General features: G+C 47.8%; 1 protein-coding gene across 1 annotated transcript; it reads left to right on the top strand.

Annotated features, from left to right (window-relative positions):
* Window positions 1-45,710: 45,710 nt before the first annotated feature.
* On the top strand, window positions 45,711-70,897 carry SSUH2 (ssu-2 homolog). The gene is made up of 12 exons (XM_039254948.1): window positions 45,711-45,738; window positions 56,522-56,620; window positions 57,007-57,088; window positions 58,646-58,775; window positions 60,046-60,106; window positions 61,184-61,308; window positions 62,537-62,599; window positions 64,298-64,383; window positions 65,514-65,606; window positions 66,135-66,240; window positions 68,279-68,386; window positions 70,238-70,897. Exons 1-12 carry the CDS (start codon window positions 45,711-45,713, stop codon window positions 70,382-70,384), a joined length of 1,128 nt encoding a protein of 375 aa, XP_039110879.1. The 3' UTR covers window positions 70,385-70,897.
* Window positions 70,898-71,138: the final 241 nt, after the last annotated feature.

The raw sequence follows: 71,138 nt of genomic DNA, 5'->3' as shown, positions 1-71,138 counted from the left end.
AAAATATTTTATCTATGTTTGCTCATCACTATTTTTTAAAATGTCTTCCCTTCCTTGCTGAAACAGATCTCCTAATAATTCTTTCAGTGAAGGTTTGGAAGTGGTAAAGTTTTGGTCTTCACATGCCTCCACATGTATTTCTTTTGCTCTTAAACTTGAATGTGGTTTAGCTGGGTATAAAATTTGAGGTTCATAGTTGCTTGGCCTCAGCATTGGAAGGTATTACTTTTTGATTCTGTTATTGCAAGGGGTGCCTGATGTCTGTCTTTCATTCCTTTGTAAATTATTCTTACTATGATTTCCTCCTTTCTCCTCTTCCAGCTCCTCTTAAGCATCCATTGATACCTCTTAATCCATTCTTTGGTTTCTTTGAACTGCATGTTTTTATTGCTTACGTCTGAGTCTCTGTGTTGTCTTTGGTTCCTTGCCTCCATTTTGTCTTTTAATTCACTATTCCTCTCTGAACAGTGTCCAGTCTAGAATTTATCCCATTTATTGAGAGTTGTCTTTGTTTGATATTTTAATGGCTATGTCTTTTATAGCCCCATCTCTAAACTTTCATTACCAATTATTCTCATTTAATTCATACCTATTTTGTTTCATAGCATGTTGTTTTTTTTTTATAAGTATTAGTCCTTTATTGAGGACCTTTTGATGCCCTAAACTTATTCATTTTAAGTATTTGTCAGGCAGTTTTATACCATTCATTTCATCTGGAGTGAGTTCATATTCCTGATTGAGAAGTGTGTAGACTGTCTTTCTTAGCATGATATTTCTTCACAGGTGGTGGGATTTTATTTCCGATTCAATTTGAGTAAGACATCATTGAGTAAGAAAAACCTTCACTTTCTCTCTTGAATAGGTTCTCCCCACCTAGTGGTTTGGGCTCCTCCACCCCAGCCCCATCTGGGAGCAGGACTTAGAGTAGAGCTGGAAGGCCCTTAACACTGAGAAAAGCTGTCTCATTTCCTAGACTTGAGCCTGTGTCTGTCCTTCCTTCCTAGACCCACGGATTGCTACAAGCACTAGCCCAGCAGTGTGCTGCAGACAACTCCTCCTGCCCAGCTCATGAAAACCAGTGATTAAATTTTAAGGAATTTTGTGAGCTTGTTCTCAAACAACAATGATTAAAAATTAAATTTTATGAACTTGCCAGTGAATAAATTATATTGACAAGCAAAGGTAATAAATACTAAAAACTGACTATTTTCTAATTACCTTGCTACATGTTGCTCTGACGATGCCGCGAGGTCGCTCACTGCTTTTGTATCTGGGTGGTGGAGGCTCCGTAGAATGATGTGCTCCTGCATCTCTTCCCACATCTGGGTCAGTGACATCATGCTGGTGATTTGCAATCAACCACAATGAGAGTGTTCACCACATGGAAGTGAGTAAACATTACAAATCGGCTCTCTTTTAGTTTCTGGAGTACTTGTTAAAGACACCTGCACACTGCTGCCTGGGCCCCAGACAGCAACGGTTTTCTGCAGCCTCCTTCCAGAAACAGAGGCCCTCATGCTACCCCTACTCCAAACAGGGGCCGGGCCTTATTTGCTCGTCTCACAGAACTGCTTCCAGTCTCTCTTCCCATACAGGACCTTCACTCCCGCCAACACTGCAACCCACTCATTCCTCTGCCTTTCTGTCTTGTGTCTCATCTTCCTCAGAGCTCTTCATTTTGATGCTGAGGGGACTTCTGTCCTTTGGTTTTCTTTTTTCTATTTTATCCACCATGACTCTTGAGTGTGGGGCGGAAAAGTTACATTAAATGTTGAGCATGCCATGCCATCTTGATTTGAACTTCAGAAACATTACTCTTTGTAGACATTTAGCTTGCATCCTATGGCTGTTAATACAGGTCTCAGAATATTTCCTTCCGCTTCCTGTATCTCTCTCAAAGTCATTCACTTTATCTTCCTTCTCTCTTCTTGCTCCTTGGCACTCACTCTCTTGCAGCAGTTATGACAAACATGTTAATAGTATGTTATATCGATGAATTATTCCCTGGAAGGATTCTGGATGTCACATATGCTGCATTCTCATTTCTTAGGCACTGACTAATAGTATGCATTTAATTTAATAACACTCTGTGTTGTTCCTAGAAGAAAACAGGGGAACCCCCTGAGTCCCCGATAGAGAAATCCTCGGCCCCCTAATATCTCATTCCCTCCCGTGCAGGTGTCATGGCTGTGTTCTCAGACCACCAGCACCAGAATGTTGGGGGCACCTACCAGAACCTGGACATGGGGGTTTCATCTGCCATCAGATGTCAGCTGGGCCAGGACACCCACAGGCTCCGAGTCATCACAGTCACCACTGGGAAAATCACTCACCGGTACTGCAGCCTGGATGAGCTGAATGAGAAGGGGATGGAAGATGACCTCACAGGCCTGATGAAGGAAAAGTGATGGCCACTGGTGATCTGCTCCTGTTTCACTTCCCCTGGCTTTTTGCTTTGCCAGAAGCTACAGCTGCACCCTGCCCCTTGTTGAAATGTAAAAGTACTCCAGGCCCATCTGTGGATTTATGTCCTTTTGCGTAAATCATAGAACTGGGTCCTCTCCTCCTACCCTAAATTATATTCACAGAAGAGCTGCTCTCCCTTTAAAGAAGGGAGGAGTTGAGAGAGCTTGAAAATAAAAGAATAAATGATACTAGCATCTCTCTGCATGGATGGTTGAGTAAATTCTCCATGTGCTGTGTCCCTCAGCTCTGCTCATGAATTAGTGTCTCTCGGTTGCATATGATAAATCTCTACCTGTCACCCTCCATCCCACCTTGATACCCAAGTGTGGTCTTTGAAAATTCCGTAAACAGACCACACCCGATCATATTAAGTTGTGGTCACGACTCGCAAAGTGCTAGGCAAAACGCAAGTCATCCATCTCCTTTCCTTCCTTACACAGCACGTGACCATATTCCATTAGAGCCACGCAGTCTTGTTTTTACAAGAAGCTGGGTAGACCACATTTGCCACTAAATTTGGACACTTCTGGCATCGTTGACAATGCAGTTAGTCGAAGTTAAAGTTGAACTTGCCTTCTGGGTGATGAGAAAATCCTCCTTGGCACATGAACTGGCCATCTGTAAAAACCTCAGCGTAGAGAATAGAACTGAAGCCCATGCTCTGGGTGCGTTCACAGTGTGGTGGCTCCACGGATTGGCGTCCTCATGGAATGGGAATGGCCCTCCACTTAGGAGACTCTTTGCTGTGTCTACTCGGACAGAACAAGTGGGAATTACTGTAGAGTCCTCCAAGGAAGCAAAGCAGGAACTCTGGTGGGGCAAGATTGGAGCTTTCAACCCTGTCATCTACATCAGCACCGGCTTTGGGGCAATGCACCAGTATCCCTTGATAAAGGAGCACGCATGGCTTGAAATCAGTATCATTTTTATGCAATCTCCTTTGCTGCTGCTTCTCTGCAGCCGCTGACCGTGGCGTGATCTCGTCCGTCACCCTGGTGGATGGGGAGCCTGGGTACTCAGTCCTGCCAGGAAGATTTCACAGCTCGGTGCAATAGCACGCTGGCATACCCAAACAGATAAGCTGCAAAGCCCATTAAGTCACAAGACTTTTGTTACAAAGTTTTAGACAATGTGGCAAAACCATGAGAAATTAAACAGGAAGATAATTGGATATGTAAATTCATCAGGATCAAAAGATGAGAAGTTAATTATACCACAGATCGGCCATGCACCATAGCTCATTGCTATGTGGCCCAAGAAAATTAGAATTTTTCAAAATTAGAGTGCTCTTCTTTTAGCATCTTTCTGCAGTCTTGATTTGTGTTCTGTTTTTCTTTACAACAGGTATGGATTGCAGAGGTCAAGAATAGGAGTTCAGCAAAACGTGTACCTTTTTATTTATTTTATTTGGCGGACGATATGGATTAAGTTAAAAGTAATGGAGATGAACCTTCTACGTTTCCTTCCCCCAAAACCTAATATATAAAAGAATTAGTTCAAAATACAGCAAAGATCTTCTAAGAATAGGGAACCCTATGAAATGCTAACTGTTTTTTAAGTAACCAGCAATATTCCCTAATGGTGGTTTATTCAGAAGAAGTTAGGGAATGATTTTGTAGATGAATGTGCCTCATTCTGATAATAGATAATTACTAATGCATTCACTTATGGATACCTTTTCTTTACAAGAAAAAAACACATTGCAAAATAAGTACCTTATGTGATGGAACACAATAAAATATTCCATGATCATAAGTGCTATGGTTTTGAATGTTTTTTATGTGCTAAGTACATTTTAAGTGCTTTGGCTCAGAGAGGTGGGGCCACTTGGCCATGATCACACAGCTCACCAGTTGAGATGCAAGCAGTCTGACTACCCAGCCTGTGCTCCTTAACACTATCCTCTCTTTCTTAGAAAACAGGTTTTTTTCACGGGTGAGAGGTTTGCAGCAGCTCAGCCTGTGGCAATACAACACTATTCCCCACGTTTGACCACTTTTCCTGGACAACAACCCAGTGTTAGCTGGAAGCCATGGGGCTTGGTCCCAGCTTTGCAGAGCTCTTCTCTTGACTGCTACCAGGGTAGCAAAGCCTGTCCAGATTGTTCCAGGCAGAGAATTTTCCCCGGAGGAGACTGGAAAACTGAAGTGAACCACGATGGGCCGCCGGACACAGCTCTGCCCACAACAGTAAGTGCTCTGCGGGATGACGTTCATTGCTCGCCCCTCGTTCCCACCCCCAGGAGGAGGAAACCTGGGGCTCTCTCAAGGCCTGCAGTGCCACCCAACACTCCCCTTCCAGTTCGTCGTTTTCATTGGGGGTGCAAATATGGGGCTGCTAAAAGGAGAAGGTTATTTAAGGAGACTAAAATGGGGTTCTCAAGTCTCTGTTGGGCTTGTGGACGGGTTGGGGAGATACCTAACTGCATTCACCTTTTATAATAAATAAGTGTATCTCTAGAACTCAGTCCTGTTCCCCCTGAGGTTAGAGAACAGCGGGGAAAGGTCTATAGTACACTTTATGGAACTGAGCAAACAAAACGTTTCATGCTGTCTTTGATTTTCAGCATCACATGGTTATCAGGCCCTGATAGAGTTACAAGGCAAACCCTAGTTTTAAGCCTGAATAATAACACTAGGACCATTTCCCTTACAGACTACAAAAGATACCAAGTTACATATAACTGTGGAAACTATATACACATGATACAGTTTAATATTGGAGTCTATATTCTCATCTAAACCTGTTGAGACAATGTAGCAAAAACATCATTTGCATTTACTTGAACTGTTAATCCTTATCCCCCAAGTAATGTCTAAAGCAGTTTCGTGCAGTCATGAAATTAAGTAGCGATATTGTACTGAGCTGGCAGGGGGGCGGGGGAAGATTTAGGAATAAATTGTCAAGGCAAGTTCTATTAAAGCTTTCACATAACTTTAGTAGTTTGGGTTCCACATGCAAGAGGTAGTACTTGACAGGTAATATTGATTTTTTTTTTCTAACTTCATGAAACACCTCCTTGAACCCTCACCTTCCTTTCCATCAGGGAATGAGAGTGAGCAAATGAACCCAAGTCACCATCTTCCCTGCCAGAGTCATTGCCAAAACAGGGGAGACTGGCCCCTGCCCTTGCTTAGGTGGAGTCCACTTTGCCCCCCAGGTGAGAGAAAAGGGGTGGGATGTTTGTCAGCCTCAAGGACCAACAGCAATGACACGGGAGCAGGTCCCGGGGAGGGGCTGTGTGTGCCTATGGAGGAGAATGATGTTTACTGTTTTCTTTCAGTCCCAGAGCAGCTCTTGATCTCTGAGAACAGTGGGAGCTTCTGTGTTCAGCATGGCTTCATTAATGCACAGAGACCCAATGTCTGGAAGGTTCTGGTTCTGCAGGCTGGCGTCTCCACATCTCTTTGAGCTGACCCAGAAGCCCATTGATGTTCTAGAGACTGGCTGCCCTAAAGGTGCTATGTCTGTCTGAAACACCGTGCTGAGCTCTGCGGGGCTGGGATGAGAGGGAGAAGTCTGTTGCTCCCTGTCTCTTTAGTCTCCCGTAGGATCTCAGTCTCTGCTTCAAAAAGGATTGGCTCCAATTTAATTCCACCTGAGCCGCAGATGTGAGCTGCCTGCAGAGTCTCAGTGCTTCAGAGAATGTCACCACTTCATACACGATGTCTTCTTTGAAAACAGGTTGAGTTCAGCTCATCTGTGTCCACGGAAAGTTTCCTGGAGTCATTTTTTAATTCAAGACACATGGACTCAGTGCTGATGTTTTTGCTGGGTTCAGCGGATGGGAAACAAAGATGAAGGGTGTGTTCTTGCGACAAACACTGCGAGTGTGGCGTGTAGCAGGTGCTGAGGCTGGGAGGGAAACATTGCAAGAGCTGGGGAGGATTTCACCGCAGCACCCACAGGTCAGCAGAGTGGGATGAATTATAGAGTAGGTGGTGGGCGCTGTCCCTGGGTGCCAGGCAGCACTTCTCAGGCCAATGGCAGTGACCTAGGGGAGAACAGCAGGGGTTGCTTCCTTTTGCAGGGAAAGAATTATTACCCTCTTGCATGGGCTTTATAAAGGAGGGCAACTTTTAGGGACAAACTTTGTGTACAAGTCGAACTGTGTTCCCTTAAAAGATGTTGCAGTACTGACCCCCAGCACCCGTGAATGTGGCCCGTATTTAGAAATACAACCTTTGTGGGGTGCCTGGGTGGCTCTGTTGGTTATGCTTCCGACTCTTGGTTTTGGCTCTCAGGTCGTGATCCTGTGGCTTTGTGGGTTCGAGTCCTGCATAGGGCTGTGCGGATAGCGTAGAGCCTGCTTGAGATCCTCTCTCTCTGCCCCTCCCCTGGTCGAATGCTCTCTCTTTCTCTCTCTCTCTCTCAAAATAAACATTAAGAAAAAAGAAATACAGTCTTTGTGGGGTGATCTAGTTCAGTGAGTTCATTAGGGTAGGTAGGTGCTCATCCTGTGTCTTTATGAAAAGGGGCAATTTGGCCCCAGAGACAGACACACACGCAGGGGGAACACGACGTGAAGGTTGCAGGCAGATTGCCACAAGCCAAGGAGCTACCAGCCACTAGGGAGGAGCCTGGAATCCATCCTTTCCTACAGCCTTCAGAGGGAGTGTGGCTCTGCGAGCCACTCGAGCGGGGACTTGTAGCCTCCAGGACTGGGAGGCAACAGATGTGTCTTGTTTCAGCCACTCCCTTCGTGGTATTTGTTACAGAGGCCTAGGAAACCAACACATGGTAGAAGGGCACCAACTTCTAACTGAATTTGTTTCCTTTTGCCTCTGCAACAAATGACCACCACCTATGGTAAAATAAGGCAGAAATTTCCCTCTGAGGATTCTGAGGGTCAGGAATCCTAAAATCAGGTGTCAGCAGGCCAGGTTTGTTTTTGTTTGTTTGTTTGTTTTTGAAGTGCTAGGGGAAAGTTTATTTTCTTCCCTTTCCTAGCTCCTAGAGGCCACATATATTCTTTGGTTCATGGTCCCACCTCTGTCTTCAAAGTGCATCCCTTCAATCTCTGCTCTAAACCAGGGGCCGTGTTCCAGCCTTGGCTCCCCTCTGCCCTCCCAGGCCCTCCCAGGGCCCCTGCTTCTGAGCTCCAGGGATCTTTTGCTTCTCACCCGTCAGCATTTGAACACTTAGACTCCTTTTGAGCCTGCGGCATCCAGCTCTGTGGGAATTCGGGGGCCCCACGAGCCCAGGCAGTTTTTCCAGACAGCAACCAAGCCACATCTAGCCCTCAGACTCTCCTTCCCTCCCCCACCTCTTTTTTAAAAATATTTTTTTAATGTTTATTATTTATTTTTGAGACAGAGACAGAGCAGGGGAAGGGCAGAGAGAGAGGGAGACACAGAATCCGAAGCAGGCTCCAGGCTCTGACCTGTCAGCACAGAGCCCCACATGGGGCTCAAACTCACAAACTGTGAGATCATGGCCTGAGCTGAAGTCATATGCTTAGCCGATTGAAACACCCAGGCGCCCTTCCTCCTGTAAGATTCTTACACTGAGCAGGAGTAGGGGCTCTAGTGGTTGCCTTTATCTGCTGGGCCAAGTGGCTGCCAGGTGATTAAAAGCCATTCTTATTGAAATATTGTGGTTTGTTGTGGTTTGCGATTGGTCTTTATTTTGTTAGATATACGAGGTCTTTGTTTGGCTCAGTTGTGTGAGGATATCACTGTCCTATGTCACATTAATATGCTGTGGTGGTAGCGCTGAGTTGGAAAGAGAAGCTTCCATTTTGGCTGACATGCATAGTTACGTCCACTGTTTCTTTGCATGCCCTCAAGTAAGGTGGAATTCATCTCATCAGGGGAAACGAGGTGAGCTTCTGACGGACCTTAATTTTATCCCCATTTAGTAAAGCAGGCAAAGAGTGGTCTAGTTGGTTGGCTTGCCGGAGCCAAGGATGTTGGGGAAGAAGGAAGTGGCCCGAATGTGGGAAGGGGGCAGTGTGGCGTCATTTATAATAATGAATATATATTTGGTCTTTTGTCTTGTTCCTGGTACAGAACTCCTAAAATCACTGGCATTTGCTAAGTGATAAAGGTCTTGTGTTAATGAAGTGACTTTTGGAAAGCCCTTAGGTAACCTAATGATGGGGCTGCTTGCAGGGGACCCAACTGTGTCATTAGAAGGTTGGAATTTTCAGTGCCCTATCCCCATGCTAAATTCAGTCACCAGCAGCCAATGACTCAATCAATTGTGCCTTTGTAAGGAGGCCTCCACAAAACCCCCGAAGGCTGGGATTTGGAGAGCCTCTGGGCTGATGAGCTCACGGAGGCGCTGGGAGGGTGCCCAGAAGCTCCACGCCCTTGCCCCACACCCACGCACCACGCCTCTCTTCCATCTGGCTGCTCCTGAATGGTATCCTTTTATAATATTTTCTTTTTAATTTTAATGTTTATTTTTGAAAGACAGAGAGTGAGTGGAGGAGACAGAGAGAGAGAGAGAGAGAGGGAGACACAGAATCCGAAGCAGGCTCCAGGCTCGGAGCTGTCAGCGCAGAGCCGCAGGCGAGGCTCGAACTCACCAACTGTGAGATCAGGACCTGAGTTGAAGTTGGAAGCTCAACTGACTGAGACACTCAGGTGCCCCAATATCCTTTTATAATAAACTGGTCATCTAATCATGTTTCTCCGAGTTCTGTGACCTGTTCTAGCAAATTAATCCAACCCAAGAAGATGGTCTTGGGAAACTCTCATCCCAGGGTGGTCAGAAGCACAGGTGAAAACCTGGACTTGAGACTGGCATCTGCAGTGTGTGTGGGTGCTCCCAGAGTCTGCATTTCAGCAAGATCCCTGGTTGATGTGTGTCCACAGAAGTTTAAGAATAACATACATCTGCGTGAGAAGTGTTTATACATAGACATGCCCAAGGAAGCACCACCCATGTATGTATCATCCCTCCAGCACCCCAGAGGGCTAAATCTCCCAAAGAGAACTGAAGGCTGGAGGCTCTGCCCAGGATGTCAACAAGAGAGGACAGGTGCCCAGCAGAGCCTTCTGAAGGGAGTGGTGGGAGGGAAGACAAAGCAACTCTAAAATGCACCTTGCTCATCCAGCTCTTGCAGAAACTGGCCCCCATCAGGTGGTCTCCCACCCCCTCTAGCTCTGCCTAGTCCCTGCACCCCTGGCCCAGTGTCCAGGTTTACAGTCAGGGCCACCTGGACTCCAGATTCATAGAAATGCAAATGATAGACTCCTGGGATGCGAGAGACTGGGCTGGTGGGGGCCCTATGGCATGGCTGCTCCAAATGCCAAAGCTTCTTTTACCATTCTCTCTCTGGAGGATGCTTTGTAGGGACCTCTGCCTCGGCCTCCCCAGCTCTACTCCTGCCTGACTCGGGGTCCTGTCCCTGGGGCACACCTCCTGGCTCCTGGCAGGCAGCCCTCCAGAGTCTCCTCGGTGCCTGGGGATGTGCGGTCATCCTGGCCTGCCACCTGTCCACTCAGAAGGGACAGCTGTACATAGCACCCACTTTGTAAAAAGTGCATCTTCACCCCCAGGGTGTCAGTGATGAGGTGAAAGGGGAGCAGGGCACTGAAAAGACAGACCGCATCCCCTTCTCCATTCTGGTTCCCAGCCAGGGTCAGCCTCAAGTGGGTAGAGGAGAGAAGCATCATGTTAGAAATAAAATTGAAATTTCATTTACACTGGGCTTTCTTTGTTTTTTGTTTGTTTGTTTGTTTAAATGGAGGTATGACACTTTGCTACCCACAGGGTGGTCCCCAGATGGCGCATGAGCATCACCTGGAAGCCTGTCAGAAATATAGTCTCAGCTCCCACCCTAGACCTGCTGGGTCACAGTGTGCATTTATTTGAATGGGGAGATGGGCACACGGAGAGAGGGAGAGAGAGAGAACTCCAAGTAGGGATTGGGAGCTGTCAGCACAGGGCCCAACTCAGGGCTCGATGTTACAAACCGTGCCTTCCTCTCATCTGCTCCTTCCTTTGCTCATTTCGTTTCCCTATTGGAAGCAAAAGGTCACCTTTCCCCCCTTGGTTTTCATGCAGACTCTCTCCCTTTCTGGCCCACATACATCTCTGAGGTCAAGCCCTTATTGAGACTTCCAGACTAGTGGTTTTCCAAGTGTGTTCCACAGACCAGCATCATCGGCACGTTGTTGGGCCCCACCCAGGCCTACTAACTTGGAAACTCTGGGGTGGGGTCCAGCAATCTATATTTTAATGCTCCCCCATCCCAGGGACTCTTTTTTTTTTAAGTTGATTTATTTATTTTGAGAAAGAAGGTATGAGCAGGAGAGGGGCAGAGAGAGAGGGAGACCGAGAATCCAAAGCAGGCTTCGCACAGTGTGGAGCCTGAAACGGGGCTCCAGTTGGAAAACTGCAAGATCGTGACCTAAGCTGAAACCAAGAGTAGGATGCTTAACTGACTGAGTCGCCCCGGCGTGCCACCCCCTCCCCACAACCCCCCCCCCCTCAGGTGATCCTGACACATGCTCAAGTTTGGGAACTTCCAGACAAGATAACTAGTGTTCTTTCCCTTGGAAGGGAATTCCGCCTCCTTGTTATAAAGGTTTCAATGTCCTTTGGAGAAGGCAGCTTGGCTTCTGCTGGTAACCTCCCAATTTGCCAACAGAATGTGGGTCTTAGAGTCATCAGGCCTGGGTTCTGCCACTTAAAGGCTGTGCAGCCCTGGGGAGTATGGTTCACCTCTCTGAGTCTCAGTTACTTCCTTAGATGACAGTCCCCATTCTACATCCTCCTAGGATTCTTGTGAGTCTCAGAGGAGTCTGAGATGCAGAGGCCCTTTATCTACTGTAAATGTTGGGGAAGCATGGGGTTACCTCCTGACTGAGGCTTCCCGCTTGGTGGGGGTTTCAGTGGCCTTTCTTCTTCCCTGGCCACCAAATCTCTGAGTGCTAGAAGCCTGGCTCTCCTATTGACCAGAACAGTATGGGGAGAGGTGTGCAGGAGACACAAGTAGGAGAGGTATGTTGGAGACAGAAGCACGTGGTGGGTAAGAAGAGCCGGCCAGACGTCACCCTCTGTATTTGTCTTCAGATAAGGCATTTTCTGCTCTCACCTCTGGCTCCTTAGGCAGCTCCCCACCCCTGCCCATCACACCGTTCTAGATCCCCGAGCTGCAGGGAGAAGAGAAGAGCCTGCCCCAAGCACAAATCTTTCCATGTATGATCTGATTCATACCCCTCAGTTTTGTAGGGAGGGATGGGGAGAGAGAGAAAGAGGGAGAGAGAGAAAGAGAGTTAACACTGCCCCAAGTTTTCAGTGAGGAAGTTGAGGCTGAATACCGTCCATTCTCTACTCCCTTACCTTTTTCATTAATCTGAACTTTTTTAGTCTAATACCCCTGAAAATATAAATTTTCTCCAATTATAAGCCTATACATTTTTTTTGTGGGACTAGGCCTATTGAAAACATTTTCTAAGTTATTAGTCCTCACCATTGTTACCTTGAGTGACTCCAAAATATCCCATTATGTGGACATATTATAATTCGCTGAACTAATTTCATACTGTGGACATTTGGATTGTTTTTAAGCTCTCTTTGGTGGTGGGCCATTAAGTTACATGGCAGTTCCAGCATCTGTGGACACTGAGTTTTGGATTCTTTTAGAAAATTTTCTGTTTGAGTGTCATCATTGGGTCACAGGGCATCAGTAATTTTGTGGCTCAAGAAACTTTCCCAAATCACTTTCCAAAATACTCTTCCAGAAGCAACATTTGAACTTACCACTTTTCTGCAAATTTGCCTTCATTGTACATTATTTTTATTTATTATTTTTGCTACTGAGAGAGATATGTGGCTCATCATGGTTTCTACTGACATTTCTTTGGTAATTGGTGATGCCAAACTTTTTTTTTTCCTGCAATAAAATGAACTGGCTTGAGGACCACCTGGGTGGTTCAGTAGATTAAGCATCTGACTTCGCTCAGGTTATGATCTCCTTCCTGGTTTGTGAGTTTGAGCCCCATATCAGGCTCTGTGCTGACAGCTCAGAGCTGCAGCCTGCTTCAGATTCTGTGTCTCCCTCTCTTTCTGCCCCTCCCCACACTCTGTCTCTTTCTTTCTCCCAAAAAATAAACAAAGATTAAAAAAAATGAACTGGCTTAAGATTCCATCTGCAGTCTAGGCAGGAATGGGTTTCTGAGAGCCTGACGTCTCAAGTCCAGTGCCAACTTGCAGTGTGGCATTCTCCCTGTCTTCCCCTGTTTTCCCCCTTTCCTGTCCATTTTTCTAACCCTTCAGCTGAAGAGGAACCCAAATAAGCATCCCTCAAGTAGAAGGCGCACTTCGTTGCCACCATCAGTCATTGCAGAAAGAAATGACCTTCGGATCTGATTCCCTTCACGACCTACTGCAACATTCTCACCACTCGCCTGGGTATCCCTCGGGGCTCCCTGGGCTCCAGGTAAGGCTGCCTCTGACAACGCGGTTGCCAGTTTGGCCTAGGAAGCTGATGAGTCTGGCAACCATCCCATAGTGAGTGGCTCTCAAAATAATCAGTCCTTGATTTGTGCCTCTTGTCCGTTTGTCAATTTCCTCTTCCACCAGTGTCTGTCACCTGGGCACCACCTTCCTTCTTTGAAGGTCTGCTAGAATAGAGGGAGCACTGGACTTGGGGTCTGGCTGTGAGACCTACCTGTCCTTATTAGCTGTGTACACTGAAAGGGTCACTGATGACTTCTGGAAACCTTAGCAATTTATCTCAAGAGATTGAGTTATGACCCAAAGTCATCAAGTGTTCATTCAGCCTGAAGGATTTTCTGTGCATTATTTCATTGAAGTCACACAACAACCCGATGAAGCCGGTTTTATTTATTTTCCCCATTTTTCAGTGGAGGTGACTTAGTTTAAGGGAGTTTAAGAAAAGCAATGGGGGGGCACCTGTGGCTCATTAAGCTAGGCGTCTGACTCTTGATTTCAGCTCAGGTCATGATCTCACAGTCTGTGGGAACAAGCCCTGCACTGGGCTCTGTGCTGATGGCATGGAGCCTGCTTGGGATTCTTTCTTTCCCTCTCTCTGCCTTCCTCTCTCTCTCTCTCTCTCTCTCTCTCTCAAAATAAATTAAAAAAAATAAAGGCAATCTGGCAGTGCGTGCGTGGCTCAGTTGGTTAAATGTACAACTCCTGACTTCGGCTCAGGTCATGATCTTACAGTTTGTGAGATCGAGCCCTGTGTTGGGCTCTGTGCTGACAGTGCAGAGCCTGCTTGGGATTCTCTCTTCCTCCCTCCCTCTCTGCCTCTCCCTTGATCTCTCTCTTAAAAATAAAAAAAAATTAATAAACTTAAAAAAAATGCAATGTGAACAGTGGCATTAGTACAAATGGGCTGAACATCTGCTCCACCTTACATTTCACATGACTGCTTTTACACCAGTATTCCCACAGCATGACCATTCTTTTTGTTTGTTTATTTCTTTTGGAGAGACAGAGACAGATTATGAGCAGGGAAGGGGCAGAGAGAGGGAGACATAGAATCCACAGTAGGCTCCAGGCTCTGAGCTGTCAGCACAGAGCCCAACTCGGGGCTTGAACCCATGAACCATGAGATCATGACCTGAGCCAAAGTACGTCACTTAACTGACTGAGCCACCCAGGCGCCTGTGTACAACCATTCTGATCATTGATTATGGGCAACTTGATAACTCCCACAGCTTTAGTTTGCATGTTAATCAAGGACTTTATGAGAAGCAAGGGGACTTTGTGGACACACACTGTGAAAGGATACAGGGTAGCCTGTAGGAACCAGGTCCTCAGGGACCAGAGCAAGGTTTTGATACCACAGGGGCATTTTCTCTGTCTCACTCCCCATCTCTCTCGGGTCTCTGCCAATCTCCAAAGGACTCCATATTTTCCCGCAGAACAGGGAAGATGGCTGCTGGGTCTTATTTTCAGGTTCTCCTGGCACCAATGACCCAGAGGCAGGGCTCTCTGTGTCCCAGCTCCAAATTGGGAAACCCCAGCCGAGGGACTGATTGGCTTGTGTCACAGTGGCTGGGTGTGGGCACTGGCATTCTGTGGCTGGCCTGATTGGTGCTTATTCCTGACTGGGGGTGGGGGTGGGGGTCAGGCATGGGGTGGGACTCCATTACTCCCTCAGGAGGGGAAGAGGATCAGGAACACTGGCTAGGGAGACCAGCAGTCAATACATCCACAATCCAGTCCCTTGTGCCCGTGCCTCATCCTCTTGAAGTGGAACCTGGATTCTAGGAAGACTTGCAGAATGAGGCTTACTTTTGGGAAGTGATTTTTATCCTGAATCTCAATTAGCTGCTAACCCATTGGAATGAAAAATAGTGTTGGGTTGTGGGTTCTTATTAAATTCATTTTGGTTCCCCCCCTAACAGTGGTGGAGCTCATGTGAAATACTTTGAGCACTTGCAAAAACTGATAAGTGGAAGGAAAGGCTTCCAGCAGTACAGGACCTGGAGCTCCAGAATTCTGGAACTCTGTAGCTGAGAGAAAGCACAAGAGTTCACCCAGCCTAGTTCCCTGCCTTCAGACAGACCTGTTTTCTTCCTGAAGTCCATCAGGAATGGAATCTTTCTGGCCTTTCTTGGAAAATGTACTCTGGAGCATCATGTGCTCCCTACCTCATGGGCCAGAGTTGACCATCTGCCTGAGAGGGGAGTAATGTCCTGGTTTCCCTGGAATTAAGGGAGTCTCAGAACAGGAGACTTCTAGATTATTTATTTATTCTTAAAAATTTTTTAATGTTTTATTTATTTTTGAGACAGAGAGAGACAGAGGATCAGAGGGGGAGGGGCAGAGAGACAGGGAGGTACGGAATCTGAAGCAGGCTCCAGGCTCTGAGTGGTCAGCACAGAGCCTGACATGGGGCTCGAACCCACGAACGTGAGATCATGACCTGAGCTGAAGTTGGAGGCTTAACCAACTGAGCCACCTAGGCACCCTGAGACTTGCAGTTTAAAAACTGGACTGTCCCAGGCATATCTGAAGGAGTTGGTCACCACACGCTAAAAATGTCTGCCACTCACTTCCCTGCTAAAGGGGGGACACTTGACCTGGAATCATCCAGTCAGATGCAGCCATATCTTTGCTATGGAGGCTGCAATTGAAGTTTACAATGAAATGTTACAGAACAGTGATAATATGTAAAGAACTTCTAATAATGTGGGAAACTGCTAATGATACAAAGCCAACTGAAAAATACAAGTGAAGAAATTGTTAATGTAAGATGATCTTGAACATCATTAAGAAAAAATTATTGCACAAAGGACATGAAAGATAAACTGAGTGATTAGAAGTTTGCAGGAACCCATGCTTGGTAGAAACTGGTGGCTCCGAGCAGCTATAAAACAGTAGGGGGTGGTGAAGACTGAGGCAAGTTGGATTAAAAAGGGGGCTTTGGGCCAACTGTTGCCATGTATTGCTAGCTCTTTACATTTTTAAAGGAAAGCTGGAAATCATGGCATTTATGTGACACCTAATAAATAGCCATAATCTTATCTATAACTATGATATTCTGCACAATTGCTCTGTGCTAATGGTCTGTTAAGTGCTTTGTATACATTATACCTTTCTGAATCTAATTCCTCAATTAAAAAAGGGAGAATTATATTCCTGTTCTCAAAATGTCCTTGTGAGGATTTCAGATAATCTAAGGAGTGTGCAGAACAGAACCCAATAAACAGCAGTGCCCTTTTTAGTTCTGGGCCGGGTTTCAGCATTGGCAGAAGCTGTTTAATTTCACCTGTTCCCACTAAGTCAAGGAGACTGAATGGATGGTGAGAATGAATAGAATAGATTTCCTATTCAAAAGATCTCATTTCCCCCTTCCTAATACTTACTCAAAATACATACTTTTTTCCTTTCTTGGTGTATTACAGAGAGGAAGCTCATTCTCTTCCCTGACATGGTTTACTAATGGGAAGTAAACTGCAGCCTGTAGTCCAGCTTTGTTTCAGGTGTCCTCCCCCCAAACAATCGAGCCCCACCCACCGCTTTCTGTAGTTGCTGTGTGGCCCCTAAGACTTTTTTATGCATATGACTTCTTGTTTTTCTAGCAAAATTGTGTGGGACCTTGTCTGCTAACCAAATAGATCTATGTTTATGTCCACAACTCTTTATTTCAAGAAATGGTGTGTGTAATTTATTTCTTTAAGCTGGAGGATTTTTAAATGCCAAGTTCTAGTGTAGGTACTTTACACACATTAGCTCTGTAACTCTCACAGCAACCATCTAAGATTTATACTATTAGTACCTTTTACCTATGAAGAAAACAGGCTCAGAGAGGAGAACTAATTTTCCCCACATCAACAGTGACCAAGTGGGAAGACTGAGATCCAGTGCCAGGACTGAGAACAAATAAATGTACATTTTCTGTGGTTGCCACAATAAAGTATCAAAAATAATTATTTTGGTAACATCGTCCTCTAAGTTAGAATATGCTCTACCTTTGCCCAAAAGAAATCAGCATAAAAGCACACAAATATGCCTCCCCCCCCCAATTTTCATTTAAATTCTATTTATTTAACATATAGTGTAATGTTGGTTTCAGGAGTAGAATTTAGTGATTCATCACTTACATATAATGCCCACTGCTCATCATAACAAGTGCCCTCCTTAATGGCCATCACCCCTGCACATCTCCCTTCATCAGCCCTCAGTTTGTTCTCTATGTTAAGAGTCTCTTCTGATTTGCTTCTCTTTTTCTCTCTTTTTTTCATTCCCACATGTTCCTCTGTTTTGTTTCCTAAATTCCACATATGAGTAAAATCACATGGTGTTTGTCTTTCTCTGACTTATTTCACTTAACATAATACACTCTAGCTCCATCTACATCATTGCAAATGGCAAGATTTCATTATTTTTGATGGCTGAGTAATATTTCACTATATATATATATACATATACATACATATATATATACACATACATACATACATATATATATACATACATATATATACATACATACATATATATATATATACATACATATATATATATATATATATACATACATACATACACCACATCTTCTTTATCCACTCATCAGTTGATAGACACTTGGGCTCTTTCCATTGTTTGGCTATTGTTGATACTGCTGCTGTGAAAACTGAGACACACTTAACTCTTTGATTCTGTATTTTTGTATCCTTTGAGTAAATACCTAGTAGTGCAATTGCTAGTTCTATTTTTGACTTTTTAAGGACCCCCCATACTGTCTTCCCTAGTGGCTACACCAGTTTGCATTCCCACCAACAGTTCAAGGACGCTCCCTTTTCTCCACATCTTCATCAACATGTGTTGTTTCCTGAGTTGTTAATTTTTGCCACTCTGACAGTTGTGAGGTGGTACCTCATTGTGGTTTTGTTTGGTATTTCCCTGATGATGAGTGATGTTGAGCATCTTTTCATGTGTCTGTTAGCCATCTGGTTGTCTTTGGGAAAATGTCTATTCATGTGTTCTGCCCACTACTTCACTGGGTTATTTGTTTCTTGGGTGTTGAATTTAATAAGTTCTTTACATAAATCTGCCTTTATGCTCCAGTAAGCGGTGAGCTGGAATCGCAGGCTGCCACTGTCTGTGTAGAGGAAGATAAACAAGAATGGGTCCCAAGGATATAGCTGGATTCCTGGGACTGCTCTGCCCCCCACAGGTCACTCTGAAAGTGTAACCAGTCCCTGTCCTCATTGTTGTGTCCGTCCTCTCTTTTCTTGGGGTGCTGCTTGCTGACTATGGCAGCAAACATCCCTTTCCTCTAAATTCATATGGCGTGTATCAAGTATGGATGCATGTTTATTGCAAAGAATGGGATATAATTTCTTTCAGATGGGTTATGTGTAAAAATACTGAACAATGCCACCACGGAGCCCTCTTGAATTGACCTTTGACTCAAATATAGTGTGTCAGGAACATTTCCAGCTTCCCTGCCAGCTTGAAGTGTCCCTTGTTACCTGCTTTGGACTCTGGTGATGGAGCTCTTGCTACTAAGTGGGTAGGGACATTTGTAGGAGCCAGCAAGACTGAATTGGTTTCCTCTGGAAAGGAAAGGAAGTAGCCACATGAAATGGAATAAACAGTAGATTAAGAGGGCTGGAACACAGTGGAGACACAGAGGAAAGGTTTTTGACCAGAGAGAGCCCCAGAAATAAATCAGGGTCCATATGTTTTGATGGACATCCTAAAACAGAATGTCTCTTTAGAGCCTCTTAAAGAGATTTCTGTAAAGGTTAAATCTGTAAATATTTACCTTCATCCTCACAACAATCCATTTTTAAAAACAGTCAAATCAAAACCAAAGGGAAAACCTTACTAAATGTACATATGTATATACACATATACATATATATACATACATACACATATATATATATATATATATATATATATATATATGAGCGAAAAGAACCATAAAGTTAACACTGAACTGGTCAGTTCAAGGAGTGGGATGTCTGGGGAGGGGAGGGTAATTTTTTTCTTTATATCTCCTATTCTGTTTGACTTGTTACAATAAGCACATACTACTTAAAAACTTTTTTTTTTTTCCTGAAAATTTGTAGACTTGTAGACTTACGGGAGAGTTGCAAAGAGAATTTTGAGATACTCTTCTTTCAGCTTCCTGTAATGGTGCCATGATACAGTTGTCCAACACTAAGAATTAATACTGGCACAAGACGATGAAGTATATTACAGACTCGAACTTTATTCAGATTCCCCCACAATGTCCTTATTCTGTTCCAGGATCCCATCCAGGGTCCTGCATTATGTTGAACCATCTTGTCTCCTTGGTCTTGTCCAATGTGGAACAGTTTCTCAGTCTTGTCATTTATGACCTTGACAGTTTTGAAGAGTACTGGTCAGGTATTTTGTATTTTGTAGAATGCCCCTCAATTTGAGCCATAGGATATTTTCTCATGATTAGATAGACTGAGGTTGTGGATTTGGGGGAAGAATGCTGGAGAGGTGAGGTGCCCATCCCAGTGTGTACCGTTAGGTACATGACATGGGTATGTCTGTAACTGCTCATGTGAACCTTCATCATGTGGTGTCTGACAGATTTTGCATCAAGTTGCCATTTCCCCTTTCAAAATCAAGAACTACTTGGAAGGAGGATTCTTTGAGGGTATCAAATATCTTGTTTCTCTTTGAACAATCACCCACGAAGGTTAGTATTCACTTGTGGATCTGACAGCAGTTATCACTATACTGCCCTGATGGTGGTTTCTGTTTTCCCTCCTTTTTATATTTGTTAGGAATCCTCCCATCAGGAAGAGTTATCACTTCTCCCTTGTTTGTTTGCAGGTGTTTTTATTAAAGCACGAGGAGGAGACAGGCAGGAAGAGCTGCCCTCCCCTAGTTATTTATTTAATCGTTTAAAAATATCAGTATGGGCTCATGGATATTTCTTTAACTAATTTTAATTTATTTGGGGGTTATAATAAAGTATCATAGCTACTCATTTTATTGCCCAGACTGTTCCAGCTTTAGCTAGTGGGAGCTCTTTCATTTCAAAAGGCTCTTATGTCCTTTTGACATGATGTAAGGCTTTTATCATTTAAACAGTTCAAGTAAGTATAAATAATTAAAATTGCCATTCATTGCTTTTTATTATCTTCCGCTGTTATTTATTTGAATGGGAGAGGATGCTGGGATAACCGTAAGGCAGCTTGCCTTCACTTGAGTTACACAGACAAACCTTTAACAGATGGTGGGGTTTTTTTTTCTTTCTTTTGTATCACAAGGTACAGTTCTCTTTGGCATATGAGGCTGGATTACACTAGAATAGAAAATCGGGAATCTCTCTAGGTTATGAACTTCCGAATTTGTTGTTGTTGTTGTTTTTAATCACAAAGAATGAAAGCACTTCATATTGAAGGGATGCATGAAAACCATGGACTCTGAGTGTTGCCAAAACTTCACTTGGAGAGAAAATTACAAATCAATGTCCAGAGTATTGATTTTACAGTCAAAGGTAGAGAAGGTGATTGAGCTGAGAAAATCAAATTTCAAGGTTAATTCATTACTGGTAAAGGAAAGCTCTCCTCACTGCCTGTTTATGCATGCTGCATTGAAGAGCCCAGGCGATGACTCTTGAGCTTAAATAGAGAAAAAAGAATAGTGGGTGTCCAATGATGCTATTTCAGCAATGCCTGGTTCAAGATCAGCATTTGGGACAAAACTCCAAGAGAAGATTAACATTTTGAGGATGTCTTATCACTGCCACACATTGGATTGAACAATTCTGTGAGGGCAGCTCCATCTAGCCATCAAGATAGCCAGTGTGTGGAAAATAGCGTGCTAAAAATCAGGGCATTTCTCTTTCTCATATGAAGATTTGCGAGCTGATCCCAGAACCCTGAGGTTTGTATGGAAATTAACCTGGCCGGGATCTGTCACTCTATTTGGGGATACCTGGAGAAAGACTTTTTCAAACTTTCAAACATGGTACTCTCCACATACCTTGGTACAGCAGACGCTCTTAGTGCTTCACTTAGAGCCCTTGGGTCTCTTTTCCGGGCTTCAGCACTCATGTCACAGTTTCTTTGTGCTTTGCTCCCATCACTTGCACCTGTTATTTTCTTCCAGGCCCATCTTTGGGCAGGTGCAGGGAGCCTAAGTGCCTCTGGGAGATTGTAGCCCCTGGGAGTTTGTAGACAGTGACTGTTGGGCTGGGTATGAAAGTGTTTCTCTGTTGTGTTGGGGTGGGAGGCAAATTCTGGGGTGTAACTCATCCTCCAGAGTTTCCCAAGGGACCAGACCATGGTTGGGACCTTGAAAGGTCCCTTGTCTGTCCTGCTTCCCTTACTCCATTACAGGTTTCTCCTTAATAAATCCCTTCAACTTACATCCTCACCTAGGTTGCTTCTTGGGAGCCTGGCTTAAGATAGTTGGCATACTTGACAGATACATTTGAAGCTCTGAATACAGTAATCATGCACTTTAAGAGATAAGCACCTACCTCACTTGTCATTATTTTATATGTCAAGAAGTTATAGTCACAGTTTATCTATAGATACATTATATTGGTGTTAAATTTTCTTATGAGCATTTGGATTGGGTGATATGCTTGTCTTCAAGGAAAAAAAAATCATCTAATGTGTCTGGGTGAATTCAGGATATACACCCCCCCCCAATATTGTGGCTGGAAAGAACATTTAAAACTTTGCAAGGAATCCCTTCCTCAGGAGTGCTCAGTGTTTGCCAGATCTCTTACAGGTGTTATTGGAAGTCAAACTTGATTTAGTGGCCAAGACACCTTACATCAAATTGATTTTAAACATTTGCAGGAGTAAACTCTCTCTCTCATTTCCTAAAACAAAAACACAAAAGTAAGCATTGGTTGTAAATTATTTTCCATTTTTTATACTATATTTCTTGTTTAAAAATTTTTTAATGTTTTTATTTATTTTTGAGTGACAGAGAGAGAGTCAGAGCATGAGTGGGGGAGGAGTAGAGAAAGAGGGAGATACAGAGTCTGAAGCAGGTTCCAGGTGCCAAGCTGTCAGCACAGAGCCCTATGCAGGGCTCCAACTCACAAACTGTGACATCATGACCTGAACCGAAGTTGGACGCCCAACTGACTGAGCCACCCAGGCGCCCCTATTTTCCATTTTTATCAAGTATGTAAAAAAAAAAAAAAAGAAAAAGTTATGGAACAGATTTGATTGATGTTGAAAATGATGTTGGGTTTATTTTAGCTGCCACTTTTGACTAAAGAGAGAAAAGTTGGGGTAGGCAAGTAGATTGATACCATGTGAATAAAATATTTAGTTTTTCTTGCAGGGAAAACCAAATTATTTTCATCTACAATTGCCACAGCCTTGCTTTGTTTTTAGTGATGATATTTGATGTTATACATTCCAGGTGATATTAAAGGAAGTTGGTGTTTTTTGTTTGTTTTTTGGCTTAGTGGCACCGCGAGGAGCATTGAAGGTTGTAAGGGCTCCTGTGGGGATCTTTGTTGTCCCGCCCTGCTCTGACATCCTTTGATAATAAGATTCTCTTTTTTATTAGCTAAGATTGGCCTGAGAGTCAGAATGCCCTTTCCCCTTCTTAGAGGATGCTGTGGAAGTTCCTTCCATTAAACTTTGGTTTCAAGCCCAAGGGCTGAGCAGAAGAGATTGCGCAGTGAAAGTCCTCCTGTTTCAACAGATGTTACCAATAAACATGGTCATCTTTGGCCTTGGCAGATCCCTCCAGTGGGAAACCTGGGGAACCGAGTAGATGAGCATGGTCCTAATTAGCAGCCCATTCTCCCTGCCTCCTTCCTCCCTTCTTGCCACCCTGCCCCTCTTCACTACCTTTTTCCATCACCCCCTTTTCCTCTCTTCATCTTCCCTCCCTTACAATGGCTTTCCCTCCTTGATTTACTTTTATTTCTTCCTCTTCCCCACCCTTCTGTTGTGGCAATTGAAATGCACCCAACTGAAGTGACTGCAGTCAGGTTCTTACCCTTTTGACAAGAAACGTTCTAGAGAATTGACACAAAAGACCCCCTACAGCTGGACGTTGAAGCAGACTATCGTCAGAAGAGTGGTGAACAGCACGGTGCGGTGCGTGTAGATGACAGGGACCCTGTGTGAGGGCTGTTCTTAAAGAAGGGCTTGTAAAGGTGGGGCGTAGGGTCTAGATGCTAGAGAGAGTACAGACTCAGTGTTTGTGTGACCCTCATCCAGAGAAGACTTGCAGGAATCTGGAAATGTCTTTCTTGAGGAATGTTCAAGAGTCAAAGGGATGTTGATCTGATAACCAGTCCAGGCCGTCTTCTGGATGCCTTAATTTGCTGCTCTGTGAAATGGGAACAGTGGTCTTGGGTCCTTTCCATATATTAGAAATATTATGAGGGTTAATGGCATGGGAGGTCTAGGAGGGCAGCATAGTGAGGAGGCCAGAGCACTGGGCTGAGGAGCCAGGACACTTGGGTTTTAGTCCCAACTCTGCTCTTTCTTGGTTTGTCATCATCAGTGTGTAAATAGCTTCTGAAGATCTCAGTTTCCTCATCTGTGAAATGGGAAAGCTGAGTTTCTCCAAATGGGATGCATTTCCTCAATTGAAAGTTATCTTGACACCCGCCCCCCCACCCCCCGAGCACTCTTGGCTATGTGTTTTTCAAAAGCAGGGCCTACCATAGAACCTGAAGCAAGAAGCAGTTGCTTGGAAATGATGCTGAATGAATGAACGCTCACAGTTGGGGACCCTGAGTATAGTTGTACACAGCTCCAAGGGAAGGGGGACACCATTCATGAAGACCATGCTGGGAATCATGTCCCTGTAGTTCTGCAACATGGTGGCCTGCTTCCGGCACAAGCATTCAGTGACTGGAAGGTGCCAAGAAAAGTGTAAGGCTCTTCAAAGATTTAACATCTCTTACGCCTCTCTGCCTAGTTTCATTTCCTAGGACCTGCAGAAACACCCATGTGGACTGTACATCTCTCTCACCGTATAGAAACCCAGGCCCGTGAATGCAGTCTTGGATAGCAGCAGTCACGGGGCTCTGTGACCTGCAAAGGGCCTGTGGCAGGAAAGCCAGACGAGCAGACACCTTGCACTGATAAAGGCCAGAAGAGCTTATGAAATAACCTGACTCTTCAGTTCCTTCTATTAGAAGCTATATTTTGGAAGCTATAGGGTCAAAGAATCCTTCACTTTCTAACCAAGGAAAAAAGTAATACCCTCGTCAGAAAGCAAATTCCTTTTTTTGCCAAGTGCATTTAGAAGAACACTAAATTTTCTTAGAAGACACATAATAATTAATTTTTAATTTTAAACGTTTATTTTAAAAGTTTATTATTTATTTTTGAGAGCAAGAGAGATACACTGTGACTGGGGGAGGGGCAGAGAGAGAGGGAGACACAGAATCTGAAGCAGGCTCCAGGCTCTGAGTTGTCAGCATGGAGCCGGACATGGGGTGTGGCTTGAACTGTAGAACCCGGAGATCAAGACCCGAGCCAAATCCGGATGCTTAACGGACTGAGTCACCCAGGCGCCCCAAGAATTAATTTTTATATAAGTTAATCTGTGTGTCTTTTCCATAAGTTCATCTGTGTCCATCTGTGTGGTACCCGTGGGAGCCTCTCTCTGAGAAACCCTCTTAAAGCAATGCCAGCCTGCAGAATTTTGTATCGAGGCTTTGTTGATCAGTTAACAAATTCGTAGCGCCCCCTGGTGGAAGTCGCTGCTGTAACTGACCATGGAATTCTTGGATTTGACTGAATTAAACTATCGCACTCCCAGCCACACTGCTGTGGTTCCTGCTCCACCCCCACCTTGTTAATTTTCTCTGCATTTTTATGTCCTTTTTGTGTTTGTTTATCATTGTCACGGTGACACTACTAGAGAACAAAGGTTGGAGTAGACAGGTCTGGACCCGGAATTAGCATTCATTGACGGTACTTCTGCTGACCTAGCGTGTGCCATTGCTACTCTGAGGGCCTCCATTGCTCTGTCTGTCAAACACGAGGGAGAAGGTGATTTTCAAGGCTCTGTGAAGCAGTATAATGCAATGTGTTAAAGCTTGGGTTTCGGGGTCAGGCTGGTCTGGGTTTTCAGCAGAGCTTGAAACTTGAGGCAAATTATTTCATCTCCATGATCTTTAGCTTCTGATCTGTAAAGTGGGACTGATGATAATGGCAGTCCTGGGGTTATGTTGATTGTCAAATAGGAGCATCTTTGCAGAGGCCTGGCTCAGGGCCTGGGATGTTCATGAGCACACTCAGTAGCTGTCTTCATTAATGCCATTGTGATCTCCCGAAGGTTTGGTCCGTGGGATGGCTGCTGAAGGGAGCAGATCAGTTTCTAAGTGACAGCTGACACAGTGGCATGGATGTTGTCTCAGTACTTATTTTGCATTTGGAAAGATTCCAAAATGATCTGTTTGTATCTGCTTTTCAGTGGGTAGTAATTGGTCCCAAGCCAGCACCCCCGGAGCCTGGGGCCATCCTCAGCCACGTGGATATCATCAAGTCCTGTCTGTGAATGAAGAGGCGGGATGGAAACCAGAGTCAATGGTGTAGGAAATTACATCGACCTGAGTGCACAGTCAGAGCCTGGGGGAAGGAGGGCGGGTGGATAATGATGTTCTCTCCTTTCACGGCCATGACTCTGCTCCCTAGGCAGGAGCTGGGCCAGGCAATTCTGGTCCATGCACTCAGCCTTCTCCTCCTGCACATCTGTCCTTTTTCCTTCTTTCTTTTTTGCGAACACACAGAGCACTTACTATGTGTCATCCTGAGTACCTCACAGCAATGTATTCATTTCATCCTCCCAACCACCCTGTGAGCTGCTTACTGTTACTATGCCCCTTTGACAGATGGGGAAAGTGAGGCTCAGAAGTGAATTCCATGACTTGCCATGGGTACCCAGCTGGTAAGAGGCAAGATTGGACCAGAACAGACTTCCCTGGGTCCTCCACACTCTACTGCCTCTCCTTGATCCTATCTCTACCTCCTGTGGCTGAGGGCCCAAACAGTCAGGTTCTTTAATACTTATAAACTCTCCCCCAGTATCTATTGTAATCTCACTGTGAATTCTGGCATCCATTGGAAGGGAACCCCCAAGATGGACCAGGTCAGAGCTCTGACTGGATACTCAGTCCTGATGTTTGTTATTAGGAGGGCAGAATGAGACCACAGATGTGTGTGTCACTTTCTTTGGGGACCTGCCAGATTCTATTGTGGGCCAGTTCTCCATGGGCTTCTGGTGTTTCTACATGGTTTGCCAGCAGAGGCCCTGTCTATGCTTTATTCTGGAGTATCCTTTCCGGGATGTTGGTACAGTAGACACCCTTGGGAGACAGAGCTAGTGCCTTCCTCTGGAACAAATTACTTACTGGCCACTGTAAAATATTTGGGTTTCTTAAGCATGGTGGTGCTCTCCTGTAATGCAACCCATGGTATGAATGGGGGTTACCTGGCCTTCTTTATGTGGTCCTGTGGGAATTGGGGCTCGGGGAACTGGGGCAAAAATGCAACTCTCTGGCTACCACTATTTCTGAAAGTAATAAAGTCCTTTGTCTCTGATCCAGGAATCTTGTATCTTCTGCCAGCAGCCATGAAACTAGCATGCTAATTGGGGCCCCTTAGTGGCTCAGTCAGTTATACATCCATTTTTGGCTCAGGTCATGCTCTCGTGGTTTGTGGGTTCAGCCCCAAATTGGGCTCTGTGCTGACAGCTCAGAGCCTGGAGCCTGCTTTGGATTCTGTGTCTCCCTCTCTTTCTTTTCCTCCCCTGTTTGCACTGTCTCTCTGTCTCTCTCTCTCAAAAATAAAGATAAGAAAGAAGGAAAGAAAGAAAGAAGGAAGAAAAGAAAGAAAGAAAGGAAAGAAAGAAAGAAAGAAAGAAAGAAAGAAAGAAAGAAAGAAAGAAAGAAAGGAGGAAAGAAAGGAACTGGTGTGCTAACCTGTGAGCTTGCAGGTAGGGTATGGTTCACAGTTCTTGAGAGATTCTAGGTTCACGACTTGGAGGAGGCAAAGACTTAGGGTTTCAAAAATGAGTCAGCCACAGCCCCTGTCCTTCAAGAAGTGGAGGGTAAAAGACAAATGAGAGAAAGATACAGGTGCTAGAAGATGAATACTTTCTGAGTAGATAAGTATTGGGGACACAGCCTGTGAGGGTGGGCTAAAGGAGGCATAGGATTTTGATGGGTTCAGAAGCTAGGCTATGGAGTTCCAGGCAGAGGGAACAGAATGAGCCAAGGTACAGAGTGTGAAGGCCAAGGGTGGGTTCAGGGGATAGCAGTCCTTCCAAGTGTGCTGGAGGCAGAGACACATGGCTGGCTGGGCTGGATGCTTTGTCTGCCTCATCTGCTCTGGCTGGGTTGGCTGCTGGGAGGCGGCAGCAGGGGATCAGCAGATGGACAGAACATGAGGTCAGGGTGTGTCTTCTCTTGACTGCAAGGTTACCTTGGGCTGCTCGCGCCCACTGACAAGGTCACTGTTCCTCGTTGGGGCCTTTACCCAAGTCTCTGCTTCTAGATTTTTACAGGCTTTCCCTGTCCTCACCCTTTCAGGCCTAGGGGGTAGTGACAGCTCCGTTAACACTACCATACTGAACCTACCTGCTTCTCTCTGTGTACTTGTCCCTACTAAACTAAATACTTCTTGCATGGTCCTGACTCGAGTGAGCCAGGCTGCCCTGTTGGGACCTGACAAGTGCAGTGGCTGAGCGGGGCAGAGATGCGGGGTGCCGAAAGCCTGTAGGACTGATCTAGAGTCACCTAATGAACTGCCTCCATTCGTGTGAGGTGTGAGGCCCAACTCTGTGCCCCTTCCCTGGCCAGACTCCCAGGATCCCCATGCTTCCCGTTCCATGGCACTGACTCACTGACTCTGTTTCACTTGCCCATCTCTGTCCCCTAGGACTGTGGGTATCTAACTGACTTCGGTGTCATTCATTCAGTGAAGGAATAAATGTACGAGTGGATGGTGCCTGGAGAGAGGGATGATACGATCCTATGCCATTGAAGGTTTGGGGACCGGGGAGTGATGTGAGCAGGCAGGAGCACAGACGTAGCCCCTGTCCTCTGACAGCTTCTACACAGCATGGACATGTGAAGTCTCTAATCCTAAAAGAACACATCTGCAGAGGTACTCCAGGCACTCAGACAATGGGATGGATAGGAGGTCAGACAGGAGGGAGCCCACTCTGTTCTGGGCAGGGGGATCAGGGAAGGCTGCCTGGAGGAGGTGAGGTAGAGCTGGGCACTGAATAAATGGTGTTTCAATCTGCTCAGGCTGCTATATCAAAAACATAGACTGGGTGGCTCATGATATTTCTCACAGTTCTAGATGGTGGGAAGTCCAAGATCAAGGCACTTGCAGAGAGCAGAGAGAGGAACTTCTGTTGTCTCTTAGAAGGGCACTAATACCATGGCTGAATCACTTTCCAAAGGCCCCACCTCCTAACACCATCTTGTTGGGGGTTAGGAATTCAACAAGTGGATTTTGGGGGGGATACAAACAAGGTAGGAGGGGCCAGACTTCAAGTGGCCTTGTAGGCCACACTGAGGAGTTTGGAATTGATCTTGAAGGTACGAGAAAGCCATTGAAAATGCTCCAGTGGGGCTTCTTACTTGAAAACCAATGAAAAGAGCCATGCTTTCTTTTAGTAAGGCATCAGGAGAAGTGTCTGGAGGAAAGAACATGGATTTCAGAGTCAAGTAGACCTGGGCTTGAATCCTGGCCTCCCTGATTTCTGTGTGACCTTGGACAAGTTACTTCACCTCTCTGAGCCTCAGTTTCCTTTTCTAGAGAATGAGGCTTGTAATAGGTGCCTCCTAGGGCTGCTGTGAATGATCAAGTGAAGGCAGCATGCCTATGTGTTCTATTATTATTGTTATTATTAATTAGTATTCGTACTGCAGCCTTTGGGTTCTTTGTTTGAGAGAACTTGGCCTTGAGAGTCATGTGCATTGCCTGTGGCGGTGTTGGCAGCTGTGTTTACGGGAGGAGGAATCATGCAGCCACAGAGATTCCCCCCCCCCCCTTTATTTTTTTGGCCTGAGAGAATGAGATAGTGGAATATTAATACCGCTATCTGGGGGCTTGACACTGGGGCCCGGCGGGGGCTTGTTTTTACAGCCTGAAATAGTCTGGCATTTGCCTTTCCAGCCGGCAGGCTGCCAGGCCAAGAAGTGTGAAACCACCCAGCCTAACAAAGCAAAACTATTTTTACCTTGGGGGGCCCGAGAATGCAGCCCCACCCTGCCGTCCGGTGACTGAGTCAGTCGCCAGCAAAGGCTGGTCTCCTGTAGGCAGCAAAGGGAAGCAAACAGCTGGGTCCCTGGGGGACCAGTGTCCCGGGCAGGCAGGCCAGGTGTCCCAGAAAGTCCTGGAAGGCCCCGCTCCCACCTTCTTCTCTCAGCTGGGAACTAGGAGAAACTCAGAGAGTTTCTCAAGTCATCTGACAAGAAGCAATAGGGTTTAGTTTAATCCTCTAATACAATCTGCATAAAAGCAGTACTACTGCTAATAGTGATGATTTCCACTTTCTGAGATCCTACTGGATATCGGGCGCTGTGCCGCCTGCTTTACATGCACCATCTCTTATCCTGTCATAGCTTTGTGAGGGATGGCCCCATTTTTCAGACATGGAAACTGAGGCTCAGGAAGGTTAAGTGACTTGCTCAGGGTTAACCAGCTGGGAAGTGGTTTGGCCTCAGGCTTATTGGCTGCACAGTGGATGCCCCTGTCACTGAGCTCCTTGCCTATCTAGGCAGGGGAACAAGAATAGGGAGGAGTCAGGGGGTCTGCCTTAGTCCTGGTCTTACCCTTGACCTGGACGGTGAATCTGTGGCTCCTTCATGCTTTGGCGTTCTTATGGGGTCATCATGCCTGTGCTCCTGGCCATGCAGGGGTATGGAAGCAAGGAGGATGGAAAGAGATTTGGAGACCCGCAACAGCGTGTTAATGGCAGCCCATAATGCCCACACACTCAAGGTCAAGTGTGTTACCACACCAATTCTCCCCTGAGCAAGGGAGAGGCTAGGGGTCGGAATCCTGCAAGAGCTGAATCCTCCATAGATTACCGTAGAGGAAGCTTATGTTCCCTGCTTCTCTTCCCCTCAACCCCGCCCCCTGTCTCTGCCTCTATCTAATTCTCCTCTCTCTCTCCCTTCTTTCCTTCTGTACTCACCTCTTAGCAGGATGTAGCAGAAAGAGCCTGGGCTTTGGAGTCCACTTTTGTTCCTTCCTCTTCTCCATCCACCCAACTTTCCCCATCCTTCAGTGTCCAGCTCCAGCACCACCTCCTCCAGGAAGCCTTTCCTAATTTCCTTTGCTGCCCAGAGGAGCGTGGGATGCCTCTCATCTGACCTCCTGTCTCACCCTCTATCTGTAAATACGGGCTCTCTCAGCTGGTGTGTCTTGTCAGAGACATTTCAAGGGTCCAAGCCAAGTCTTCCAACTGGATTGAAAGCTGCTTGTGGGTGGGGGCTGAATCTTGTGCTTTTCTCCATCATTTTGTATCACTCCCCTGCCCTCAAATCTTCAGTGACGACCTCCTGCACACAGGATCCAGTATCCATCCACCTACCCACTCAGTAAATACTCATCAAGTGCACTGTTAGGGATGTGGAGCCACAGTGGCCAGTACCCAGGAGTCTGGCTAAGAAGGGAAGCAGTCACAGCTACCACAGGCTGGTAAATCCTAGGAAAGAGGAGGCAGAAAGTTTTGTGCATAAGAGAAACCCATATTCAGGTCATGGCTCTGCCACTTCCTAGATGTGGGAGCTTTGGTCAAGTCACTCACCTCCCTGTGCCTCAGCTTCCCCATCTACAAGGTGGAGACAGTCATAATTCCCCCACAAGATTGTAGTGAGGACTAGAAGAGACGGTGTGTGTCAGAACCTTTCCCCTTTTTATCACACTTCACTCAGGCAGGGACACGGTGGGCGGGGGTGGGGGGCAGGGCGGCTTTGTGCAACAGTTGTTTCTGCATCTCTGGGTGCCTATTATTGGTTGTGGGGAGCCCGGGGCCTGGGAGTTGAAATGATCAGGTTGTGTGCCAGTCTGGTCCTAAGTATGCTCTGAAGCACACTTACAGTCAATTGACCCTTTTCATTGCTCTCCTGCCTCTCGTCTGTAGTATACATTCTGGTGAGGGGGCAGTTTCTAGCGGTCTCCTTTCCCTGGGCCAGCCTCCAGCCTCACCCCGCCAGCAGACAAACCGCAGCCCAGAGAAAGGGCACGGGGCCAGCCAGGTCACGTTCAACGTTTGGATCCAAACTCCGGTTCAACTGATTGCTTTTGTTCTTCTGATGAAAATCGATGGCAAGATTGCGTGGGGCCTGGCTGCTTGCATCCCTTGACCACCCCCCACCCTGGCCCCCTGATTTCCAAAGGACCCCCACCCCTCCCCTGGCCTGCACACACTATTCCAAGAGCTCTCATTTCCCACGTGTTGTTGGAATACAAATACTACAATTTGTCCTGGGCCAGACCTTTTGTTCCCTTTCCTGCAGACTTGTTGATGGGAAAATTAGCTGTTTAGTAGGAGACAAAAAAAGAGGGAGGGTGTGTTGCCAGATTTGGGGTTTCTCAATTCTGAGCCTAAATACGAAGCCTTTTGAGTTGTGTGTTCTGCTTGCACTCTTTCTCTCTCTGAAAATCTTATTTCCTTGGCCATCGTTGAAGTGGGACACACATTCTTATTAAAAACAAAAACAAAACCTTGTTTTCATAGCAGCAAAGGCTTATATTTAGTTAGGAAAATATTCTTTTGAAATTCAATTTTCCCTGCTCCCCAGTGGTGCAAGGGGAAGGAAAAAAGTGGGGAAATCTGAAACGTTTCCCCGATGTCCTGAACTTGAAAAAGAGTAGAGTGGGCTTTCCAAATCGAGGCCTGTGTCCATTTCCCTCCCCCGGCCCCGCCACACACCGGTGATCCCAGTCTTCAGCTTCAGAAGCCATCAAGTGTTACCTGGGAAGAGCACTTTATGATTCTGAAGCTGTATTAGTAGCCTGCCTGATTTGCTTTGAACAAAGGAATGGGCAGAGTTTTCTCTCCATAAAGTCAGCTTGAAACGTCAGAAAACCGGCCTGAGGCATGTTTGGGATTCTAAGGAGTTTGTGTGTATAACTAATTCCAAGTGAAAGTCTTCAATGTAGAGAGACGTAGTATGGACTGATGGGGCAGGTGGGGCAGGGCAGGGGAGTGTGTCCCTGGCACTGCCTCTACTACCCACTCACTGTGACCTTGAGGTGGACACTCAGTGTGACCTTGTGGAGAGCATTCACTTAGTGTGACCTTGGGAAGCCCATTCACTGTGACCTTCAGAGACTGTCCACTGTGACTTTGGGGAGACTCATGTCACCCTCTGTGAACGTGGGGAAGTCATGCACTGAAACACTGAGGTGTTCACACTTTCCCCTGCCTCCGGCATCTGTCTGTAAAATAAGGCAGTTACAGAACTTCTGTTTCTCCTAATGTACCCTGTGGAAACATGCACACGTGTGCAGGTGTATGCCAAGGACTTTTTTTTTTTTAACCACAATGCTTTTTGTAATTCTTTTTTTTTTTTTAATGTTTTTATTTATTTCTAGGAGAGAGAGAGAGAGAGAGACAGCATGAGCAGGGGAGGGTCAGAGAGAGAGGGAGTCACAGACTGAAACAGGCTCCAGGCTCTGAGCTGGCAGTCAGCACAGAGCCCGACGCGGGGCCCGAACCCACGAACCGCGAGATCATGACCTAAGCGAAAGTCGGACGCTTAACCGACTAAGCCACCCAGGCGCCCCATGCTTTTTGTAATTCTAAAAAATAGGAAACAATTTGGGAATCCATCAAGAGAAGTGTGGTTGAATACATTACGGCACATTCCTACCACGGAATGTTATGACATATTGGAAAAGGATGGGATTTCCATCCTTGTGGGATGCCGTGGGCAATTCCTACAAATGTAACATTGTATGAAAGAAGCCAGACACAAAAAAGGCCCATTGTGCACTATGCTGTATTCCCCCCAAATCCAGTCACTGAAGCCCTAACCAAGGCTTGGTATAATGTGATGGTATTTGGCGCTGGTGCCTTCAGGAGGTGATTAGCGTTAGATGAGATCAGGAGGGTGGGCCCCCCATCATGGGATTAGTGCCCTTATAAGACCAGAGAGCACCTTCGAGCTTGCTCTCCCCCCACCCCTCACCATGTGAAGACACAATGAGTGGCTGGCTATCTGCAAGCCAAGGAGAGCATTCTCCCCAGAGCCCACCCTGCTGGTGCCCTGATCTCGAACTTCAGCCTCCAGAAGGGTGAGCAAATAAATTTCTCTTGTATAAGCCACCCCGTCTATTGTCATGGGAGCCCCAGCTGACTAATGTAAGTACCTAGTATAAGAAGTTCAATGACTTCCAAGTATTTCAAGTTTAACAACAAACAAAACCAAGCTCTGGCCAAGTTAGGGGAGTGATTACCCTTGGGGTGGGTGGGGGATCGGGGGTGGGTGGGAGGTGGGTACTGGACAGAGGCCCATGGGGGCTTCGGGATCTGGTCATGTTCTGTCCTTGATCTTACTGTTGATCACATGAGTGCCTTTACTTTGTGAAAATTTATCATTCATGCCTGAGATATTTACACTTTTATGATGTGTGTTACATTTCAACAAAATTTACAAGAGAAAAGAACCCATCCAAACAAACAAAAGAAAAAGAATGATTATCAGTAAAGAGAAAGGCTCATGACTCCTGTTTCAGTCATGTCTCTGTGATTGGCATCCACCCCAGTGCCTGGATGCATAAGTGTCTCATAAGTGCACACTGAAAGAAAAATTTGCTATAAAATTTACAAAAATGAACAGAGTAAAACTATATGTGCTGACACAGAAAGCTATCTGTGATATGTTTTGTGCTGAGTAATATTTATAGTATAATCTTTTTATGATTTAAAAAGTTCTAAGTGTATGTACACACATGTGCAGATCTAGACATAAATTTATATATGGACATTTTAGGTAGGGAGTCATTAATTTTTAACTTTTAATCTTTTGTGGGTTTGATTTTTCACAGCATTGAGGTACTTCTTTTATAAGTATAAAAAATAATAGTGAAGGGAAATAAAAGGGGAAAGGAGATGGAGGGTTTGGAGCAGATGGTGTCTAAGGTCCCCTCTTCCTGCTTCGGGGTCTGTGATTAACGTTGAGCACCTATGCGTCCAGCAATATTGATGGCTTCAGTTGTATAGCACAGAGTCTCCATTTGTGTGTGTGTGTGTGTGTGTGTGTGTGTGTATCTAGATCCAAGGCATTCAGCCTTGTCCTTTCCTATAGCTGTTGTTTTGGGTTTTTGCTGTACATTCTTTCTCCACATCAAGTTTGACATCTGGAAGCAAGGTGTAACGGATGTGCCTTAGGATGGTCATTCAAGGAGCGATTCCCAGCTTGCGCCCCTCCAGCCTCAGCCAGTCACGTGCTCATATCCATAAATCCACACTGTAGGTGTGGAGATGAGGGGGAGATGACAATTAGTTCTGCCCAGGGAAATCAGAGAGGGCTTCTCATAGGAGAGGGCGTCTTGGAAGTGGTCCTTGGAGAACGAGTAGGAGTTTGACAGCGGAGAATTGAGGAGGAGAATGTTCCAGATGGAGGGAACTGCACACACAAAGGCTTGGAGTCATGAGGGTTTGGATGTTGGAGTCATGTAAGAGGGTAGTGTGACCAAGAACTCACGACATGGGTGGGTCAGTAGAAAGTGTGAGGGTTAAGGCTGCAAAAGCTGTTTGGAGCCACACTGAAGGTTTGGACTTCACAGTGATGATAATAGGGAGCCATAGATGATCTGAAGCAGGAGATTTATGCACATTGAAATGAGGCAGGGGGGAGCTTTTGCTCCTTCTGTTCTTTTCTCTCTCTCTCACCCTCCCTTCTAGAGAGGGAGACAGTCTCGGTAGACATTATAAGTTGGCAGGATTATGTTGTGAGAGGCAGCGGACACCAAGGTTTGCTGCCTTGGGGATGTTTTATGAGGAGGAACGGAGGGCCGGTGAAGCCACGCACGCTCTGGGTCCGGAAGTTACCCGTGTGACTCAGGGAGACCCTGAGAGCCTGGGGTGAGTGTGAACAGGTGAAGCAGAGGCAGGAGAGCAGAGAGAAGTCCACGTGGGCTCCGTGTGGTGAAGACTCACGTGGAGAAAAGAGTGTCCGCTTGTAGCATCCTGCGGACCCTGACTGTGCTCACGCTTGGCTGGTGATTGATTCCGCCCCCCGCCGCCTAGCCGTGGCTCGTCCCCAGAGCGCATGCGCCTGGGTTAGAGCCCCTCCCCCTGGGCCCTGGCGCTGAGCTGGGGTGAGAGGAGGCGGGGCACAGCGTGGAGGTGGGTGGGGCGTGTGGGGGAGATTCAGAACCAGGCAGTCCCTACAAAGACGGGGAGGAATGATTGGCAGGTGGCGTCCATGGTGAGCAGAGGCTAGAGATGAGGATAACTAGGGGGTTCCAGTTTGTGGCTGCAGGCATTTGTGCAGTGGGGCCAAGCAGAGGCCAAGGAAGGGAGGGGCTGGCCATGCAGGAAGATAATTAATCCGAGTCATGGCAGCGCATCTATCCTAGCTTAGGGCTGTGTCTCCAGCTGGCAAAAGACGGGAGGCCCAACATCAGGGCAGAGAGGAGAAATCGCTTCTGCCATTTTTGCCTTCATTGGGAGGCCCCTTAGTGGGGCTGTGTCTGATATCACTTGTGGCTCCAATACCCATCAGGGTCTCTGCGGGGAGTCGAAGCTTATTGGTGATGAGTGAAAAAATGCCCAGTTCCTAGTCCCAGCTAGCTCCTAGCTCCCCGTGTGGCCTTCAGAAGTCACTTCACATCTGGGGACCTCAGTGCGAAGCATGAAGCACATCTGTCCCAGACAAAATCCTAGACTGTGGCTTGCCACTCGCTGCCATGTGACCGTGGGGAAATCCCTTAGTCTGCCTCACTTTCCTCGTGTGTACCGTGCGGAGGTAGGACAAGGGATTTCTGAGATGTCAGCACGTGTTCATGACCCACATGCTGACCCTCTTCTGGCTGCTTCCCTTCCTTGCCGGGTGGTGGGGGGAGGCACGGGCTGGACCCTGAAACACTGATGCCCGAAGCATCCCTCTGTGTCCCAGGACTAGGGGTTAGTGCTGTCCCGAGGCCTGGGGAGGCTGGCGGTGCCTCGCAAAGCAAATTGAATTTGTGGTTGAAAATTTAAGTGACCAAATGGACTGGCTTTTTCAAATTCCAAATTGGATTTGGAGACGAATGGATTGGATTAGGAGGAAGGGAGGGAGAAATGGAGGGATAGCTCCACGTGCGTGGACTTGCTGGTGGGCAGCCTTGCTCAGTATGAGATCAGCATCTCTGACTTTTGCTGGAAACAAACCACTCTGTCCTCCTTGCCTGCCAGGAACCAGGAATGAAAACCTCCCCAAGTTTTTAGCCCAGAGAGGACATCAGCCAGGCCATAGAAACTGGCCCTCGTTGGCTGTGTCTGAAGCAGCCTGGCTGGTCATCACCTTGGAGCTGCTCAAGAGCCCTGTGAGTTGCACCTTCCAGAGTTGTGCCACGGGCTGGATCTCCAGCTGTCACCAGCCAGTTTCCCTACCCCACGGGGACAGAGCCTTTCTTATCTCCAGCTTCTGAGGAGCCTTAGTTTAGCATTTGAGCCTCAGGGCCAAGTGAATTCTTTTCTGCTGTCCCTGTAGTGAGGCACGTAGAGACTGAATTCTTCTGTTGTTGAAAAATGTGAAGGTCTAAAAACAGAAACAAACTTATATTAAAAAAAATTTTTTTTGGTTTAGTTTTGAGAGAAAGAGAGAGAGCAGAGAAGGGCAGAGAGAGGGAGAATCTCAAGCAGGCTCTGCACTGTCAGCGCAGAGCCCAACACGGGGCTTGAGCTCATGATCTGTGAGATCATGACCTGAGCAAAATCAAGAGTCAGATGCTCAACTGACTGAGCCACCAATGTGCCTCTAATATTTAAAAATTATTCATTCTCTCTCTCATTCTCTCTCTCTCTCTCCCCCCACCCTGCCCCCGATGACAGAACAAATTCATCTTTGGAGAAACCTGCTGAGAAGTCCAGAAGTAAGGTGATAAAGTTTTTCCATGCTAATGTGGACTGTGAATTATTATCATCATATATGTTTATGGAGCACCTGTTTTTCTCCAGGCCCCTTTCAGAGTCCTACACATGTAGCAGTGAACAAAACAGACAACAGTCTGTCCTCATGGAGCCTACAGTCTGCTTTTAGGGTAATTCAATAGATCTTAAACAAAGTAAATAGGAAAGTAAGATGATTGATGTGTTGGGTAGTAGTAAGTGCTATGAAGAAAAGCAAAAGCAGGAACCAGAATAGGGCACTGGAGATTTGCTGGTGGTGATAGTGTGTGTGTGTGTGCGTGTGTGTGTGTGGTGTTCAATTTTGAAGAGAAGACCAGGGATGACCTCATTGGGAAGGTGACATTTGAGAAAGGCATGAAGAGAAAAGGCATGAAGAGAAAAGGGAGTGAATTGTGTGGAGGTCTGGAAGGGAATTCCAGGCAGAGGAAACAGTCAGTGCAAAGGCCCTGAGGTGGGAGTGTGCTTGGTGTGGTCTGGGAACAGGAGGCTGGTGAGGCTGGAGTGGGGATAGTGGGGGAACATGGCAGTGACGATGGTAGTGGAGGGAGGTGCATGTTGTCCCTCACAGGCCGCAGCAAGGGCTTGGCTTTCGGTACCAGCGAGATGGCAGCCAGGAGGGTGTTGAAAGAGGAGAGCTATTGTGTGACCGTTGGCTGTTATAAAAGCATCAGTCTGAGGGACCTGTTGACACAGGCTCTGGGGGTGGAGGGGACGAGGGGAGCAGCAGGAAGACCAGGGAGGAAGCCCCTGCAGTGACCCAGGAGACAGGGGAGGGGCCTCAGACATGCGTGGGAGCAAGTGGTCAGAATGTGATGTGGCCTAGACACAGTGTGACTTGCTGACACTGGAGAGTTGTTTGGGGGGTGGTGGGTGAGGGAAGAGAGGAGTCAGGGGTGGACATCAGGAGTTCGGGGGGTGGGTGAGGGAAGAGGGCAGTCAGCGGTGGATGTCAGGAGTTGGGGTTGGCCAGGTGGGCTTGGAGATGTTTGTTACACATCCGAGCAGGTCCATGTAGACGCCCTCACGGGGCAGAGCATCTACAGTTCATGGTGCTGCCTGAGGTCACTACCCCAGCAGCTGCTGTGATGTGAAGGGATATGACAATCCCCCTGTCTTCGTGAACCGCGACGCAGGGAGAGATCCTATCTAGGCCACTGTCCGGGGAAGATGTGCAGGTAGGAAGTCAGCTGGGGTGCTCTTGGGATCAGCTGTGTGAAGAAAAGTGGAGGCAGCCCAGGCCTCAGCCACCTGACTCTCAAGCCAGAGTGGCTTGGGAAACAGGCTCCCCTTCCAGGGTGGCCCAGGTGAGGCCTTGGCTCTGGGCTTTGATCAATCACTGCTACCTGAGCTGGGGTGTGTGTGCCTGGTGCCTGCCCCCCCCTTAAAGCACCCCACTGCAGGGAAGGAACCAGACCCTTATAAGATGGTAGCAGACCAGAGTCTATTCAGAAAGTTGGTGCATTTGGGGTTCCCTGAAGAGTCAAGACTGGTGGAATCGAGGAGCTGCAATGTGTCCATGGTCTAGGTTACGTTTCTTTTGTGCTTCATGATTTCCCCAGCTGAGTTTTGTGAAGTGAGTCTGCCTTGTTCTAGAGACTTACAGACAGGGCCTAGTTCATGTCCATGAGGGGAGGGGGAAGGAACAGAGGTCTGGAGGAGGTGAAAGAAGGGGAGAGCCTCAGACCAGGGTGCACAAGTGTGAACCCAGTGCATATTAGTGCAATGGTGAGCATTCCTCAGGAACTTCCAGAAAGACCTGGGCGGGATGCTTGTTGAAGTATGGCTTTCCTGTTGTCAGAGTAACAGAGGTTCAGACTGTTGTCACTCAGCCAGAAAAGGGGAGGGTGGAAGGGTGACCTTCTAGAAGGCCAAGGAATTGCAGGAATAACTCCTCCATTGTTTTCCTGGTCAGCCAGGAAGAACACTGGGTAGCCAGACTTACAGGGACCAGGCTGTTTTCTCATGTGAAGACCACGTCACTGTGGTCACTTCCCCCTCCTCCCCCCACTCCCCAGCTTCTTACAATGACACACCACAATGCACACAAGTGTTCGGGTAGTTTCTACTTTAGGGCCTTAGTGCCAACAGATCTTGCTCGAATCCTGGCTTTGCCGCACATTAGCTGTGTGACCTTAGTTAAGTCACTCACCTTCTCTGAGTCTCTGTTTTTTTATCTATAGAGAAAAATATCTACCTTATGGGTTGTGTGAGGGTTTATGCAGGAAAGCACCCATGAAAGCATCTCCATTCATCGCTGGCAATTCATGGGAGGCATCAGAAGAACTCAGTGTTGCTTTCTGTCTCTGTTGTCAGAAGCGCGTGACTTGAACCCAAAGGGATGTGTCAGCCTCGCTGGCTGTCAGGGAGAGGGGGTGCTTGGGTGCAGTGTTCCAGGAATCTGCCGCTTGGGCAAACTTCTTATTTGTGTCAAGACCATTCTCTTCCACTCTATCCTTGATTCCTGCCATGAGTACCACTGGTCTCCAGCCACCAGCCTGCAGATAAGCCAGTAACAATGTTATCGCAGCTGCCAGGCCCTTTGGGGCATAATTTCTTTGTTGGGCAGTCTTGGCTCCTGCGGGGGGTTCTGGGTGGATCCAGGTTTAGACAAAGTGCTGAGAGGGTCTGGGGCAGGGCCTGGCTCCTAGTAGGTGCTCAGTGAGAGTTCTCTGGGTGAATGAGTGATGGAACGCTCTATTAGATGGTGGGCAAGACCTTTATCTGGAAAGGACAAGACTGGATTTGGAACCAGAGCTCACATCTCGCTGTGTGACAGAGGGACAAGGCCGGACTGTGAGTCAGGAGGCCTCAGGCTGCCTCCTGACTGTGTGATCCTGGGCAGCTCACTTCATCTTTTTGAGCTTTTGAGAAACATCTGTCACTCACGCACACATAAAAATAAGAACATCTGTCACGTGGAGCATAACAGTTTGTAAACTGTGAGGTGCAGTATAAATAGAAAACAGCAAGTGTTGATGAGGAGTAACTGGGGTCCTGGGGCCCTGTGGGTGGGAATGTAAAATGGTGCAGCTGCTGTGGAAAATAGTACAGCGGTTGCTCAAAAAACTAAAAATAGAGCTACCATGTGGTCCAGCAATTCTGCTTCTGGGAATATACCCAAAAGATCCATTTGAAGACAGGGTCTTGAAGAGATATTTGCACTCCCATGTCCATAGCAGCATGATTCACAGTAGCCAAGAGGTAGAAGCAGCTCCGATGTCTATCAGTGGATGAAAGGATAAAGAAAATGTGTTCTATACATAGAAAGGAACATTATTCAGCCTTAAAAAGGCAGAACTCTAATATGTGCTACCATGTAGATGAGCCTTGGTGAAATAAGCCAGGCACAAAGGGACGAATACTGTATGATTCCACTTATCTGAGGTACCAGGGTCTTCATTCCTAGAGACAGAAAGTAGAACGGTGGTTGGCAGGGGCTGGCGGAGAGGGAATGAGGAGTTCAAAGCGGACAGAATTTCAGTGGAGCATGAAGGGAAAGTTCTCCAGAGGGATGGTGGTGATGGATGTAGCCTGTGAATACAGTTAATGATGCTGAACCGTTCACTTAAAAATAGTAAAGGTGGTAGATTTCATGTTACGAGACATTTTCCACGATAACATTTTTAAAGTACTTTACAGCCATCACCACCATTGTGACAACACCTTGCCTTGACTGGAATTGAGCCTTTCACTTGCCTACATGTAAAAATGGCCAAATCCTGAATAATTTAAAATTCTGGGTGAGTTCTTGGTGCCGTCAGCTTGTCAGCAGATGGTTACGCGTCTGTATTTGAGGGTCCTAGGGTTGGTTACTCAGCGTGGGGCTGCCACCCACTGAGGCAACAGCTGTGATTCTAAAATGCCTCCCCAATTCTCATTGTGCTTATTACTGTCACCCCCATAAGGCTGGTGGCCTTCAAGGAAGAAAATGAAAACCCATGAGTTGATGAGAGACTGACCCCACTCCAGTACCTACCTTGCTAGCATGTCTTCATCTGGAGTCCAAGGAAGTACCCCATTCCTCCATGAGAAGTAAAACCTAAGACAGATGGTGAGGTAACCACATTAAACATCTAATGGTTGCATCTTAAAATGACTCTTGTATGAAAGAAGTTGGAATGCTCAATTACCCTGAGTGGTTTCCTTATGTTGGTATTTTTAAAAGTGTAGACAACCTGAGTTGGACTTGCTTGGAGCTCTTGTAAAAAGAGATACAACCCAGGATTCTACCTCAAACATACTTAATCAGGATTTCTGGGGGTGCAGCCTGGGAATCTGTATTATTTACAGACTGCTTCCTACCAACTGGACTGAGAAACTAGAGCCCAGGGCCAGCCCAGGTGAATTAATTAGGAAGCCTAGGAGACACAGTGGCCATGTTGGGTAGCCACCATTTTGGTGGGAGAAAAAATAGTGGTGGTCACCAAGGGGACGAGCTATAGTGGGAGGGAATTGGAAAGCAGGGCACTTGGCTAACTGATAATTTCTGATCATGTCTTTAGTCCCAGAAGATACAACTGCTGCTCCCTTTTTGCTAGAGTCTAGAGATTGAAGTTACTTTTCTCTTTTTAAAAAAATGTTTTAATGTTTACTTCTGAGAGATAGAGAGTATGAGCAGAGGAGGGGCAGAGAGAGAGAGGGAGACAGAGAATCTGAAGCGGGCCCCAGGCTCCGAGCTGCGAGCAGAGCAGAGCCCGACACAGGGCTTGATCCCATGAACCATGAGATCACGACCTGAGCTGAAGTCAGATTCTTAACTGACTGAGCCACCTAGGCACCCCCAGAGATGGTAGTTTTGATAGATGTATTGTGTGCAAGGAAGGCAAATCTATATTCAGAGTATCTGTTTCAGAAGAACAATGCGCTACCCTTTCCATGATAGAAGTGGTTAAATGTAATCAACCTGCCACCTGCTAGCTGGCTAATCACCTCAGAGAATAGCTCCATATTGGGGCTCAGTGTTGGTCTTTGCTGCTGGCAGCCTGGGCATTTAGCTGCAGCCAGGCCAGCACTGCTGAGCAGAAACCCATGCACAACTTCCTTCCCTGTCCCTTTGACCATCCTGGCAATGGCAGCAGTGGCTGAGGAAAGACCTGACTGGTGTGCCCACAATTGGGTCATGTCATCAACCCTTGATTCCTGAAATCCCCCTCTGCTGAAGTTGGTGAGCAGCAACATGGGATATATTCCTTATCCATTCAGAGAAATCTCTCAGTATACCTCTTCCTCAAACCTCCTGTCACCAGTTTTCCAGTGATGTTCCTCCCAAAGTTCCTGACCATCCCGTTAAGCCATTTTCCATAGCCCATGAACTGGTGTAGACCAGTTCCCTTCCCTTGTGGCCATTTCTTCTTGCAGGCAAAATGCACAGCCAGGTGCATTGTTCACAGTTCTTCCCCCCCGGGGGCATTTCCCCTCACCTGCCCTCCAGGGATGCCCAAAAAGGAACCCTTGGGCTTTGAACACAGGTTATACCTCTGAAGCCATGAACTGTTATGTTGTATTACTGCCCACTTTGTGTAATTGTCATGCTTCTGCTTTAATCTTCAGATAGGCCCAATCAAACGGAAAGAAGCTTTACACTTTACTCACTAGACAGACCCTCCCTTCGGTAAATTGCAAATGGTCCCCCATTTGCTCTCAGCTCTCAGCACACCTGCTCATTAGTGAGTGTCCGGAGAGTACATTCTGCCACCTCTTCCCCCAGGACAGTCATTTAAATACTCCAAGGTAGGGGTGCCTGGGTAGCTCAGTTGGTTAAGTGTCCAACTTCGGCTCAGGTCATGATCTCGCAGGTTGTGGGTTCGAGCCCCACGTTGGGTTCTGTGCAGGCAGCTCAGAGCCTGGAACCTGTTTCAGATTCTGTGTCTCCCTCTCTCTCTGCCCTTCCCCTGCTCATGCTCTGTCTCTCTCTGTTTCAAAAATAAACAAAAACTATAAAAAATGTTTAAAAATACTCGAAAGTATTTGTTAAACCCTTCCGTTTCTCTTGCCATCATATTCAACTGCAGTCATACAATGTGATTTCTTGACTTCCTTCTAAACCCTCCACCACCCTGACCTGTTTCCCTCAGCCACATATCCTTCAGACCCAGAGATCATCCAGTGAAGTTACATAGACTTTGTTTCCAAGAACAAACAAGGTTTGCAGTCAGAAATGAATGGGTGGAGTCAGCTCTTGGGCAGCTATGTTCATCCAGGGAATGTTTCATGAGTACTTACCATGAATAGAACGCATAGTGATGGGTCATATCCATGGACTTCTGAGGACTGGTTCAGAAAGAAGAGCTCTAAGGAACCCACTCGCTGACATCAATAGCAGGGACACAGAATGAGTGTAAGAAGCCTGGCACACAGATCTTGCCTGTCTTCTCACACCAAAGCCCCTTTGTTACAAGCAGGAGGTGGGGACCAGTATTAGCTTCATGCTGGCCTGGGTCCTAGAATTAATGAAGATTGTTCCTGCTGACACCATGAATACTAGGTGGCAAGGGGTATATTACTTGCCCTTAGTCACTCAAGCACACGGTTACTGACTGCTTTCCTGTCCTGTCTTCATGCCTAAGTAAGATTAGAAAGGTCTAATAGTTGGTTTATTTATCTTCTGTGTATTTTAAGAGATGTTTATTAACATGCACAGCAAGTGACTACCACACGCTTTGGTCTGAATGCTCATTCTTAAGATAAAACTTATGGTTATCTACATTTCTGCAGGCTCCAGATTTCTGATTTCTTTAATACTCAGCTCTGTTTAATATTCTGTTCCTTTTGTTTGCCACTAAAATAATTTCCTATACTTGTTTCTTTCAAATGCTGCTGAGGGATTTAAGCAAACATATATTGCTGCTTAAAAAGTACTTGAGGTGTAATAGTGGTTTATTGTTTTAGTTAAGCCACATGTAGTCTGTCTGTATATCTATCTATCCATTCACCCATCCATCCATCCATCCATCCATCCATCCATCCATCATCTGTCTATTGTGTTTAGGCTCAAACACACACACACACACACACACACACACACACACACACAGACATACACATACAGACATAGACAGACATAGACACATATACACAACATGTTTAGAGTAAAATATGTGCACACCCAGACATACACATTCATGGTAATCTTGTTACCATGGAGTTAGTTCTACAAGCGCTTAAAAATTGCTGAATGTATAGGGGCGCCTGGGTGGCTTAGTCGGTTAAGCGTCCGACTTTCGCTTAGGTCATGATCTCGCGGTTCGTGGGTTCGAGCCCCGCGTCGGGCTCTGTGCTGACTGCCAGCTCGGAGCCTGGAGCCTGTTTCAGTCTGTGACTCCCTCTCTCTCTGACCCTCCCCTGCTCACGCTGTCTCTCTCTCTCTCTCCTAGAAATAAAAAAAAAAAAACAAAAACAACAACAACAACAACAACAACAACAAAAATTGCTGAATGTATAAAGGTATTATAAGACTATATCCAGTAGGGTACATACAGTGTCCATAAAAATAAAACCCTGTATTTATTTTTCAAGATCTGGGTCTTTCTCATGAACATGCAGTACTGAAACTTACATAATTCTCAAATTTAAGAAATTTGGTGCTCCTACCAACCATAAAAAACCTATTTGGTGACATCTTCCTGTGTTTAAGAAGCATTTGCCAAATTGTACCACTAGCATTCTGTTGGGGGTGAGCAGTGAATGGTGATGGTGAAAGAGGGACAGAGAGACCAAAGGCACTTTGTGGGATTCCTTGAAACCATCTGCACATGACCTGTGGCCATCCAAGACAAGCCGCTGACAAGTTGGTCACAGTGCTTCCCTTGGTAAGTGCAAAAGCCAGTCTTCACTGAAGGAAATCATAGTACAACCCTCTGGCCACTGCTGGGTGGGCAAGCAGGGAATGGGGTACTTGCTTCACCCTATGGAACAAGGCTGCTTTGGCCCAGGCGTGGGACGTCATTGCCAAGAATGCAGGGCTGTTGACTCCAGCTTACAACTGTCTGCTTCCACCTCCAGGAGACCCAGGTCCAGACTCCTCCAGAAGAGAGGAGTGGTCCTCTAAGTGTTGGGTAGAAGTGTTTTCAAACTCCAGTGCAAAAGGCTCAGGAAGAGACTTTGAAAAGCCTACAGATGCTTCACGGGGTGGTGAGAGCAGTGGCTTGCAGCCTGTGTTGGGCACTGGCTCTGCCAATCACGTGCCGCATGGCTTCGGAGCACCACCTCATGGTCCCAGCCTCATTGCCTCCCCAGTGAGATGAGGAGGTTGGCACTCGAGACTTCAGAGATGCCACCCATATCTTCTCTCCCCCTGGAGGAGGTAACCTCTGTGTGTTATTACATGTCTCTGTATCCCCTCCTCTGTGACCTGACGACACTTAGAAGCCTGCCTCCAACAGATAAGCAAGCTAGCACAGTGGTCAAGAGCTCCGACTCATGAGTCACACAGATGAGGGTTTGAATCCCAGCTCAGAAAAATGGGCACCAGTGACTAGAGGCACCCCGTGAGAGCCTGGCAAGTAGAAGTTCTTGTGAGTAGGAGCTCCAAGAACCCCTGCAGATTGGGTCCAGAGCAGCAGCTCTGAGGGCCACTCTGCTCCCCTGAGATGTTTCCCTCTGTTGTATTCAAATAGGGTAACAATGGGCCTGGCATTCTGGGAGGGGCTGTGGGTGGTCCCTCAGATCCCAGCGGCCTGAGCCCACTGGGAGGGCAGACACCTCCTTGGCTGGACGTCTGCACCATGGACAGGGATCTGAGTGAAGACGACAGTAAGTACAGCTAGGGCGACCTAGGGTGCCCACTTCTGTGGCCACTGCTGACCAGAACCTTCCCTCTGGCCTCCGTGCTGTCTTCATTTCTAGGTCTGTGTTGCTGAGAGGATCCCTTCTTTCCTTCCTTCCCTCCTTCCTTCCTTAAAGCTCATTTGCAGCCTCCTGGCTGTTCTTCAATTAGGTGCCTCTGGGCAGTGGGGGAGGATGGTAACAACCAGAACTTTTCTCCCTGATCACGGTAACACTGTCCAAGTCTTGCTTTCTTCAGTCTTCCTTTCTCTGGCTCACAGGCGCCCCCTCCCCCCGCCCCGCCCCCGGCCACATGTGAGCCAGAATACCTCATGTGGGCTCTGTTCTGAGATAAAGTTAATTTTAAAGAAATGTCATGGAAGGGCTTTACTTATGATCTTCCTCTTGCAAAGAGCTGCTTGTTCATTACCACTTGAGAAACAGACCTCATAACCCCAAGGCTATCGTTCCTGGGACAGAAATACAATACAATCTAAGGACTATTTAAAGAGATAAAGAAGGAAATGGCAGTTTAGGAAGAAATGTGCTATGTTTTTAAAAATGTGTTATGTTTTGATCCTGATTGGGAAGAAGCAATGTGGCAGACTATCAGAATGGGGATTGGGAGGCTAGGGTTCAGGCCCTGCCTCTGCTTGTGAATTGGCTGTGTGACCTCAGGCAAGTCATTTAACCTCTCTGAGCCTCAGTTTCCCCATCTATAAAAGGAGATGAGTCAGGAGTTCTTAATTTAAGGAACATGAAGGTGAGGGCAAAATGTTGTAGGAATATACTTTTCTGGGGGGCAGAAAAGCATTGTCAGCGTTCATTTGAGTCCCAGAGAGGCCTGTGACACTAGTAAGTACATTTTCACAGTCTCCAAACTTGGTGACTTTGAAGGTCCCACACTATTGTCTTTCATGTAGGCATCTCAAAGCTTTAAGTTTCAGAGCTGAGGTGGGATATGAAATAAACCCATGTGAATCTTAGAATTTAAATTTTTGTTTGAATCCCTTTTTGTATTGAAGTGGGAGACTGTATAGAGATATTTTAGCATGTATTTGAGAAGGATCTGATCTCTGATGTATTGAAAATTATGTATTCATAGTCTTATAAGCTTCTACTTATATTAAAATGAAATTTTTCCTCTTCAAAACACTGCTCATTAGCAGTCTTGCAATTTATAATCAAAGATTCTCTTAGTGGCAATGGGCTAGATCAGATCTGGAGTCAGATCCAAGCTCTGCCTCCTGACTGCTGGCTGATTTTGCTCAAGTCACTTAACCTCTCTGAGCTACACTTCCCACAATTAACATAGAGATCATGTCATCTTGAAGAATTAGTAAAAGATTAATTAGATGACAAGTGCCTACAACATCACTCAGAATAGAGTCGGCATGGAATAAATGTTGACTCTAGAAAATTATCGGATTAATGTCTTCCGGAGTTTTAGAATTAAACGTCCTATTCATGAAAAATATCACCTGTACTGTTTCTGTTTTGGCATCATGACTTTTGGTAAGCCAGGTGAGAGTAGGGTAAACTCTATAGTTCCCTTAAAATTCTAAAAACTCTGATTCTGTCATAGGGTCACCCTCCATGCTGGTTTCCAATATAATTGAAACTTTGGGTCTACTGCAGGGTATGGGACTATCTAGAAAAAGTTTTTATTTTTTTAATGTTTATTTTTGAGAGAGAGAGAGAGAGAGCAAGTGCACAATAGTGGTAGAGGCAGAGAGAGAGGAGACAGAGAATCTGAAGCAGGCTCCAGGCTCTGAGCTGTCAGCAAAGAGCCCAACATGGGGCTCGAACCCACAAACTGTGAGATTATCATGTGAACTGAAGTTGGACTGAGCCACCCAGGCGCCCCCAGAAAAGTTTTTAGAAGCAACACTAATGAAATCTGGAACTTGGTCAATATTTGCCCGGATTTCAGAAAGGGAGACTGCTAGGCGACTGCCATTTATCCCAAATGAATTACTCTCCCCAGTCACGAAAATGTTGTCCCTTCAGGTTTTGAGTCTGTAATGTGGGCAGCTTCAGAGAAAAAATATCTTCTTCTTTTTTTTTTAATAGTTTATTGTCAAGTTGGTTTCCATATAACACCCAGTGCTCATCCCCACAAGTGCCCTCCTCCATGCCCATCACCCCCCCTTCCCCCCACATCCATCAGTCCTCAGTTTGTTCTCAGCATTCAGGAGTCTCTCATGGTTTACCTCCCTCCTTCTCCCCCACTATTTCCCCCCTTCTTCTCTTCTAACAGTGACACACTTTGGGACCAAAGTGGACATGGATAGAGACATTCTGGGATGTGGCACCCATGTGGCAGTCACCATGAAGACCTCTTAGCACTGCCACCGTGGCTGCTGGGACGCCTCTGACAGCAATCTCGGCTGGAGGCAGCATCTCCTGTTATTGGTTGGGACACATCTAGTGATGGGCTGGTCCGCCTTCCATAGCTGAGGTCATGAGGAACTCTTTCCTACATTGCATTGATATCTCTTTCCCTGGAACTCTTTGGTGGACTCTTAGGTCTTGATTCTATCCCCCACCCCTAAGCCTACTCAGAACATGTCTGTTCCCTGTTTAAAATAAGAAGCCTTCAGAGTCTACTTTTCTAGCATGACCAGGTCCTGTTTTTCCAGTGGTCCCAGATGTAATGTCATTTCAATTGCTCTTCTCTTATAGGGAGATGTCCCAGCCTAAAGATGAAGAAGAAAAATCCCCTCCCTTATTCTAAAAATCATATCCCTTGTAATAGAACTTATTTTATTACAGACAGAGCCCCCTCCCAGAAATGGTATGCAAGAACCTCTTCAAATAAGATAGGGTCCCCCATAATTTGAGGAGGGGGCTACTGCCATTCTGGACAATAGGACCTAGGTGGCACCTCCTTTCTCTTGGGCCCTGATAGCTGGGCAGTGCTCAGAGCAGTGATCTGAGGCCATCAGTAACCCACTTCCCTTAGTACCCCAGCCAGCTCTGTTCCCCAAAGGCTTGTTCCTTAGCGTTCCCCCCACCCCAGCTCTGAGTTGGAGACTAGAGACTGGGTTAAGCTATCAGAATAAGATGGTGGGAAAGATGCTGGACTCCCGGCCGGGGCCCAGCTTCCAAGAGCCTTGGTGGCTGACTGTGGTGCCTTAGCATATTTCACACACCCCTTAGGATGGAGGCCTGGCCACCAGGCATGCAGTCCTCCCTGCCAACTTGGCTCTGGCCTCCTGGGGCCCATCTAGTCTTCCCTGCAGGCTGTGACATTTCCGGAAGGAGCTTGTGGGCCCCACAATTCCTAATGGAAAGATAGAGTGTCCCCGTTGGGGAACAAGGAATAAAATGCTTTAGTGAAATCATATTACAGCTCAGAAAGCATCATCCCAAGGACTCTCCCAAATCATCGGCAGAGACCTCTCTTGTCCATCTTCCCAAGTGCTCCTGTCAGTGACCGTACTCTCTGAGCCCTCTTGTAGGGAAAGAAGACCAGAGCCCTAAATAGTAATGTGGCTTCCCCCCCAGACCACGCAGTAGGCTAGCTATTTGGTGCTGTGCTCATGGCTGGGGAATAAGGATGATTCATTGGTCTGCCTTCCAAGTTTTCAAAGCCCAGTGGGGGAAGCAGACCCCAGGTGGATGTTTTACAAATAACTCTTGGAAAGCCATTTGGCAGAAGCCAAATGAGTGGAGCAGAGTACTGAGGGGCACGGAGAGGGGGACCCACATCCAGGCAGGCTTTGCAGGAGGTCAGGTCTAGGCCGAACCCAGCTGAAGGGGGTGAGGGTGTGTGTGTCATGGGCAGGAACAGCCAGAACAAGGGGCCTGGGAGGAATGGCATGGTGCGTGTGCCAGGGTGAATGCAAACATCAGTGTCCCCAGGGGACAAGGCCGTGCTTGCAAATCCCACCCCCCACACCCTATCTTGGCATGATGACACTTCGACAAAGCGAGTGTTCCACATCCCATCTAATTGAAAATCCGCTGTGGCATTTGCCGGGTTCTCCCCTGGCGTCCCAGAGAGGCCTGCAGAATGCCAAGGAAAACTTCTCCCTGTTTCTCTTGAAGCTGGTCTCGCTCCCATGGTGGGCTTCGTGTTTGCTCTCCCAGATGTGTTCTCAATGGCTCCCACCTCAAAGCTCCCCACACCCCCTCTCCTCTCTCGAGCCTCAAGCAGGCTCTTCTCTCCGTTCCCCCATTCTGCTCTGTTCTTTATCCCCACCCCCTCCCCTTCCCACAGCTGACTGTTTCCTCTTCTCTCATTCTCCTCTGGGCTGCATGGGAAGGCTTTTGCCCTCAGGGGAGAGGAGACTAGAGTCTTTTCTTCCTGTCCCACAGGTGCTATAGGGCCAGTTATTACAGAGCCTTCTCCGCTACAGGAGATCAGATGTTAGCTGTGGGCAGTAGTGAGCCACTGCGGTGTTTAAGAGATGGGATGTCCTGGTCAGGCTTTCTGGTCTTGCTACAAAGACTTTTATTTTTGTTTTACTTTTTTTTTTAATTTTTAAGCTTTTTACTATTTTTTAAAGTTTATTTATTCATTTGAGAGGCAGAGTGAGCAGAGGAGGGTCAGAGAGAGAGAGAGTGAGAGCTCCAAGCAGGCTCCACATGGTCAGCACAGAGCCTGATGAGGGGCCCAAACCCACAATCTGTGAGATGGTGACCTGAGCTGAAAACAAGAGTTGGATGCTTAACTGACTGAGCCCCCCAGGTGCCCCAGTACGAAGACTTTTAAATAACGTAGCCAATTATTTGTTCTTCTTGGCAAAGGAGGACTTTTTTCTTTCCTTTCTCTTGTGATTACCTGACTCTCCTGTTTTTATTATTTTCGACTGTGATAAAATACACATCACATGAAAGTTGCCATTCTAACCATCTTTAATGGTGCTGCCCAGCGACATTAAATACATTCCTGTTCTTGTGGGAATATGATCGCCGCCATGCATCTCCGGTAGTCCCTTCATCTCTGACCCCATGAAACAACAGCCCCCCGCACGCCTGTCCTCTTTGCTCCTGGCCAACACCATCCCTTTTATGTCTGTGTGGATTAGACCCCCTAAGTCTCTCCTGCCCCATCTTAAGGGTATAGATCACAGTGCATTTTTGTGCATCGACTGTATACAGGAAGGGGGCTTCCCTGTCTTAAAGGGGCTCTCACCCCTGTTGGAAGAGGCAAGAGATGAAATAAACAAAAGCAAGGTGGCACTAGGGAGCCGTGTGAGCAGAGAAGTGGCATGATTTTAGTGCTTTTAAGACGATTAGTACTGGAATCCGAGGCAGGAGGTGTGGACTCCTTTTATCCTCTGAAATAAAGGGAATGGCATTTTAAAAAGTGGAAGTTAAAGAGGTTATCCAGTGCTTCTCTGCTCCACCAGAAAAATTCCTTTCTACACAAAAGAAAAGGAGCTGGGGCTGGTGAGCACCACCTTAGGGATGCTTTGCAAAGCTTTCTCAGCGACTGCTTGATGCCATTGGTGTGGAGCAGTACCATGTTTAGCCAAGTGGAAAGGCCATTGGCTTAGAATTAGGATCTGAGGGTTTTTAAAATTTTTTTAACAATTATTTATTTTTCAGAGACAGAGCATGAGCAGGGGAGGGGCAGAGAGAGAGAGGGAGACACAGAATCAGAAGCAGGCTCCAGGCTCTGAGCTGTCAGCACAGAGCCCCATACAGGGCTCAAACCAACGAACTGAGAGATTATGACCTGAGCAGAAGTCAGACGCTTAACTGATGAGCCACTCAGGTGCTCTAGGATGTGAGTTTTAACTACTCTTTCTTTCTGGCTCTGCTATGAATGTTTGAGCTCGTTGTCCCAAATCCCATCTCTGAGTCTCATCTTGTTCTTCTTCGAAGCAGAGAAAACAGGGGCTGTCACGAAGTGCAAAAGAGATCATGCCGGCACCATCCCTTTGTGAGCCTCAGGACACAATGCCTGTATAGGGTGGGGTGGCCCTGTGGAACTCAGCCCCAACCCCATGGAAACAGTGATGTGGCTGGCTGGGGGCTCCCTTCGAAGCGCCCCACGCTGGGCGTCACACAATGACCCATGACGTCCACATTCCTGTTGTGCCCGCTGAGATATGCACAGGAAATGATGCATCTGCCTGTAGTTCAGCCCGGAGTCCTTTATTTTTGGACATAACATAATGGCACGACTAATTTAGTTCTGACGAATTACTACTGCCCTGAGAGGTCAGGGTGGCTCCTCGTTGATGGATGGAGCTCTGAGTTTCCCACCTCTCATTCTTCCCCTCTTCCTGCCTCTTTGTTTGGTTTCCAGCTGGACATAGCAGCCATATGGCATTTCTCTGTCTTCTAGCACTGGAGACTATGGATGCCTCAGCAGACTCCAGACTTCCGAGTTGGGTGGGGGGCCTTCCCCGGGGAGAGGGCTATGAAGGTCTTGCCTTTCTTTCTGTGCTTGACATTTTCACCTCTTGTCCCCTGGCTTAAAGGAGCACAAAGAAAGAGGAAGACTCGCCCTCCTCAGGTCTAAGGCATTGACTGAACATTATTAAATGCCAGGCTTGAGGCCATGAGCTGTGTGCACCCTGTCTCATTAGATGGGCACTGATATCATCTCCCTGTTTCACAGCTGGGGGATGGGGTTACTTCTGCAAGGATGTGTGGCTGGTACAGAGTCATGTAGTGCTTGACTCAGATGTATCATAGTCTGAGTCATTTTTTTTTTTTATGTTTTTATTTTTATTTTTTTAAGTAGTCTCTCCCCTCCTTAAAAGGCTAATTTGGAGAGTGAGAGCCAGTTGGTTCTCATTTGCTATGACACATGTCAGCATTAGGGTTGTCCACATTTTAGCATCCGTTGGAGAAAGTTTCTGGAATGATGGGGCACCAGGTTGCTGATATAACGGAGATTTGACTTGTCTTGGGTCAACAGAGCATAGAAACTGTAACAGAGACTGTGGTCCACGGAAAGCAGCCTGAGTAGTAGGGACCTCCTGGCATCACGGGCCCTTGTGACAGAGTAGACATCTTCAGTGGTTCCTAACCACCTTGCCTCAGGAATTCTGACTCCAGACACTCTTGGCTACAGTCCAACTCTGACCTTCATCCTTAATTCTGATAGATGGGCTCATGGATTCAAATTCCAGCCTTCCTCTTTGTGACCCCCTCAAACATATCTACAAAGTAGATGGGGTGGGAAAAGTACAGCTCAAGGGCCAAGTCTGACCCACTGCCTGTTTTTGTGAAGTTTTATCGGAACAAAGTCATGCTTATTCAGTTGTGCATTATCTACTGCTGCTTTCATCTGAGTGGAGTAATTGAAACAGGCCGTATGGGCCACAAAATCTACAGTATTTACTCCCTGGCCATTTGCAGAAAATATTTGCAGATCCCTGGTGGTGAAAATAGCTTAAAATGATAATAAACTTAGTAGGAGCAAACAATATTGAGAACCAAGTTATGAATAATAGTTCCCAGTGAATTATCATGTTGAGGATTTCAGGACACGTAGGCAGGCACCTCTGTGCAGCTCTGGGATGGTGTCTCCTTGCGTCACACCCACATCTGTCCCAGGTCTCTCACCTGTTTCTGTGCAGAATCATATGCTTACAAAGTTAAGTTTTCCTGCTCCAAAAGGCACCTCTGTATCTAGAAACACTCTCTTATCTCAGCTTCCTTTGTAAATTTCCTGCAAGGAGAAAACTTAGTGATTTCTTATTGTCAGAGGACCGAGACCTAATTTGAAGGGAGTGGTAGAATGAGAAGGTTCATTTGTCTTTATGATATCCCTCCTCCCTCCATTGTTCTCAGCCCTCTTCCTGATAGCCTCCGCTGCTCCAGTTTACAAGATCTGTTTCTTCTTCTGGTCTCTGTTTTTATTAAACTTGAAAGGACAGGACATATTATTTCTTTATTTTTGTAAAGGGAAAGAGCTATTAGGCTTTCAAAGCTGAAAATAAAAAGGCAGGATCTAGGGGGTAAAACAGACTAGCCATTGACCTGAGTGTGTTCAGTGACTTCATGCAGAGCTAATTCCGACTATTTATCAGGTTGCCCTTTTAAAGTAAACTTCCCATAATAAAATTGGCCACTGGGAAGACAGAGCTGAGGGGTTCTTGTCCCCCAGCTTGGGAGCTTCAGGTTTGAGGGGTGGCCTGATGTGGTGGAACTGGAGCAAGGTGTGTCTATCCTGCTCTGATTTCATGGCTGTGTACCCTCTGAATACGCTCTGAGACTCAGACTCCTCATGTCAAGTGGAGTTAGAAGTCCCACCTTCTATATATCCAGGTGGGTGAGTGGGGTGTAGCAACAGGTGTGAGGAGGTACTTTATGAGTTGTCTAGCATTTCTGGGGGCCAGTGCTTATATTATGCTTTTCTCCTTGCAGTCTCAGGGCTGTGTATCTCTGTCATAGCCTGCAGATCAAGTTGAGGTGTTTTTTAAAATTTAAATTTACATTGGGGCACCTTGGTGGCTCAATTGGTTAAGTGTCAGACTCTTGATCTCAGCTCAGGTCATGATCTCACGGTTTGTGAAACTGAGCCCCACGTGGGGCTCTGTGCTGACAGCATGGAGCCTGCATGGGATTCTCTCTATCTGCCTCTCCCCTCAAATAAGTAACTAAAAGTTAACAAAATAAATTTAAATTTAAAATTTGAGAATTGAAATGTAATTAACACACAGTGTTATATTAGATTCAGGTGTATAAGTTGAGGTTTTAACAGCAGATATATAGTGAGTGACCCTTCCACAGGGGTTGCCTCAGGGGAAGTACGTGGGAAGGACATGGACTTTGGAGAGTGACAAGTCTTGCTCTCAATCCAGTGCATCACTCACTGGCCATGTGATCTTAGACAAGCCACAGCCTTTCTAAGCCCATTTCCTCCCTGGGAGAATGGGGTAATATTATGTGTCAGTTTGGATCACCCAAGAAGCAGATACCAAGATGGCATTAGATGTGTCTGAGGTCCCTTGGAAACATATGTGAAGGGAAGAGAGGAGGGGGTGGCAGCAAGGGTGGGCAGGGACCCCCTGCAGGCTACACTGCAGGTTGGACCCCTGTGAGAGGAGACAGGGAGGGAAGGGAGGAGCCCCGACCATGGTGTGGTCCTGAGAAAGTCTTGCTAGGTTTGTGGGGGGTCCCAGAGCAAAGATTTCCTGATGTGGGAAACAAAGGCAGATGGAAATGGCGGATAAAATTGAATTTCCTTATAATCTGCAGCCCATTGATGAGTACTTAAGGCAGGCAGGGTATGGCGTTTCTCCAGGAACTCCCTGCTGTCTTGGTGGTGATGCTTTAGAGGGGAAAACAGCCGTGGCTTGGTGGTAACTAGGCCCCCGGTATCCTCTTGAGTTTTCTTTGGCATGTGAAAATCCCTTTGAAAATTTCCCTTTGACTCTACCTCCCCCAACTCCCAAGTGTGTGATCGGTCTCTCCTCACAGTCCTCGGGGTAACTCTTCCTGCCCATGAGTCCTGCCCCCGGGCTTTAATAAAATCATCTTTTTGCATTGAAGACATCCCAAGAATTCTTTCTTGGCGGTCGGCTCGGGACCCCACCATGACTCTACCCCATTAGAGGAAGCTGCACCAAAAACGACTCCACATCTTAAACAACAACCATTTTATTGTAGTTCATGATTTTGTGGGTCAGGAATTTGGGCAGACTCAGCTGACTAATTCATCTGCTCCTTGTATCATTGATTAGGGTCTGTCTTCGTCAGTTTGGGCTGCTGTGACAAAACACCATGGACTTCCTGGCTTAAACAATATTTATTTCTCTAGTTCTGCAAGCTGGTAATTCCAAGATCAAGGCACCCATAGACCCGCTATCTGCTGAGAGTCCACTTCTGGCTTGTAGACAGCTACCTTCTCACTGTGTGCTCACAGGGCAGAGGAAGAAAGATCCTTGGACTCTGGACTCCTTCTTTTGCTAGCAGGGCACTGACCCCACCACATGACCCCATCGAAACCTAATCACTTCCCCCAAAGGCCCTACCTTGTCATACCATTCGGGGTTTCAACATATGAATATGGGGGTGGGACACAGACATGCAGTCCATGACAGGGTCGCTCAACGGTATTCAGCAGGCAGCTGGTCTGGCCTGGCGGGTCCATGATGGCTTTGCTCAGATGCCTGGTGGCTCAGTAGGATGGTGGAGTGGCTAGCAGACTGGGCTCTGCTGGGCCTCTCTGCATGTAGTCTTATAGCCTGCCTATAGTCCATGTGGTCTCCCCAATAGGATAGCTGATATATACATGGAAGTTCAGGGCTCACGAGGGAGTGCCCCAAGAGAGAGTGCTTCAAGAGGAAGTGCTCCAAAAGAGTGTACTCCAAGTGGGAGTGCTCCAAGAGACAAGAAGTAGAAGCTGTGGTTTCTTCATTGCTTCCCCTGTGTTCCCTTGCATGAAGCAGCCTCAAGCCTGCCCAGGTTCAGGGGAAGAGACACAGACACACCACTTGAAGACCGAAGCATCAAAGTGTGACCATCTCTAATTCAGTACCTGTCTCCTAGGGTCATGGAATACGATCATGTTTCTATAGCACCTGTCATGGGGATTGGCACAGAGTAGACACCCAGCAAACAGGAGCTGCCATTCTGAGTGTTTTTCTCATCATTATTATCGCTGCTACCACCACACCCCCATCCCATCCCTGCCTGCTCTGCAGATATGTTCTGTGTCCCATGGTGCCAGAGTGACATTGGCTTAGTTAAGCTGTGAGCCTTTTTATAACACGCCCACCCGGGCATATCAGCTTCCTGGCAAAGTCAGCGCTGACTCCCCGCCTCCCAAAGGCTCAGGACCGCCCTCCTTCCACAGGTGTGGTGGACCTCAGCTTTGAGGCCGAGAGTCCAGTGGCGCCCCCAGCTGAACTCCTGGAGCGACTGCCCAGCTATGACTGGCTTTTTCAAGGAGGTGGTAAGTCTGTGGGGTCTTGGTTCCTACAGCCTCTTTCTGGGGCTTATGCTGGTTGGGGAGACCTACCTGGAAGAGGCCAGTGCTGGGATAACCCCCTTTCCCTGGGGGCCCCTGGGAAGCCTCTTGTCACCATTGGGAGGGAAAAGGAGCACATGGAGACATCAACCCTATGTCCATGAACATTCCATGACCATATTCATGTGTATTTAAGACTGGAATCAGTGGTGAGAACCACTTTTTCTTGCATTAGATGCATTAGGATGTGAGGTTCTTTCCTCTTGTCTCATCCAGCCTTACATTCAGCCAGTCTATTCTTCCTTCACCCTGCAAATACCTGTGCCTTTGAGCCAGGATGTTGAGCCCCTGACTCTTCCCCTCTCCCCCAGGACAGCAGATATTCTTCCCACCTTCGGAGGCTCCAGGGAGAGCTCTGGAGCAAAGGTGCTGGTCCTCGTTCCTGGAGCACAGGTGAGCTGCGGTGCTATCACACAGGATCACAAGTGGTGACCCTCACATCACCATGCCCCTCCCCCACCATGCCAAGAGCCCTCCTCGGGGATTTTAGGGTCTACAGATCTCAGCCCTGACAGTGCATCAGGAGCCCAGACCTACTGGATCAGATCCTCCAGGGATGGAGGCCAGGAATGTGTACTTTACCAAGCTCTTTCGGCTGTTTGGCTACCAAACTGGGATTGAGAAGCATAGTGTTGACCAGGGGTTGTGAACTACAGCTCCCTGGGCCAAATCCAGCCACTGCTTGTTTTTGTAAATCAAGTCTTATTGGAACAGAGCCATGTCATTTATTCACTTACTGTCTGTGGCTGCTTTTGTACTATGACAGCAGAGGTGAGTGATGGAGGCAGAGATTGTATGGCCCATGAAGCTAAACTATTTACTCTCTAGTCCTTTGCAGAAGGAGTTTGCTGACCCCCTGGACCCAGGACCCTGGACAGAGCTCTGGCTTTCCAGCCAGCCAGCTTTGTGCAGGGAGAAGGTGGAACCCTCCCCCCACCCCCCGCCGCCACTTTCTGGGTCTGGCCTCTTGGCTGGGTGGCTGTATCCTGCCTTCAAGGAGTCTCCTGGGTGCTCCTGGCCCCACTGCTGCCTGGAGTGCCTCCCCTTCTCCTCCCTGGCTGCCCACCTTCCATGCCCGGGGCAGACCCTGCTTTTTCTGTGGAGTGCTCTCAGCCACTCTGGGCCCCATGCCTCCTGCATACATGCAGGCCCGTCAGTGCACCAGGCCAGAGGTGCTGGAGACATCGTGGTGCATGAGAGGGGCTTGCTGTGTGCAGTCCGGCTGCTGTGGAGGAGTAAATGAAGATGTGAGGGAGGAAGAAGGAGGGGCTTCTGCTTCCTGGAGGTCTTGGCAGAGAGGGCTTTACCAGGAGGGGACATGGCAGCTGGGCCTCAGGAAAGAGCTTTCCAGGAGAGAGAGACATCCAGAGAGAAGGCCGAGGAAGGGGCCATTTGTGGTCGGCCTTCCATCCAGGGCCACGCTGGCCCAGCAGGCTCACGGTGGGTCCCTGTGGGCTCTGTGGCCTGGTCGTTCTTGGCAGGGGTTTTCTTGTGAACACTGCTCATAGCTCCTCTGGCTGAGGGCAAGGTCCCCAAGGGCAGGAGCGTGGTCTAGCCTAACTTTGCTTCCTCCCAGCTGTGTGACATCTTCTTCAGACCTCAGTTTTCCTCATCTGTAAAATGGCCTGATTCATCTATAAGTGTGTGTGTGTGTGTGTGTGTGTGTGTGTACATGCATGTATGTTCTAAGATTGTCTCAGCTCTTCTCCTGAGCCCCAAACCTCAGCCACAGCAGAAGTGCTGTCCTCTGGACATCTGTTCACACAGTCCCTCTGCCAGAGTTGCCTTCCCCAGATGGACCCCTGAGTGCCTCTCCATCACTGGGCCCATGGCTTGTTCCCTACCTTCTCCTGACCTCCGTTTCCAACCGCATCAAGCGGGGTCTGGCTGGCCCTGATGAGCCTGCAGGCCCTTTCCAGAGATGCTGCTTCTGTGGTCTGTCCCCAGCAGAGTCCCCTTGGTGACAGAGGAAGTGGCTCGTGAAGCCCTCCTTAGCTTCGTGAGCTCCAAATGCTGCTACGGCAGCACAGTTGCCGGTGACCTCATCATCCAGGGACTGAAGCAGCAGACGCTGTGCAGGGTAAGGGGGCCTGGGGCTTGCAGGTGCCTGGGGACGGCTCAGGCTTTAGGGCCTGGGGGGGGGGTGACTTGTGTGAGTTCCAATGGGAGAAGGGAGTCTTGGGGGCCGGGGGTTGGTGCATGTGAACAGCGGTGACACAGAAGTGCCTTTTGCCAGTTCTCTGGTCTGTAGTTGTGAGTGATGACACAAGGCGTCATATGACCAGTCCTCACTGCAAAGCTCAGCTGTGCGAGGCATCGTGGGAGGCACATGACACATTTGTCTTATGAGTCCCACGGCCATCCTGCACGGTAGATCTTCCTGTCACCAGTTAAAGGGGAGGAATTGAAATAAACTTTCAATTTACTTGAAAAGTAAAGTTACTTGCCCCAAATGTACAGCTAAAGTGACGGAGCTAGGACACTAAATCAGGTTCGTTGTCCATGTCCTTAAACACGTGAGTAACCTGCTTCTGGGAGAGGTGGGCCGAGAAAGGCCCATCTCCTCCCCTTGATCCACGAAGTCACATCTGTACCACAGAATCATTTATTCACGACCCCTCGGCCCGAAGCTCCAGGGAAATTTTATGTCTGGTACCGAGACCACAAGGGGCACTTATGTCCCTTTATGTCCCCTTCTGCATCGACAGGGCCAAGGAACAGCTTTTAAGTTCACATTTTGTAGCGCCACTGGACCAGCTGTCCTCTGGTGAGTGCACAATCATGCAGAAAACGTGGGAGTAGTTAGAGTAGGGGCCTGGGGCAAGAGGCCCCTGTGTAGCTATGTGATCTTGGTCAAGGCAATTGACCTCTCTGAGCCTCTGTTTCCTCCAATGTCAAAGGAGGAGACAGATGATGTCCAAGATCCCTTCTTGTTTTGTGGTTTTTGTGGATGAGATCGAGAAGGAGGATCTTGACACCAGGCAGGAAAGTTCCTTCAAAGTGGACATTTGGGGGAGCAGATTCCTTGGGCCTCCATCTGTAAAAGGTCACTTGACACCCCACAGCTTGCCATATATAGCATTTCTGGGTGTAAAGAAATGGGGAGCTGAAATCAGCTTGTGAGCCCACCAGGGGAGAATTCCTGGGCCTGACTGACCTCGCTGCAGGTGTCCGGGGGCATCCGGAACAGAAATCATCATTCACAGCGTGTTCTAAGCAGCCTGTGGTGCCAGGTGTGGGACCTTTCCATTTCCCTGGGAGCCTCTGCAGGTGGAAAGCTTCCCCTTTTTTCATAAGGCTGTCTTCCTAAAGGGCATGAGTGTGAACATGCTGATTTTTTTCCTCTATAGTATCGACTAGAGACTTTTAGCGAATCCAGGATAAGCGAATGGACATTTCAACCCTTTACTAGTAAGTGACATCAGTTTAATTGGGAGCAAATATGGCAGGGGTTGGTGGAGAGTATCAGTACACGTCTTAGCCACTGACCCTGAATGAGATGCTCTTCTGCTTGGAGCCTTGGTTTCCCCACCTCCTGTAAAATGAGGGGCTGGGCTTTCATCTCAGACTTTCCAGTGCTTATCTTAGGAAATCTTTCCTGTCCAGGAGGTGGTTTGCAGAAGGGCCTGAAAAAGTCTAGGGTATACCTTTGGCCACCGACTGGTACCACCACACGGGGCTAGATTACAAAGGCAGCCTGTGTGCTTGGGCTTCCGCTTGCCTTCCAGGCCATCTCCAGTGCCTCCCTGAGTCCTTAGGACCCCACTCATCCCGTGTGCTGCTGAACCCCACTAGCTGTTGAAGGTTCCCTCTGGGAAGCCCTGAGCACTTCCTTCTCTGTGGACCACTGGGCTCATCCTTCAAGACTCAGCTCCTGTGTCACCCTCTTTTATGAAGCCTTTCAGGATTTCCTCACCTGCTGACCCCTTCTCCAATAGAAGGAGTCAGTCTTCTGAGTTTGCACAGCCTTTATGCAACTCTTGTCTGAAGTATGTCCCGTTATATTGTATCATGATTGTAGCTGCACCCTATCTCCTTGAACAGAGGAGAGGACAAAGGACAAGGAAGTGGGGGATGGTCACCATAGTGATGGTAGTTTGTGTTACTGATCCCTCTTAAGTGCCACCCCTGTGCTAAGCATTGCTATGCCTTTTGTTAAATTTCACTACCATCCTATATGGTAGGTGCCCTATATTTCCCCCATTTTGGAGATGAGAGAATTGCAGGTCAGAGAGGTAAATTAACTTGTCTGGAGTTACACAGCTAGGAAGCAGAAGTCAGGAGTCAGGAGTCAAACCAGGTCTGTTCAACTTCAACACTTGGGTGCTTAACCATGGACCCCGAGGGGCCTCAGGTCGGCCTGTCCCTGAGTGCAGGATCTTGCCTAGTGCCTGGCATCGAGGGAAGGCTCCATACTGTATAGTAAACAAACTAAAGCTCGTTCTTCTAGCTGTTCACTGGCCTTACAACGATCCCTTTCTGTGTCAGACCAGTCAGTGGATGGGCCACAAAGAGGGACCTCTCCCAGGCTCTGGGACATCAAGGTCCAAGTCCCCCCGATGTTTCAGGAAGACACAAGGAAGTTCCAAGTGCCTCACTCGTCTCTGGTCAAGGTAACAAGGCTGTTGGAAACTTTGCCCTTTTCTGTGAGCTGGTTTCAGACATCCCAGTCACCAGTAATTCCTCAAACTCTATCTTTTTAAAAAAGGAAACCCAGAATGCAGACTGGTGTGGTTCAGTCCTTGACTATTAATAAGGCTAATTCTAAGGAAACCCAGTGCATGCAATATAGACCCATACAAAATTCCATGCAAATTAGGGGCACCTGGGCGGCTGGCTCCCTGGGTTGGGCAGCTGACTTTGGCGCGGGTCATCATCTCACAGTCTGCTGCTGTCAGCAGAGCCTGCTTTGGATTCTTTGTCCCTCTCTCTCGGCCCCTCCCCTTCTCTCTCCCTCTCACTCTCTCAAAAATAAACATTTAAAAAGTTTTTAAAATCCATGTAAATTAGAGAACAGTCACAGAGCGAAAGGATGATTCCATGTACTAAACTGTCACCAGCTTTAAACAGTGAGCATTCACATTCCGAGACCATCTGAGTGTTTTTATTTTTGCCCAACCAGTAAACAGCTGAAGTGCTGAATGAAACTGATATAAAATAAAGTTCAAACATCGTTTGGATTTTCAGCAGTCAGTAAAGGGACAGAATTTGACTTCTGTCCTGTCCTATAGAAATGTAATCATGACCTGAAATGAGGCCAACTAAACGTCTTACAAAACCACATGCAAGATACTTCCTATTCTGTTCTCATCTCTTCATCTGCCTTATTTTCACTTGAGAGCTTGATTCAAGCTTGTAACCTGTGAGTTTTCAGTGTCACATGATGACCAAGACTTGGAGAGGTCAAGAGAGGATTCCATTCCTTTCTCAGGAGTGGAAAAGATATTTTGAGTCGATGATTAAATTCCAATAGGCAGCTCTTTGCCTTGCACAGAAATGCTGTACAGTTTTTATGGATTCTATTCCCAAAGACCTCTCAGCTATCCAGCAGGCCAACAATATCAGCCTTTGTGGTGTAGCCTGGGAGCCTGAGTTAGGACACAGAGTTCGGAGGACAGACTGGGCTGGGGCTCTGAGGAAATGGTAACATGACCTCCTTGGCTTGACATTCAAGGCCCCCAGGAATCCTCATCAAGTGAGAATGGCCATCTTCCCACGCTGGGCCTTAGGGGCTGCAACTCCATTTGAGCTGGCGACACCATGGAGTGGGTGTGGGGCTGGTGAAATCAGGAGGTGCTGGCGCTTGGGAAACTGGAGCCCAGGAGAGCTTTTCACTTTCAGGAATGCCACAAATGCCATGGGCGTGGACGTTACAAGTGCAGTGGCTGCCATGGAGCTGGCATGGTGAGTCCTGGGTGGCCTCTGGTGAGTAAGTGATGGTGTGGGAGGAGGCTCCACGCAGCCACGCTTGGCTGGGGGCCTGGGGCTCCCCCACTAACAGTGTGACCTGAGTCAGGTCATCGTCCTTTTCTGGGCCTACATTTGCTCACCTGCAAAATGGGAACATTGGACTGGGTGTTTGCTACTGGCCTTTGTTCCTTGCGATGGTTTATGGCTTATGATTTCTCTTCTCCCTTTCTCTCATCTATCTACAAACATTTGTTGAGACTGAGTACATGCTCAGTGCTGGGCCCTGTAAAAGGGCCCTGTAAGAGGTGGGCCTTCCCTCTGGGGACCCTCTGTCTTTGGGGAGGACTGACAAGTGACCACAGTATGGGATGATGAGTCTGAAAAGGTGAAGTTCGGGGGCTTCGAGGGCAAAATAGATGGAAGCCTTGTGTTAGTGTCCCAGAGCACATAATAAATTACCGTAAACAGGGGGGCTTAAAACAACCAATTTTTATTCTCTCACATTTCTGGAGGCTGGAAATCCAAAGTCAAGGTATCCACGGGGTTGGTTCTTTCTGGAGGCCCTGAGCCATGTTTCCAGCTTCCGGCAGCCGCCCCCAGTCCGGCGTCCCCTGGCTGGTAGGCGCGCCACTCCATTCTCTGCCTCCGTTGTCACGGGGACTTCATGTGTGTCCCGGGGCTCCCTCAGAGTGTGAGGACACCAGGCACGGGGTTTAGGGCCCACCCTCGTCCAGAATGACCTCATCTGAACTAATTATATCTGCAGAGACTATCTCCAAATAAGGGCACATTCTGAGGTTCTGGTGGTTATAAATTTTGGGGGTGGTGGAGGGCGAGACACTGTTCAACGTAGTACGGGTCCGTAAGCTCACTGCCAGGCTCTGAGTGCCACCAGCCTTCAGGGCTGCTCGCCATCTGGGGAGTGTGACTGCGCCCCTCACATGTCTTCAGCAATCCCCATTTGCTCCTGATCCTTTGGACGCATATTGACCACTTGCCATGTTAAGCCATGCCTTCCTCTACCCTTCTCTCTGCCCACCTGCCTTCCACCCTCCAGATGCCCACCTTTCACCTGCTCTGGGCCTTCCTCTGCCTTCTCACAGGCTGCCTGGGGGGCCTGCCTGTGGCCCCCACCCATTTCTGTCTCCTGTGCCCTTGCTCCAGCCATACACCCCCTTATAGCCTTCCTGGAGCCCCTACCTGGGGGCTGCTTCCCTTCCTACCTGCTTCCCTTCCTCCCTTCCCTCTTCCTTCAGGCTTTCACTGGAATGTTGCCAGAGCCCATTTTGAGCCAACTATGGGAACGTAGCCCTGGGGGCCTTCCCGAGACTGAGCTTCCCATTCACAACTCCAGGCTCCTCCTCCATCCCGCACCTCTTCCCAGTCCCTCTGGCTGGCTGTTTGGTCAGGGCAGGGTCTCAGGAGCCCTGGGGATCAGAGAGGGGCAGGAGAGGATGATGTCTCAGGAGAAACACAGACGTGAGGTTGTGGCATCTCTGAAGGCTGCGCTGGTGTGTCCCAAAGATACCCAGTGTTCCTCGCTTCCATCTTACAGCTGATGGGGCTGAGGCCCATGGAGAGGAAGTGGCTTGTTCAAGGTCACCAGGTTGGGATTTGAACCAGGTCTCAGGATGCCCTTTGTCCCTCTTCCCTGGGAGGCCAGCAGGGGCTGAGGCTGAGGTGTGTCTGCAGGTGAGGTGCCCCTCCTGCAGCGGAGCCAAGCGCAAGGCCAAGCAGTCCCGGAGATGTCAGATGTGCTCGGGGTCTGGCCGGCGGAGGTATGAGCGGGTCTCCCCAGCACCGAGGTGTAAAGCTCTCTCTTACCAGCTTTCTTGCTTTTCCTTGTCTGCCCTTCTGGAGGGCAGTCAGCAGCAGTGTCTTGTCACTCCTGTGCCCCAGAGCTCTGTGCATAGTAGGTGCTCAGTAAATATTTGTGGGGTGGGTGAGCTTTCCTCCAGGCCTAATATTTCCAGAAGAGACTAGAAATAATTCAGCAATCTATGGGTATATGTAAAGAATGGAGCTCTGCAGAGAGGGTTTTAGGAGGGGAGACTTCTTCCTGCTCACGTGGTGGAGAAATGAGTACAGAAAGCCACTCACACCAGAGATCCTTAACTCTCTGAGTACTGGGGCCCAGGCCAATTCTTATTTATAACTCATTGCAGGGCCTGAGTGCAGGAGTCAAGGAAGGTTGGTTGATTGACTAAACAATCAACAAAGTTCCATTTCTGTTCACTCAGGTTTCTTTTATTTGCAAGTAAAAGAAGCTTAACTTAAATGAGCTTAACAAAAAAACTCTGCCCTTGTGAAAGAAAACTCCAGGATTCTATTTCTGGGATGGCTTCAGGTAGCTGGATTCAGGTGCTTAAACAATGTCACCAGGACTCTGTCTCCACCCCTCACCCTGAGTTCCTTTGTGGTGACATCATTCTCAGGCAAGCTGTCTCTTATGGTGAAAGAGGAGACAGCCAACAGCTCCAAGCTTAGTAAACTCAGTAGATAAAGATATCCCTCTCCTGATAGTAGATAAGTATGTCCCTTTCCTGACAGTTTCAAAACCACTTCCAAGACAGATCTCATTGCACTCACCTGGGTCATGTGCTCTTATTTGTGTCAGCCCCTGTGGCCGGAGAGATGGAACGACACGATTGGCCAAGCCCAGGTCCCAAGCTGGTCATAGAAGGGGTGGGGCAAGCCCACAATCCATGTGGGCTGGGTGGGGAAAGGCTGGTCTCCAAAGGGAAACTGGGGCACTGCCACCTGAAGCAGGAGATCTAGATGGTGGGCAGTGGAAGCCACTGATGCTCACCTTAGTCCACCTCCATGAGGAAGGATTTGGGGGCAGGCGCTCCAGAAGCCACCAGGACCCCATGACTTAGGTCAATGGTGCCGACCATGTGCCTCGCAGGTGCAGCACGTGCTCAGGGAGGGGAAGCAAGACCTGCACCACCTGCAAGGGGGAGAAGAAACTGTTGCACTTCATCCAGCTGGTCATCATGTGGTATGTGGTGGTGTCTCAATGCTGGGACCCCTGGGGGAGGCCAGGGGGCGTGGCCAGGATTGGTCTCTGCAGAGAAACTCCACTTGGTTGGGCCTTTCACAACACAGGGATCTGTGCTGGGAGAAAAGGGCTTCAGGCCACTTGGGCGGGGGAGAGGTCCCTGGGGAGAGGCAGGTGGGGTGGCTGGATGCTGGCATGCTCTACAACAGACTCCAGTTCGAATTCTGACATCGCCACTTTCTAGTGCAGCAGCCATTCAGCGCCTGGGCCTTCTCTTCTGGGAGTAGAATCCCTGTGTGTTAAGTCCCTCTGTCAGGGGAGGCACCCTGGGGCTGTGCTGAGGGCTTCACACGCGAGGACAGAATGAGGCAATAGCACAGAACTGTCGGTACTTTACTAGTTTCCCATTGTACAGATGAGGATGCTGAGCCCTGAAGAGGCTAAAGACCTTTCCCAAGGTCCCACCGGTAGGCATGCAAGCCCTCCAGCCCAAGTCTGTCCGATTCTAAACCTATTCTGCACTTCCAGGAAAAACAGCCTGTTTGAGTTTGTATCTGAGCACCGGCTCAATTGCCCCAGGGAGCTCCTTGCCAAAGCCAAAGGAGAAAGCCTCTTTAAGGATGAAAACACTACGGTAAGGAGGGATTTGAAGACCATCACACGGGAAGCTGGGTTCGGCCTCCCCTCCTGGTGGGCTGCATTTTACTTGGAAAGATGGCCTGGGTGAGGATAGCGCTGCCAAGCAGGAGACGCCTGTGGGGCCAGTTCTCTCTTGAATTTCACATGCTCAACCCTGCCCTTCCCCCCTCTCCCTCCTCCTCCCTCCACACCCTCACACAAGCCTTGAGACCCTCTGCCCATGCTAGGCAGTATTCTAGGCCCTTGGGATACCGTGAAACAAACTCCTCATCCTCATAAATCTCATAGTCTGGTGAAGGAGATGGTAAGAGTATTTCACCCCAATCTCAGATGGTGGTAAGGGTCACTAAAAACATGCAGGCAGGGAAAAGAGACAGGAAGGGGCGTGGTTTCCGCTGAAGGCCCGGAAGTGACACTGGGCAAAGACCAGAAGGGTGCAGGATGGAAGTGGACCACGTGGACTCTGGAGCCAAGGGGTCCAGCATCCAGAGCGGCAGAGAGACGTCTTGAGGAACAGTAAACGGCAGTAGGACAGGAGGGATGTGAGTCGGGCAGAGCAAGCAGCTAAGACATGAGAGGTGTCAGCAACCAGATCAGGGAGCGTCCTGTAGGGCAGGGAATTGGCAAAATCTGGCCCCAGGCTTGCTTTTATAAATAAAGTTTTATTGAAACACAGGCATGCCTGTCTGTTTAGTTATTGTCTGTGGCTGCTTTGGTGCTGCAAGGGCAGAATTGAGTAATTGAGACAGAGGCCCTATGGCCTACAAAGCCTAAAATATTTACTATGTGGCCCTTTGCAGATGAGATTTGCCAGCCTCTGCTGTAGGCCTTGGCTGGGAACTGAGCCTTTATGGGATACCTGAATAGGGTCCTCATTCTGTTTTCTCTGAGAGGACCAGGTGCTCAGCCCTTTTCTGTTCTTTCACTCTCTCATTCTCTTTCATTCACAGTAGCCTTTTCAGATTGGCTTCTTACACTTTATAGTATGGATTTTTAAAAGTTGAGGCATACTTGACATACATCATATTAATTTCAGCTGTATAACACAGTGATTCAATATTTGCATGTGTGGTGAAGTGATCCCCACAATGTCTAGTTAACATCTCTCATCACAGTTACAGTTAAGATCTAGTCTCTTAGCGGCTTTCAAATATACAACACAGTATTATGAATTCTAGTCACCATGTCACATCCCCAGGACTTATCTTTTTTTTTTATTTTTTTACAAATAGTTTATTGTCAAATTAGTTTCCACATAACACCCAGTGCTCATCCCCACAAGTGCCCTCCTCCATGCCCATCCCCCCTCCCCCCCACATCCATCAGTCCTCAGTTTTTGTCAGCATTCAAGAGTCTCTCATGGTTTGCCTCTCTCCCTTTCCCCCATCATTTACCCCCTTCTTCTCCCCCTTGTTCCTCCGTCAAGTTCCTCCTAATCCTCCTATACGTGCAAATATATGATATTTGCCCAGGACTTATCTTATACCTAAGCTTGTACCTTTTCACCACCTTCTCCCATCTCACTCACCCCCACACCTCCCTCCCCCTGGCAACCACTGATCTCTGTTTGTTTTTTACATTCCATGTATAAATGAGATCAGATGATATTTGTTTTTATGAATGATTTATTTCATTTAGCATAATGCCCGCAATGTCCCTCCATGTTGTCTCAAAGCCAGGATTTCCTTCTTTTTCATGGCAGAATACTATTCCTCAGCCCCATTTCCTAACCCCAACCCGTCTGGCTTGACGTTCCACTCCAGGCCCGAGTCGGCAGCAAAGGTGTGCTGGGTCAGAGTGGGCTGCAGGTGAAGGAGTGCTCTTTGTCCACAGCCCCCCTTTCTTGGTTGGAACCCCCGTGGAGGTCAGGGGCACCCCCGCTGGAGGCTAAACAATTCCCACCCACTCACTTCATGGCCTCGGGGCCCTTCCCTGTGTGGGCTTGTGTTCTGCCCGGTGTGAATCAGAGCGCTAGGGCCCCAGGTGCTGACACCTGCGTCAGGGCAGCGAGGTGGGCTGCGTCTCTCCCGCAGGTGTACCCTATTGTGGACTTCCCGCTGCGGGAGATCTCGCTCGCCTCCCAGAGGGGCATTGCCGAGCACAGCGCTGCCCTGGCCTCCCGGGCCCGAGTCCTGCAGCAGGTGAGTGGGGTAGGGCCAGGGGCAGTAGGGACGCCAGGCGTCCGGGGCCAGGCTGGGACTCCGAGGGGCTGGCCCTCTGGCCACATCAAGGAGGGAACCGGCTGTTCCCTCTGCTGGGGGTGTGGGGGGTTCCAGACAAGGGAGCGAAGGTGCGTCAGTTAGGGGAAGGGTGGGGGACAGAAGCCCTAGATTAGGAAGGGGGTTAGTCCGGGGGACTGACCTGAGACTCGTGTGGCCGGAGGGCAGACAGCAGATCATTGTGGGGACTCCGCGGCTGGCGGGACCACTGGACATCTTGAGAGATTAGGATTCTTATCCTGAGAGCAACCGGAAGTTATTGTAGGGCTTCAAGCAGGAGTGTGTCAGTGACATTTCAGAAAGGGGCGGGGGAAGTTCAGGATTCAGGGCTTAGGCAAGTCTGGAACCAGAGTCCTGTCCCTCAGGGCACTTTGCAAATCTCAGGTGTGTCCTTTCCCTCCTCCCTGGGCAGCGGTGGCCCCCGGGGTTAGATTGCTTTGGTGCTGTGTTGCGATGGCCACTAGGTGGCGGTGTTGCCTCTTGCCGCTTTGAGTGGTTCTTGCAGCCACTTGATGGGGGTCCCCAGAGGAGATGGGGGTTTGGCCCGGGAATGGCCAGAGCCAGAGCTCCCTGAGTCTTACAGACTAGGCTTAGATTCTGATTCTCCTGTGTCCTGACGTGGGCCTGGGCCAGCTACTTCCTCCTCCCTGAAGTCTGGTTTCTCACCAGTGAAAAAGAGATGTTAACACCACTTCAGAGGGTTTGGTAGAGATTCGATAATTTACTTTAAGTGCTTGGAAACTGCTGCTCAAAATGTCCCTTTACTTTCTGGTCCCTCTGCAATGAGTATCTCCCCTTCCCTTTCTGCACATCTCCCCTGTTTGCACGAGAGAGAAGGATGCATTTAATTAGAAAGTAATGAACAACATCTTGGAGCTGGAAAAGACCTCAGAAATCATGGATTTGGAGCACTGCAACCTCAGAGGCCTGCGCGGCCAGGCGGTAACATGAGTGAGGGAGCTGTCTTCTCCAAAGGGGCTGGGCAACTCATATTTGTGTAGGCACAGGGCAGAGATTTCAGACCTTCCAAAATCCAGACTTTAACAGGAAACCTTCAAATGTTTCAAAATTGAGAACAAAAATTTAAAAATTCTAGGAATACCTTATGGGCTGATGGGCTGGCATTGACCTGTGGGCTGTTGTCATACCTGGTCTAGTCCAAACCCATGAGTTTTCCAGTAAATCAAAGAAAGCTCAGAGAGGGAAAGCAATTTACCTAAAATCACACAGCTTCTTAGTGGAAGACCCCACGGTAGAACCCATTACCTAGCTCCAAGCCAAATGTTGTTATTACTCACTGAGCCCTGACACGGGGCTCAAACTCACAAACTCTGAGATCTCAATTTGAACCGATATCAAGAGTTGGCATCTTAACCAACTAAGCCACCCAGGTGGCTCTCCGTAGTTGGTTTAATGCAAAAATGTTTAAAATTACTTTATCTCCCATCTTTCTCTGCCCTTCCTCCCCATCTAAAAATTATTGCTTCTGGAAGACGTCCTGTTTGGCTAGCAGCTTTCCATGCACCCTGGGACGTCTCTGGGAATGACTGCACCCCCACTTTGTGAAACGTAGAATCAGGTAGTGGCTAAAGCTGAGAAGTCAGTGTGTGTGAAGGAGTGTAGTGGGAGATACATCTAGAAAGGTACAGGGGAGCCAAAACTCTAACTCCAGAGCATAAACTTCATCCCACAGGTAGTAGGGAGCTACTGAAGATTCTTGAGCAGGCAGGTGACTTGAACACTGAAGTTTTTCTCGGCTCGTTGTTTCCCCAGCGCCAGACCATCGAGCTGATCCCCCTCACTGAAGTGCATTACTGGTACCGGGGACAGACCTATGTCTACTACATCTATGGCACTGACCACAGGGTGTATGTGGTGGATTACCCCGAGCGGTACTGCTGTGGCTGCACCATCATCTGACAGGCACAGCTGTCTCCACAGCCTGCCACTCTCATGACCAAGGAGCATAGCTGAGGCCCCCGAGTTCACTGGTCGCTGGTACATTGGACCATCTTACAGAAACCCTGGTGGGTCCCGTCAGACAGTTCAGCTTATCATCCATCAAGCCACAAGCCTTTCCCAGAGCTCATCCGGTGGAATCCAGCCCGCGTTTAACCTCCACACGTTTCTTCACAACAAATAATTGAAATGGCGGGGGCCACGCCTCTGGTCTCCAAGCTAACGCCCTGATCTGGCATGCCGTTTGATTTTGCTTTTCCCTTGACCTGCTTCAGTTCCTCCATGCCACGGTCAGTGCCCTTTGCCCAGCTGAGTGTCATCGAGAGGTTTAAAGGTTTCATACACATTGGCTGCCTCTTAATGCATACCAAATAGTGCTCTGAAGCATCAAGAACAAAACCTAGGTGTGCCTGAGTGGCTTAGGTGTGTAAGCATCCACCTGATCTCAGCTCATGTCTCAACGTCGAGGTCATGAGTTCAAGCTCTGCACTGGGTGTGAAGCGTACTTAAAAGAGAAGAAAACAACATTTACTCCCCATTCTATGGGCTGGGAATTCAGATACAGCTACAGCAGAGATGGTTTATCTCTGCTCTGTGATGTCTCGAGCCCCTCCGGGAAGATTTGAAGGCTGTGGTGCCTCTGAAAGCTGGTTCACCGAGGGGTCTGGTGGCTGATGGTGGCTGCTGGCTGGGACGTCTGCTAAGGGCCATGAGC

Source organism: Hyaena hyaena, unplaced genomic scaffold (genome assembly GCF_003009895.1).
Source record: "Hyaena hyaena isolate Hyena2069 unplaced genomic scaffold, ASM300989v1 scaffold_501, whole genome shotgun sequence".
NCBI lineage: Eukaryota > Metazoa > Chordata > Mammalia > Carnivora > Hyaenidae > Hyaena > Hyaena hyaena.
This window is presented reverse-complemented; position numbering and strand designations above follow the sequence as displayed.

Coding starts and splice junctions, on each gene's coding strand:
- SSUH2 (XM_039254948.1), top strand. CDS start 45,711: ATGGACAGGGATCTGAGTGAAGACGACA. Junction 64,384..65,513: donor TCGGGGTCTGGCCGGCGGAG/GTATGAGCGGGT, acceptor TGTGCCTCGCAG/GTGCAGCACGTGCTCAGGGA. Junction 66,241..68,278: donor TTAAGGATGAAAACACTACG/GTAAGGAGGGAT, acceptor TCTCTCCCGCAG/GTGTACCCTATTGTGGACTT.